The sequence below is a fragment of the Leucoraja erinacea genome, chromosome 30, assembly GCF_028641065.1.
Source record: "Leucoraja erinacea ecotype New England chromosome 30, Leri_hhj_1, whole genome shotgun sequence".
Lineage (NCBI taxonomy): Eukaryota > Metazoa > Chordata > Chondrichthyes > Rajiformes > Rajidae > Leucoraja > Leucoraja erinaceus.
In genome coordinates this window covers 24,611,935-24,673,218 of record NC_073406.1, presented here as the reverse complement: position 1 = coordinate 24,673,218, position 61,284 = coordinate 24,611,935, and the positions used below count along the sequence as shown (strand labels likewise).

General features: G+C 46.5%; 1 protein-coding gene across 1 annotated transcript; it reads left to right on the top strand.

Annotated features, from left to right (window-relative positions):
• The first annotated feature begins 6,851 nt into the window (after positions 1-6,851).
• On the top strand, positions 6,852-60,066 carry LOC129711753 (uncharacterized). The gene is made up of 2 exons (XM_055659682.1): positions 6,852-7,046; positions 58,143-60,066. The coding sequence occupies exon 2, from the start codon at positions 58,540-58,542 to the stop codon at positions 59,926-59,928; it is 1,389 nt and encodes a 462-aa protein (XP_055515657.1). The 5' UTR covers positions 6,852-7,046; positions 58,143-58,539; the 3' UTR covers positions 59,929-60,066.
• The last annotated feature ends 1,218 nt before the right edge of the window (positions 60,067-61,284 follow it).

Genomic DNA, 61,284 nt, shown 5'->3' with positions numbered 1-61,284 from the left:
AACACAATCTCTGGAACAACTCTGTCCAAATTGCCAAATTGTGGATGCAGCCCAGTCCATCACACAGACCAGACCCCCACCATTGACACCATTGACTCCATCTACACTTCACAGTGCCACGGAAAAGCAGCAAATATAATAGTAAGATTAAACGAGAACTTACCAGTTTGAAGTTTGATCTGTATTTTATGAGGCGTTATGAGGGATTACGTGAAGAACACATTCAGCACGCATGCGCGGCATGCTTCAAAGTGGAATCACAGATAGACACAGTTATTGAAGTAAACATAGTAAAGACAAGGAGATATCAGTTTATGAATTTGACCCATATTATTGAGGGTGGGAGCGGAGGGCACGTAATCCCTCATCGTAACTCCTCATAAAATACAGATCAAACTTCAAACTGGTAAGTTCTCGTTTAGTCTTACTATTTTACTTAGCAGTCACGTGAGTGATTCCGTGAAGATTTCAAAGCTCTGTGATTTCAAACCGTGTAACAGTTATTACTACATCACTGCCGAAGTCTTTGAGGGAGGAAGTGTGTTATCGTAATCAACCAATGAATCTGTTTGTAGAAAAACACAATGGTATTTTTTTTTTTAACAATAACAACAAAGAAATTAAATTGCTCCCCTGGGCTTAAATTAAATATTTGCAGTCTGTAAAATCTTTCCTGCAAATAAAACAGGTTTTGCCAACGGCTTATTATAAAATTTCTGAACGGTCTTACCCCCCACCATCCTGCTGTAGCCAGGATGTGGTTTATAGGCACGTCCGTTCTTTTAGCCGTCAACGTGGATGCTGCCCTGGTGGAATGAACTTTGTACATGTTAGTTTTTATCCCAGCAGCTTTTAGCACCTGCTTGAGCCATCTCGAAATGGCTTGTCACCCGACCATAAGGTTTTTTATGACTGACCCACAAGGCTTTTCATCTCCCTTGAATATTTTGGTTGTGTCTATGTGGGATAATAGGGTCATGGCACAGAACCGTGTTGCTGGCAGGTAAGCCCGGAATTCCACGACTGAATTAGGTGTTCCTGGTCTTCTCTGTTTGATCATTCCCTGGACAACGACAGAGATCTGGTCTGGAGCTGTGAGCATGGTGTCCAGTCGCAATAGGTGTAGTGACTGGACCCTCTGTGCAGCTACAAGTGCCATCAACATGAGTGTTTTGAGCATAGATGGTTTCAGGTTGAGCGAGCTGGCTGGTGGGCATCCCCTGAGGTATGTCAGGACCACACTGACATCTCATATATGGGTGTACCTTGGTCTAGGGGTTAGAGTTGTAAATACCCTTCATTAGTTTGACCACCAGCTGGTGGGACCCCATGGCCTGTTGTCCTGGAGCTGGTTTTAAATAGACAGGCAGGGCAATTCTAGCTGTGATGATGGCTCTGTAGCTGAAGTATTTCATCATGGTGAAGGTTCGCCAAGAATTCCAGTACGTTGGTCACTATAGCAGTTGAGTAGTTGGTCCCTGTATCCAAGCAGTACTTCTCCCATTTTTTGATGCTGGACAAGTGCTGTTTTTTAGTGTTCAGAGGGATGCTGACATGGTGTCGACGGTTAGTTATGATAATCCCAGTCCCAGAAGTGGTTTGTGCAGAATCTACAACCCGGGAGTGATTTTCTCATGGCACGGGTGGCTTGTGCCCAACACTGGGTGTTAATAACTCTGGGTCACTGGGGAATACCATCGGAGTTCCAACAACCATGTCATGGAGTATTGGGAACCATGGCTGTGTAGGCCAGTCGGGTACTAGCAAAATACCTGAAGCAGAGTCCATTTGTACTGTGCGTAGTCCCCGACTGATGAGGCAGAAGGGAGGAAATGAATAGAAGAAAAATTTCCCCAATCCAGCACGAACGCATCTACCGCTGCTGCCTCAGGGTCTGGTTCCCAAGCGACATACATAGGTACCTGGTGATTTAGTCTAGATGCAAATAAATCGATATCTAGCGTGCCATATTGCTTGATAACTTTTGTGAAAAATATATATTTTTGGGGGTTTTAACATCCATTCGATGTTGTCATTAAATTTACGTGATCTGGTGTCTGTCACCATATTTAGCTTACCTGGTAGGTAAGTTACTGGTAGCCATATATGTCTGTGGACACACCATTGCCAAATTGTATTGACCAACTTGTCGCATGATACCGATTTTGTAGGCCACCACCGTAGTATTATCTATTTATAACCGTACATGCAAGTGATGCATATTTATGCATATGCTTTTAAACCATAAAAAGTCACCCAAACATCTCTAGATAATTAATGCCCAGTGTAAGCGGTAACGATGATTCTGGGTTAGTTCATCTACTACTTGTGCTGGATATCGAGTCAGTTGCTCCCCAGTCTTGAGCACTGGCATCTGTTTGGATAACTGACGTAGGGCTAGTGATGATAATAGGCTGAACCCATGTCAAACGTTTTTTGCCCACCACTGTAGTTCTGATATTACTTCAGTGGGTAACTTCATGAAACGACCATAATGACCTGTATGTCGTTTTTGGTACAAAGGTCCGAATTATGTAGCTGGAAATGCTGCCACCATTATCCCAATTACTCTGTTACTTGTCGAGTAGTTGGTAGTTTGTTGACGATTGTGCCAATTCAACTATGTTGTCTCTTGGCAATGTTACAGTCACGTAGACTGAATTAATTGTGAAGCCCAAGTAGTCCATGATAGAGGATGGCTTCAACTTTGATTTATCTGGATGTGAGACAACCCCAGGGTTTCGAATAACTGTTTGATAGCTGAACAGCTAACATAGTCAAATTCATGGTCTTGCCTACCATTTAGGATATCATCAAGATATGCCATGACAATATGTTTTTGTCTTCTGAATATTGCCAGAGCTGGTTTTAGTGTCTGGGTGACACCCTTGGGCTGATGTGAGCCCATTAGGTAACGCTTTAAACTGCTATAGCTGCCCCATCCAGTTAAATTTCAGGTATTTGCGATGATCCTTGTTAATGGTACTAAATAGTAAACATCTTTAAGATGAATGCTTGCCATGAAATATCCTTTGGAATTTAGTTGTTTGGCAGTAACAACCGGTTCCATTTTGAAATGTATATACTTAACAAACATATTTAGTGAAGTTAAGCCAATGGTATGATGGGACATCCGCCATCTTTTTAGGGTTTAGTGGATATATTTGATATGAATTGCAAGGGTTCAGGTTTCTCCATGACACCCTTTGTAATTAATCTCACCAGTTCAGCTTGTCCCTCTTGTTTCTTTAACGGAGAGAGGAAAAATACCCTCTGGGGTGAATGTTGACCTGGTGGCAATTTTTCTAGTATGAATTGTATTCACTAATGCCATTGAGTATATACTGATCACTCATGATAGACTCCCATGTGTTGGTATGCTCTATATACTGGTAGGAACCAGACCCACCTACCTCCATGGTTATGGGTATTCTTCAGTTTCCTGCCGGTCCAACGAGTGTTGCACGTTGTCTGACGTGGCGGTGACGTTGGGGGGTGGCACATTTTCCATGGGGTCCACTCTGGGCCCTGGTCTAAATAAGACTTTCGGTGATAGATGCGGACCCCGAGCTTTCATCAGTCCGATATGATAGACGTTGACTGATGGATGCGATGGGGTGCTGCTGCGTAGGAATTACTGTTTTCGGTTACTCGTCCCGGCCCTGCCCTCATGAGCCGAAAGTTTTGTAAAACCTCTTGCATGTCCTTCATATGCTTTGTGAGGATTTTGCCACAGAGCAGTGGGTCTGGCTCAGTGGCTGGGGTCTTATGACTTGTTTACGAAGGTTGTGGTCATCTCCGTATTTGTCCATGGAACGAGGAAAAAACGATGTGATGGCTGTCGTCAGGCTTTTAACGCCTCCTGCACATGGGGTTTCCACGTAGCTGTCCACCACACACCACACCTAGCAGCTCTTCCTGTTCCTGCACCCCTTGCATACTCCCGAGATCATCAGCCATTGCCCCTGTTCTTGACCAGCCCAGTCCTGGTCACCAAAGCTATCCTCTGGAAAGGAGGAAGCAATGGACAGTGCACAAGGCACTGTGGAGGGAGAGCCTGACCCCCTCTGCGAGAGCGCCCCTCCTGGGGTGCACCTCGCTGGAACTCCTGCTCCAAGAGCCGCTCCATGAGGCTCAGGCGGCTGTCTCTACCCCGCCAGATGGACGCTCCTCCGTGCAGTCGAGCGGGGACAGGTCTGTTCTGTTGCTGCCCCCCCTGAAGGAAGGCTCCTTCCTGGAGTCAAGCGGGGACAGGTCTGTTCTGTTGCTGCCCCCGCGATGGAAACGCTCCTCCATGGAGTCGAGCGGGGGACAGGTTTGTTGCAGAGCCTTTCTTCTCTGCCAGACAGCAGAAGGCTCCCTGTGAAGGAAACCGACGTCAGCTTACCTGACAGTCCGTTCTTTCACCTCCATAGCGGGAGAGCCCGACTCCCGCCTGCCGCTGTTGCTCTGCTGGACGTAATGCCGCGCATGCGTGCTGAACGGGTTCTTCACAGAATCACTTACGTGACTCCGAAGTAAAATCAAACACATGTTCCTGCTCCAGTTTAGTTTAGTTTAGAAATACAGCATGGATCCAGGCCCTTTGGCCCACACTGACCAACTATCCCCTCACATTAACACTACCACTACACACACTAGCAAAAATTTTTCACATTTATACCAAGCTAATTAACCTACAAACCTGTTTATGAAGGAACTGCTGACGCTGGAAAATCGAAAATCGAAGGCATCACCGGAAATTGGAGGAGCAGCACCTCATATTCCGCTTGGGCAGTCTGCACCCTAGCAGCATAAACATTGAATTCTCCAATTTCCGGTAGCCCTTGCTGTCTCCTCACCTTCTCAGCCCTCGGGCTCCTCCTCTTCCTTTTTCCTTTCTTCTCCCCCGCCTCCCCCCCACCCTCCATCAGTCTGAAGAAGGGTTTTGGCCCGAAACATTGCCTATTTCCTTCGCTCCATAGATGCTGCTGCACCCGCTGAGTTTCTCCAGCACTTTTGTCTAACCTACAAACCTGTAGTGTGTGGGAGGAAACTGAAGATCTTAGAGAAAACCCACGCGGTCACGGGTAGAACGTATATACTCCATACAGACGGCACCTGTAGTTGGGATCGAACCCAGGTCTCTGGCACTGTGGGGCAGGGGCTCTACCAGCTGCATCCAAGATCACAGCTCTTTGTGTGGTGATTAGTTGTCGGAGGTAGCTCGGAGATGGGGTGGGTTGGTATTCCTGCCTCTGATCAACAAACTCGTGGATCCAACTCTCATTCAATCTAGAGACTCGAACAAACACTGGAGGAGTTCCGCAGTGCCGGGAGAGCAGCAACTCAGCTCAGACACTGGACCAGGTCATGACTGAACAACCTCTGGCATGAAAGGTTTGGAGCAAAGCCATTCCCTACAGTATTCAGCCAATACTTACTTCTGTCATTGCTGCAAAAGCAGATTATTTGGCCATCGTTACCATGGCGCTGTGGGGAATTTTATGTGCTAATTGCAACTCATGTTTCCGAAATTACTATTAAAACACTAAGTACACCAAGATAAGTGCTCAACCAAGAAAACCAAGCGCAAAGCCAACGCAGTATCTAAACTGCTTATACACACTAATGCTAAGGACAATAATAAGCTATCTACATGCAATAATTTGCAATAATAAGCTATCTACATGTTAACAAGGTCATAAAAACAGATCAGGTAGATGCTGGTATACTGGGTTATCAAGTGGGGATTGATAATTAGGTATTCCAATTCTTAAATGGCTGAAAAATACAAAATGAGATTCAAAATGTTGTCTTTTATCAAATGGAAAATTAACACAACACCAAAAGATACACTGTTCAATGCTGCTCGCATTCCTCCTTAAACAGGCATTGCTCTTTTATAAAAGTGTAGCTCGACAAACTATATTTCAGCTTGCGGTTCTGGTCTGATTCTGATGCTGACTCATTTCAGCTGAGAGGTATTTGCTAAATGGCCCATATATCATATGATAGTCCGTAATTGACTCTGGTCGTTCAAAGACACTAAGTGATCACTCAGCAGCAAGTGACAAGGGGTGGATTATCTGCAATTTACATCCTTGAGAATGTATTCTTTACAACTATAATACAAGGGCCACTCAAAGAGAAAATAAAATTGCCCTTGGCCCTGATAACCTCAACAGCAGACATCAATAACAATAAAAATCATCTCAGATCACCAGGTATTAATTATTTTACACACACATACACAATGGAGGTATACAGACTTTAGACTTTAGGCTTTAGAGATACAGCATGGAAACAGGCCCACCGGCCCACCAAGTTCACACTGACTATTGATCACCCGCACACTAGCACATTCTCCCACACGTTAGAGACGATTTACAATTTGTTTACAGATGCTACTTATTTAACCTACAAAGCTGTACGTCTTTGGAGTGTGGGAGGAAACCAACATACCTGGAGACTGCCCACGGGGTCTAAGAGAAAATGTACAAACTCCATACAGACAGCACCCACAATTAGGATCAAACCCGGGTCTTTGGCAGCGTAAGGCATTCCCCTTTCTCAGATCTACAGGATCTCCCGGTTGTTAACTCCTCTTCCCATTCCCATACTGCCCTTGCTCCATTGTCAGAGTGAGGCCACATGCAAACTGGAGGAACAGCACCTCATATTTCGCTTTAGACAAAAATGCTGGAGAAACTCAGTGGCTGAGGCAGCATCTATGGAGCGAAGGAATAGGTGACGTTTCGGGTCGAGACCCTTCTTCAGACTGATGTGGAGGCGGGAAGAAGAAAGGAAGAGGCGGAGACAGTAGGCTGTGGGAGAGCTGGGAAGGGTAGGAGAAGGCGGGAGAAAGCAAGGTAGGGAAAAAAAGAAGAGGGCAATATTAATTGGGGACTCTATTGTTAGGGGGTCGGATAGGCGTTTCTGTGGACGTAGTCGGGAGACCAGGATGGTGGTCTGCCTCCCTGGTGCCAAGGTCTCGGACGTGTCTCAACGCATCCAAGATATCCTGAAATCAGAGGGAGAGGAGCCTGAGGTCGTGGTACATATAGGTACAAATGACACTTATAGGGGTGTATTATAGACTGCCAAATGGGGAACGAGAATTGGATGAGCAAATATGTAAGGAGATAGCAGATATTAGTAGTAAGCACAAGGTAGTGATTGTGGGAGATTTCAACTTTCCACACATAGACTGGGAAACACATTCTGTAAATGGGCTGATGAGATGCGAGATGATTTAAAAGGAGTGAACTGGGACATTTTGTTTTATGGGAAGGATGTAGAAGAGAAATGGAGGACATTTAAAGGGGAAATTTTAAGAGTACAGAATCTTTATGTTCCTGTTCGGTTGAAAGGAAACAGTAAAAATTGGAAAGAGCCATGGTTTTCGAGGGAAATTGGACATCTTGTTCGGAAAAAGAGGGAGATTTACAATAATTATAGGCAGCATGAAGTAAAGGAGGTGCTTGTGGAGTATAAGGAATGTAAAAAGAATCTTAAGAAAGAAATTAGAAAAGCTAAAAGAAGATATGAGGTTGTTTTGGCAAGTAAGGTGAAAGTAAATCCAAAGGGTTTCTACAGCTATATTAATAGCAAAAGGATAACGAGGGATAAAATTGGTCCATTGGAGAGACAGAGTGGACCGCTATCTGCAGAGCCAAAACAGATGGGGAGATATTGAACAATTTATTTTCTTCGGTATTCACCAAGGAGAAGGATATTGAATTATGTGAGGTAAGGGAAACTAGTAGAGTAGCTATGGATACTATGAGTTTCAAAGTAAAAGAAGTAATGACAGTTTTGAAAAATATAAAAGTGGATAAGTCTCCATGTCCTGACAGGATATTCCCTAGGACATTGAGGGAAGTTAGTGTAGAAACAGCCGGGGCTATGACAGAAATATTTCAAATGTCATTAGAAACGGGAATAGTCCCCGAGGATTGGCGTACTGCGGATGTTGTTCCATTCTTTAAAAAGGGTTCTAAGAGTAAACCTAGCAATTATAGACCTGTTAGTTTGACTTCAGTGGTGGGCAAATTAATGGAAAAGATACTTAGAGATAATATACATAAGCATCTGGATAAACAGGGTCTGATTAGGAACAGTCAACATAGATTTATGCCTGGAAGGTCATGTTTGACTAATCTTCTTGAATTTTTTGAAGAGGTTACTAGGGAAATTGACGAGGGTAAAGCAGTGGTTGTCTATATGGACTTTAGTAAGGCCTTTGACAAGGTTCCTCATGGAAGGTTGGTTAAGAAGGTTAAACTGATGGGTATAAATGCAGGAATAGCAAGATGGATTCAACAGTGGCTGAATGGGAGAAGCCAGAGGGTAATGGTGGATGGCTGTTTGTCGGGTTGGAGGCAGGTGATTAGTGGGGTGCCTCAGGGATCTGTGTTGGGTCCTTTGTTGTTTGTCATGTACATCAATGATCTGGATGAAGGTGTGGTAAATTGGATTAGTAAGTATGCAGATGATAACAAGATAGGGGGTGTTGTGGATAATGAAGAGGATTTCCAAAGTCTACAGAGTGATTTAGGCCATTTAGAAAAATGGGCTGAAAGATGGCAGATGGAGTTTAATGCTGATAAATGTGAGGTGCTACACCTTGGCAGGACAAATCAAAATAGGACGTACATGGTAAATGGTAGGGAATTGAAGAATACAGTTGAACAGAGGGACCTGGGAATAACCGTGCATGGTTCCTTCAAGGTGGAATCTCATATAGATAGGGTGGTAAAGAAAGCTTTTGGTATGCTAGCCTTTATACATCAGAGCATTGAGTATAGAAGCTGGGACGTAATGTTAAAATTGTACAAGGCATTGGTGAGACCAAATCTGGAGTATGGTGTACAATTTTGGTCGCCCAATTATAGGAAGGATGTCAACAAAATAGAGAGAGTACAGAGGAGATTTACTAGAATGTTGCCTGGGTTTCAACAGCTAAGTTACAGAGATAGGTTGAATAAGTTAGGTCTTTATTCTCTGGAGCGCAGAAGGTTAAGGGGGGACTTGATAGAGGTCTTTAAAATGATGAGAGGGATAGAGTTGATGTGGACAAGCTTTTCCCTTTGAGAATAGGGAAGATTCAAACAAGAGGACATGACTTCAGAATTAAGGGACAGAAGTTTAGGGGTAACATGAGGGGGAACTTCTTTACTCAGAGAGTGGTAGCAGTGTGGAATGAGCTTCCAGTGGAAGTGGTGGAGGTAGGTTCGTTGGTATCATTTAAAAATAAATTGGATAGGCATATGGATGAGAAGGGAATGGAGGGTTATGGTATGAGTGCAGGCAGGTGGGACTAAGGGAAAAAAGTTGTTTGGCACGGACTTGTAGGGCCGAGATGGCCTGTTTCCGTGCTGTAATTGTTATATGGTTATATGGTTATAAAGCAAGGACTACCTGAAATTGGAGAAGTCAATGTTCATGTCTTTGGAGAGAGGAGGAGAACGTCTTCAAGGTAGGTCTTCGGAGCGAGGTTCTCCAGCATTTGGTCTACCTTCGATTTTTCCAGCATCTGCAGTCCTTTCTTAATCATATTTTGCTTTGGTAATTTAATATGATTATATATATGATTAATATGAATAATATAATATAATAAGCATTATGAACATTGAATTCTCCAATTTTAGGTAACATACAAACTATTCCCTCCCTCTTCCCTCCCTCTCCCCCTCGCCCTGTCCCTCCCACCCCCTCCACCCTCAACTAAAAGCCCCTCAACCAGCCCCACAGTTTGTAACAATGTATCCCTCTTGGGCTTATACTGTCTCTTGCCAACAATTGGACTATCAGAGAACCTCCTTGCTTGAGGTCATCTGTTGCCGACCCCGAATTGTTCCCTCGCTTCCTGAACTTCTACCCCCCCGCCCGCTCCTGCCCCCATTGCAATCAGTCTGAAGAAGGATCCAGACCTGAAACAACACCTATCCACTTTCCCCAGAGATGCTGCCTGACCCGCTAAGTTACTCCAGCATTTTGTGTCTATACTCTTTCTCGGATGTTGTGAACCTTCTGAACCTTCTGAATTTTGTAGTTGGCAGGATATCGCCAACTTGGACAATTTTACATTTTTATCAAGCCAATTAACCTACAAACCTGTACGTCTTTGGAGTGTGGGAGGAAACCAAAGATCTCAGTGAAAACCCACACAGATCACGGGGAGAACGTACAAACTCCATACAGACAGCACCCGTAGTCGGGATCGAACCCTGGTCTCTTGAGCTGCATTTTGTTGTAAGGTAGCAACTCTACCGCTGTGCCACCATGACTGCCCCATTAGTAACATCACTAAGATTGCGTAACATCCCTTAGAGGATATTCAGCACAATTACCCCAAATATTATGGATACGATACATTGTCACATTTGGACAGACTTTCTATTCTGGCATCTCACTTCTGACACCTTTGAATAAGATTATTACTGTTTAAGAAGCTGAGATGAAAATATCCAAACACATATCACATACATGCCTCAGGAGGCATTTGTATTATTGATTGCCATTGGTGAAGTGCCAGAAGATTGGAGGTTGGCTAATAGAAACATAGAAACATAGAAATTAGGTGCAGGAGTAGGCCATTCGGCCCTTCGAGCCTGCACCGACATTCAATATGATCATGGCTGATCATCCAACTCAGTATCCTGTACCTGCCTTCTCTCCATACCCCCTGATCCCTTCAGCCACAAGGGCCACATCTAACTCCTCTTAAATATAGCCAATGAACTGGCCTCAACTACCTTCTGTGGCTGAGAATTCCAGAGATTCATCACTCTCTGTGTGAAAAATGTTTTTCTCATCTCGGTCCTAAAAGATTTCCCCCTTATCCTTAAACTGTGATCCCTTGTTCTGGACTTCCCCAACATCGGGAACAATCTTCCTGCATCTAGCCTGTCCAACCCCTTAAGAATCTTATAAGTTTCTATAAAATCCCCCCTCAATCTTCTAAATTCTAGCGAGTACAAGCCGAGTCTATCCAGTCTTTCTTCATATGAAAGTCCTGACATCCCAGGAATCAGTCTGGTGAACCTTCTCTGTACTCCCTCTATGGCAAGAATGTATTTTCTCAGATTAGGGATCTCCTGCGCACATCAACACATTCTTAAGAAGCCCTTACAAACTAATGCGTTCCCTGGGACAGATATCTATTTTCACAGTCCTGAAGGTATAATGTATTTACTAATGTACACTGACCAATATTAATGCACTTCTGGGGAACAATTCCCTTCAAGAAGCACATGGAGGAATATATGGCGTTATGATAAAGTATGACATAAACACGCCTTTGGTTTCTTGCAATGCAGCTACGATTAAGCTGAAATAAACTTTACCAAATTAAAAACAGAAATGGTGAACTGTGGAATGTTAAAATGCCTTCCCTGTTTAGATCTTGGCTCATCTGGGTTAATTGCCAACATCTTTAGATCTATTCAGATATGCAGGATACATTTTTTGTTTAATCTCAAAATCTATTATTACTGATAAGTTACTCTTCTGTTCTTTGAGTTCTGGGAATCTTTGATCAAATGGTAAATTACAGCTCTGGAGTATGTGAGACAAAAATGTGTAGGTTTGTAGCTTGGCGAAAAAAAAAGGCAAATTGTTCCTAGTGTGTAGGATAGTGCTAAGTGTGTGTGGGGATCGCTGGTTGGCGGGTCTTGATGGGCCGAAGAGCCTGTTTCTGCACTGTATCCTTAAACTAAACTAAATGGGACCACTCCATGTGAGGAAGAGTTCCATTCTCCCCAAGTAACAATGTTTCTCCCAAATTCGCCGTTTTTTAATCAGCAAATTTTACTTTAATAGCCCCTAAAGTTGGTCTCTCTCACTCCTTAGAACATATCGAACATGAACCAGTTCAGCAGTGGAACAGGCACTTTGGTCCACAATATCTGTGCCCAACATGATGCCAAGACCAAGTCTTATTTGCATGCACATAATCCACACCCCTTCCTGTATATCCATGTGCCCTATCCAATATGTCTCCATCACCACACCCAAAAGTGTGTCTCAGGCACCTGTCAACCTTCTGAGTTAAAACCCTGCCACGCAATATCCCTTTAACTCTGCTCCTCTCTCCATAAACTATTTGATATTTCCATTCACTCTAATAGGACCATGCTGGCCCTGAACTCTCTATATCTCACTTTTAAAAGCCTCCCATTTAGTTTTAGAGTTTTATTTTTCAAGATTCAGCGTGTAGGCAAGCCCTTTGACCAGCGAGCCCGCATACACTTGGTCTATCCTATAGGTTGCAGATAAGTTACAGAAGCCAATTCATCTACAAACCTACACAGTGTGGGTGGAGTGTGGGTGGAAACCAGAGCACCTGGAGAAAACCCACACAGTCACAGGGAGAACGTACAAACTCCGTACAGATAAGCACCTACAGTCAGGATCAAACCCGGGTCTCTTTGCCAGATGCCTCTTTATATGGAAACACACTCCTCCAGTCAACTCTTGGAAGTTCCTATCTCATAACGTCAAAATTGTCCAGGGTCATATTCAGGAGTTTAACTTTGGACCAGTCCTATGCTTTCCCAGCAGTTTTAAAGCTAATAGCAAGATGGTCGTAGTTAGCAAAGTGCTCCCCCACTAACAGTGCAATCAGCGCGCTGTCCACGGGCTCCATGGGGGATTTCCAGGACCACTGGGCATCGCGGGGGGTGAAATGCATCTTCAATAAGGATGGGGAAATAGTGATTTAATATTTAAGAATATTTACTTTATTTTGTTTTACGTTGGTGGATTTGTTAGTATTGTTTTGTATTGTAATTAATATGTGTAAATAATTGATTCAAATTATTTTTGGTTAAAAAAAACAATGCAGTCAGATGCCCATACCCTGTGCGATTTCCTGAGTGGGTGTTGATTTGTCCCTTCTGCAGTAGGCCCCTCTACATATTGATTGAGAAAATTTCAGACAATAACCTGCCGAGTAAAAATATTCTTCAGATTGACTGCTCGCATTTTCTTTTGCTGTTATCTGAAACCAATGTCCTCTGGCATAGACAAAGGATATTTTATAACTTACACTTGAAATAAATTCCCTTTCCGGAAAGGCAGAACAAATGTCAAGCCCTCACTGAGTTTAGTCAATCAGACAGCTAAATTCCATTGAAGATAGACACAAAATGCTGGAGTAACTCAGCGGGCCAGGTAGCATCTCTGGAGAGAAGGAATATGTGACGTTTCGAGTCAGAATCTCTCTTCAAACCCAAAACCTGAAACATCGCTTATTCCTTTTCTCCAGAGATGCTGCTTGACCTGCTGTTCCAGAGGTTTCCGTTCAGGTTTCCTAAGTGGGACAGGGGCATTACTCCATTTAGCTTACACTATGAGAATTTTCACAACTCAATTCTAAGCACTCATTTCCAGCCCTTATGATTTTACATCAAATATATGCAGTAGTTCTTTGCCTGAATTTAGTTTAGTTTTGTTTAAAGATACAGCATGGATACAGGTCCTTCGGCCCACCGAGTCCACGCAGACTAAACATTATATTTTATCCTGTATCTGTACATTGTGGACGGCTCAATTGTAATTGTATAAAGTCTTTCCATTGACTGGTTAACATGCAGCAGAAAACCTTTCACTGAACCTCAGTATACGTGAATAAACTAAACTAAAACTAAACTAAACTAAATAATCGATCAGTTGTTCACACTAGTTTTATGTTATCCCACTTTCCCATTCATTCCCCATGCACTATGGGCAATTTACTGAGGCCAGGTGGGACCCGCTAGGTCCCTATCACATGGGAGGCCTGGTCCCCAAATGCAATATTCCACCACTCACCAATAGCCCCCGACTGCGCTGACATGGTAATAACTTGTAAAAAATAAGATCAATGTGAACGTTTCACTCTCCCTCTTCAGTCCACTATTCACCTCCTCTATTATCCTCCCTCTCCCCATCCTCCACCAACTCTCCTCTGCTGCCTCCTCTCAGCCCCTACCTCCCCTCCATTACCTCGCCATCGCTCTTCCTACCCCTATCCTACTCCATTCCCCCTCATCCCCAGCATTCCCTCCTCTTCAACCTTTCTCATCTTTCCCTTCTCCTCTCCCACTCCCTCCCTCACCTCTCCCTCCCACTACTTTCCCCTACTCTCAGTCACTCCCTCCCTCCATAACACCTCTCCCTCCCTGCTACCCCATTCCTCACCTTCCCCCTATCCCTCTCCCCACCCTCCACACAATGAAAATCGCAATGTTTTTTTTTAAAAAAGCAATTTTTTATGCAAATGAGATACGGGATCCCATTGTGATGTCAAACGCTGCTGTGCAGATGGAATTGAATTTTATTAAAGTGGTTCTTGTAAAGTTTAAAATGTGAATAACTTGTAAAATATACCATCAATCTGAATGAAACTTGATATAACACATCACAGGACAATGGTGAGTAAGGTGGGCCAAAAATAGTAGTGCTATCGTGTACCGGATTCAGGATCACCTCACAGACAACTCACAGACAGACAATTCACGGACATACTAACAAACAAGATGAGAGATTTAGTAATATACTAGACCAAGTGGGATCAAAACATTGCGATTTTCATTGTAATATACTAGACCAAGTGGGATCCGTTGGGTCCCGTTCCCCCAACACAATATTCCACCATTCACCACTTCCCACAACACAACCCGTTTCACCAATGCAATATTCCACCACTTACCCATAGCCCCCAACTGCACAGGCACAGCTCATTTCCCCTCATTCCCCTAGCACTCCTGCCCCTCCTCTTCTCCCTCCCTCCCTCCCTCTTTATAAATTAAAAAAAATTGACTTTTCACTTTAAAAAATCCAATTCCACCTGCCCTGCCCCTGCCCGTTTCAATGTTACAAATGACAGGACTCCCAGTGTCCCGTCATTTGTAACATTGTAATGGGTAGGGGCAGGACAAATGGAATTGGATTTTTTACAATGAAAGGTTAAATTTTTTAAGTTTAAAATGTGAATAACTTGTGAATAACATCAATCTGAACAAAACTTTATACACCATACACCAGGACAATGGTAAGGTTGTCCAAAAATTGTAGCGCTATCATGTACCGATTTGGCGTAATTCAGGATCACACTCTGCACAGACAGACAGACATAGAAACAGACAAGATGAGAGTTTTAGTAATACACTAGACCAAGTGGGACCAGTTGGGTCCCGTTCCCCAAACGCAATATTCCACCACTCACCCATAGCCCCCAACTGTGCAGGCGTGGCTCATTTCCCCTCATCCCTCAGCACTCCCTCCCCCTCCTTTTCACCCTCCCTCTTTTTAAACTTTAAAAAATTGATGTTTCACTTTAAAAAACCTTATTCCACAAACCCCGCCCCTGCCCATTACAATGTTACAAATGACAGGACTCCCAACTGTGTTAAAGTGAAAAAATAATTTTTTATGTTTTAAAATGTGAATAACTTGTAAAATATAACATCAATTTGGCTAATGCACATCACAGGACAATGGTGAGTAAGGTGGACCAAAAATTGGAGCGCTATCGTGTACCATTTTGGCGTATTCAGGATCACATCACAGACAGAGAGATAGAATCACAGACATAATAACAAACAAGATGAGAGTTTTAAAGATAGATAGATAGATAGATAGATAGATAGATAGATAGATAGATAGATAGATAGATAGATAGATAGATAGATAGATAGATAGATAGATAGATAGATAGATAGATAGATAGATAGATAGATCAATGTTACATAAATAAGTTGGTGCTCTATTGATCTTCACAGCAGAGCTGGCATCCTGGTGCCATCGCAACAACCTGGAGATCAATGCTCTTAAGATGATGGAATTGATTATAGACTTTAGGAGAGCTCCCCCTCCCCTCCCCACACTCACCATCAACAACACCACAGTCACATCTGTGGAGTAATTTAAATTCCTTGGAATTATCGTCTCCAGGGACCTTAAATGGGAGGCCACCATCGACCACAGTCAAAAAGGCCCAACAGAGGATGTACTTCCTGCTGCAGCTGAAAAAACACAATCTGCTACAGGCAATGCTGATCCTGTTTTATATTGCTATCATAGAGTCTGTCCTCACCTTCTCCAACATGATCTGGTTTGGCTCAATCACCAAGCACGACATACGGATCGTTCGATCAGCCGAGAACGTTGTTGGCTTCAACCATCCCCCCCATCGACGAACTGTACACTGCAAGGGCCAGGAAGCGAGCGGGTAAGATCATCACTGACCCCTCTCACCCTGGCCACAAACCCTTTGAAGCACTTCCCTCTGGAAGGCGACTCCGGACTGTCAAAGCTGCCACAGCCAGACATGAAATCAGCTTTTTTTTTTCCCCAAGCAGTAGCTCTACTAAATAACCAAAAGTCTGTAGCCTCCTTTTGTTCTGGTAATTTTATTTAATTCTTCACATGTTTAAATTATAATGTTTTATTTTTAATTGTCTACTGTATATTGTGTTGTTACTTGTGAGCAAAGCACTAAGGCAAATTCTTGTGTATTTACATATTTGGCGAATAAAATGTATTCAATTCAATTCAATTCAATTGAAGCGTTTAATGTAGGCCCCTCCAGAGGCCCACAAGTCTGCACGTCTTTGAGAAGTGGGAGGAAACCGGAGCACTCGTAGGATACCAATGTAGTCACAGGGAGAACTCCACACAGACAGCATCCAAGGTCAGGATCCAACGCTGTGAGACAGCAGTTCTACATTTTTCATTTCCTCCACACAAAACTATGCCCCCCTGGTGCCAAAACATACGTGTCAACCCTTACTCTTCTTATCCCTGATGCTGGCCTGTATCTTCAGACTTTTGGCCAGCCCCACGTTTTCTGTTCTCATCACCCTCAGTCCCCACCTCACCACAGATTTCCTTCTTAATTGCTGATAATCACTATAATTATAATGATTAGATTTCATTTTATTTCCAATCCACGACTGAAGTAATAAATCTTGGAAATCACTGATTAAAAAAAAATAATTAAATGGTCTTTGTGCACTGTTATTGATTGGATATTTAGTTTAATTGTAGTGTAGTGATTAGCTCAGCTTCATCATAAAAGGAGCAGGCCGTTACGAAATGTATTCACACTGAAATACATTTGCAACATATTTAGCTGCACTGAAGCACTTTCCTGCAGCAGTTTTGTGCAGTTGATTTTTAAACAGGGCAGAGAAAATCTGCCAATGCTCAGAACTAGTCAACCTGTTAGAAAAGATCAAGGCTTTTGAGGAAAGAACAGCTAGCAGCTGACTGTGGATTCAATTACGTGATCCTGAGTAATGGCCTGATAGCTAACCCATGCCTGACCAGTAAACACAAGGACTGCAGACGCTGGTTTGCCAAATAAGACACAAAGTGCTGGAATATCTCAGCGGGTCAGGCAGCACCTCTTGAGAACATGGATAGGCAACGTTTCGGGTTGGGACCCTTCTTCAGACTAAAGGGCCTGTCCCATTTAAGCGACTTTTTAGGCGAGTGCAAGAGACTCTGCGCTCGCCACATGGTCGCCACATGGTCACCACATATTTGATGGTGGTCTCCGGTGAGTGTCCTTCATGGTCGCGAGGACTTCCCGCATTCTGGGAACTAGTCGCGGCCTCAGTATGGTCGCCGCAAATTTCAACATGTTTTTCAACCAAACATTGGTCGCTATGGAGAAAATCGATAAACCTGCAGTCGTAGGTGCCGTTTATAGCGGGGTCGCCATGTAGTTATGGGTAGTCGAGATAGTCGTAGTTAGTTTTAGTTAATTGCCTTTGCTGACTGTTCATTTTCATTGGCTCATTGGGGGAAAAAAAACGTAAGCACGAGTTTTCAGAACCAAGGATAACCGACCGGTAATGTTAAATGCCTGCCGAACTTCACAGCTGTGTATCTCTGGCTTACTAAAAGTTGTCTGGCTTCTTAAAAGTGTCTCCACTCCTTCCCCCCCACTTCTCCCCCTTTCTCACCCCTTCTCCCCTCTTCTCCCCTCCCCCCCTCTTTTAAAGGACTTACCGTACACTGTCTTAACCTTCCTGTCTGTATCACCTTGGCTTTGCACCGTGTGAATTTCAGACCCCGCTTTCCCTGGCCTCCGCCTTTGCGATGTGTGTGTGTGTGTGTGTGTGTGTGTGTGTGTGTGTGTGTGTGTGTGTGTGTGTGTGTGTGTGTGTGTGTGTGTGTGTGTGTGTGTGTGTGTGTGTGTGTGCGTGCGTGCGTGCGTGTGTGTGTGTGCGTGCGTGCGTGCGTGCTTGTGTGTGTGTGTGTGTGTGTGTGTGTATGTGTGTGTGTGTGTGTGTGTGTGTGCGTGTGTGTGTGCGTGTGTGTGTGCGTGTGTGTGTGTGTGTGTGTGTGTGTGTGTGCGTGCGTGCGTGCGTGCGTGCTGTGTGTGTGTGTGTGTGTGTGTGTGTGTGTGTGTGTGTGTGTGTGTGTGTGTGTGTGTGCGTGCGTGCGTGCGTGTGTTCCACTCTGACAGTCGCCGTTCCAGTTCCCGGTTTATCAGGCGACTGCCGCAAACTTGACAGTCGGCGGCAGTCCGCTGAAAAATCGCCCAAGTGGGACAGGCCCTTAAGTGGGGAGAATGTGTGGAAAGAGGTGGGGGCATGACAAAGCCTGGCAAGTGAGAGGGGGAGGGGGGGGGGGGGGGGGGGGGGGGGGGGTTTGATTGTCAGATGGTTGGACAAAGGCCAGGGATGAAAAGACCACAATTATGAGATTAGGAGAAAAAGGATAGAAGAGGAGTAAAATGTAAAGGAATGTAGATGAAAGGGGACAAGGGCAAGGGGAAAAGGAGAAATGGTATGCAGATGGGGTATATGGAAGGAAGGGGGAAAGGGGGGGGGGGGGGGAGTGGGGGGGGGGGGGGAAGAATTGTCTACTTGAATTTGGAGAATTCAATGTTCATACTGTTGGGTTGAGGAGGATCCTGAAGACTAGCTACAGAGACCACATCACAAACGAGGAGAACTGCTGTGAGACTGCAACAAAGCCTCTCAGCCAGGACATAGAGGGACGCAGGATGAAATCTGCAGGATACGTACTCAGAATGTCACCAGAACGTGCACCTAAGATAGCAATGACATGGCAACCTGACGGAAGAAGGAAAAGAGGCCGACCAAAACTCACATGGAGGCAAACATTCCTGAAGGATTTGGAAGCCCGGGACACAAGCCTATCGAGGGTGGAACACGTCGCACATAACCAAACCGAATGGCGAAAGCTTGCTGCCCAATGCACTCAACAGTGTGGGAGGAACTAAGTCTAGGTAAGACTGTTGGGTTATAAGCCACCTAAGCAGAATATGAGGTGCAGTTTACGTCTGACCTCACTCTGGTAATGAAGGAGGCCCAGGACCGAAAGGTCAGTGTGCGGATCGGAAGGGGAGTTAAAATGGTTAGCAAGTGGGAGAACCAGCAGGCCTTGGTGGACAGAGTGCAAGTGCCTGGGTCATCTCTGCTCAAAGTGACCAGAGGATAACACAAGACCCCTAGATCTTTTCCACTAAACCTTAAAATACAGGCATGAGTCAGAGCTATGAATGACTATTTCCATACTCATAGCGAGAAGTAGGAATGCAGAGTTTTGGAAATCATCTGTCTTTCGAGCGTGGTTTGGAGGCGACCTACACTGAATGCTTCAATGAAGATCAATAGAGCACCAACTTATTTATGTAACATTATAAATAAATTTAGCGAATGATCGTTAGTGGTATTGTTCATATCATTTTTGTAAGGAAGTCCAATTGGGATTACATTAACTTCCTCTGTTAAAGCTGTCTAGTCTGGCCAGAGTTGGAACCTGGTATGTTCTATTTATAAGCCTCATGTCACAAGGATTTTATTCCAAACCCTGGAATTTTAGCGTAGGAAAGAACTGCAGACACCGAAGATAAACACAAAATGCTGGAGTAACTCAGCGGGACAAGGCAGCATCTCTGGGGAGAAGTAAAAGGTGACGTTTCAGGTCGAGACCCTTCTTCAGACTGAAAGTCATGGGAAAAGGAAACAAAAGATATAGCTGATGATGTAGAGAGGTATAGAACAATGAATGATAGATATTCAAAAAAGTAACAATGATCAGGGAAATAGGCCGTTGTTAGCTGTTTCCTGGGTGAGAACGAGAAGCTGGTGTGACTTGGGTGGGGGAGGGATGGAGAGAGACGGAATGCATTCCCTCTCTCTCCATCCCTCCCCTACCCAAGTAGCACCAGCTTCTGGAATCTTAGTAGCGGTTAGTGTCTGGTTATCTTAAAAGATTAAAAAATAGACAAAAAACAAACAGCTGGAGGAATTGGACAGGGTAGATGCAGGAAAAATGTTCCCGATGTTGGGGGAGTCCAGAACCAGGGGTCACAGTTTAAGAATAAGGGGAAAGCCATTTAGGACTGAGATGAGGAAAACGTTTTTCACCCAGAGAATTGTGAATCTGTGGAATTCTCTGCCACAGAAGGCAGTGGAGGCCAATTCACTGGATGTTTTCAAGAGAAAGTTATATTTAGCTCTTAGGGCTAAAGGAATCAAGGGATATGGGGGAAAAGCAGGAACGGGGTACTGATTTTAGATGATCAGCCCAAAGGGCCAAAGGGCCAAATGGCCTACTCCTGCACCTATTTTCTATGTTTCTATCTTTCTAACTCAGCGGGTTAGGCAGCAAATGTGCAGGCAAAGGGATAGACCCTGCTCCAGGACATGTTGACTATCACTCCGACTCCACAGATGCTGCCTGACCCGCTGTGTTCTCCAGCAGTTTGCGATGGCTCAGGCCTCAGCATCCATGCTCTTCTAGGTCACTACAAATTGGTCACCAGTCAAGAGTGTTTTAAAGTCATATGTCCCAGACAGAACAATAAAATTCCTACTTGCAGCAACACAACATAATATGTAAACATAATAGTCTGTAAACCATATAATAAACAAAAATATATTATGTATACATCACACACACACATAGAGATAAGCAGACAGACAGACAGACAGACAGACAGACAGACAGACAGACAGATAGATAGATAGATAGATAGATAGATAGATAGATAGATAGATAGATAGATAGATAGATAGATAGATAGATAGATAGATAGATAGATAGATAGATAGATAGATAGATAGATAGATAGATCCATATATACATACACACGTAAACCAAACAAACAATAATAGTGCAACAATTAGTGAATTAGTGCAATGGAACTATTTAGTCACTTTTACCTCCAACAACACTTCCAAACGCGTAGCCTCTGCAATCTGGCTGGTTACCGACCAAAGTTCCTTCTCTCCAAAGTCACATATTATCCTAATTTGGAAATATATCAACATTCCTTTCTCATTGGGACTGTAACCAGGAACTCCATGCCAGTCAGTATTTGGGAGTACCATCATCAAGCCTCTAGCAGTATTTCAAGAAGCCACCATGGACACCAGGGTGAATAAATAACCTTCCTAACATGGCCACATTCCAACCATAAAGTACTGAGATAGAGAACTTTACACAGACACAGGCACAGTGGCGCAGCGGTAGAGATGCTACCTTACACCGCCAGAGGCCCTGGCTCGATTCTGACTATGGGTGCTGTCTTTACGGAGTTTGCACATTCTCCCTTGACCTTGTGGGCTTTCTCCAGGTGCTCTGGCTTCCTCCCACACTATAAAGATAAGTTGGTTTGTGGGTAAATTGGCCTGTAAATTGCCCCTTGTGTGTAGGATACAAAAGTGTGATAATGGGTTATTGTTGACTGTTGTGGACTCGATGAGATGAAGGACCTATTATCACGCTGTATCACTAAACTAAGCTAAATTAAAAAGACTCAACAATGAATGTACATCATCAGTAATTCCTGAACAAATGATTCCATGTTATTTACTTCCAATAACCTACCCAACCAATAATTCCAAGCCATAGTCATGTTCTGCACTATTTTAGCACCTACCCTGTCTGTGATGTTGTTCATGTACAACGTCATCAGTTAAGGCTGGCTCTGAACTCTCCCAACATTGTTCAGGTTTAGGTTTAGATATACAACCTGGAAACAGGCCCGTGTGTAGGAAGGAACTGCAGATGCTGGTTTAAACCGGATAGACACAAGAAGCTGGAGTAATTCAGCGGGGCAGACAGCATCTCTGGAGAGAAGGAATTGGTGACACTTCTGGTCGAGACCCTTCTTCAGGCCGTTTGGCCCATCGAGTCCGTGCCAACCAGCAATCACCTGTGCACTAGTTCTACCCTGCACACTGGACACAATGTATAGATACAAATTAACCTACAAACCCGCAAGTCTTTGGGATGTGGGAGGCAAGCAGAACACCCAGAGAAACCCACACGGTCACGGGGAGAACATGCAAACTCCTTACAGACAGCACCCATAGCTGAGATTGAAGCCGGGTCTCTGGTGCTGTAAGGCAGCAACTCTACCGCTGCGCCTCTGTGTTGTCCACTTTTTTCACTTTTTACATTGCTTTCCTGTCTGTGCCCTGAAGGCACTAATCTGCAACTTGTACTGTCCCCACAGATGATGTTACTAAAGCATAGTTTGATGGTGAGCTATTTGATAGTGAAATGCACCTCAACTATCACATGTGTGCACCCTCGAACAGGCAAAACACCCAACCGTGAAGAGAAATACTGCAGAATCTGTAATTAAAATAAAAACAGGAACTGCTGGAAATATTCAACAGCGCAGGCAGCATCTGTGGAGAGCGAAAGCGAGAGAATAGATGACAGCTTGTCGGGAGCAAGAACGCATTCTGTCCTTAACCAGAAGCATCAAAAACATAAAACTATTCCTGGATCGACCTCGGAAATTTGCTGGCTCCGTGAATAGTGAGCCGAGCAAAGTCATTCGGATGCGTTGTGGTGACACCGACTTCTCCGCTCAATTCTTCCTGCACTCTACACTTGGGAATAACAGGAGGCGGTGATTTTTGGTTCTAAATATATTTTGCAGTTGCACTGTTGAATAGATAGTAATGAGGTCGGAGAGTGGCTACGTAAAAACCCTTCAATAAACTTCAATCACAAACTCCCACAAATGCAACCTAAATTCTGCCAGAGAAGGAAGCACGATTTTTACGAGAACCATCTTGTGAGTGTGTAAAACAAGTCAAATGTACAATATCGTCATTCTCTCCTTGCCTTTAATTCTGCTCCAGAGACCTGGAGGACAGGTGGATAAAGAAATTATCACACAGCGAGAGAATTATCACACTGCGAGAGGGATCTGGGAATAACTGTGCACAGTTCCCTGAAAGTGGAATCTCATGTAGATAGGGTGGTAAAGAAAGCTTTTGGTGTGCTGGCCATTATAAATCAGAGCATTGAGTATAGAAGTTGGGATGTAATGTTAAAATTGTACAAGGCATTGGTGAGGCCAATTCTGGAGTATGGTGTACAATTTTGGTCGCCTAATTATAGGAAGGATGTCAACAAAATAGAGAGAGTACAGAGGAGATTTACTAGAATGTTGCCTGGGTTTCAGCAACTAAGTTACAGAGAAAGGTTGAACAAGTTAGGGCTTTATTCTTTGGAGCGCAGAAGGTTAAGGGGGGATAGACTTGACATGAGAATTAAGGGACTGAAGTTTAGGGATAACATGAGGGGGAACTTCTTTACTCAGAGAGTGGTAGCTGTGTGGAATGAGCTTCCAGTGAAGGTGGTGGAGGCAGGTTCGTTTTTATCATTTAAAAATAAATTGGATAGTTATATGGATGGGAAGGGAATGGAGGGTTATGGGCTGAGCGCAGGTACATGGGACTAGGGGAGATTATGTGTTCGGCACGGACTAGAAGGGTCGAGATGGCCTGTTTCCGTGCTGTAATTGTTATATGGTTATATGGTTATATGGAGAAGGAGAGAACTAGAGAAAAGAGGAAAGGAACAAAACGTTGCAGTAACTCAGTGGGACAGGCAGCCTCTCTGGATGGAAGGAATGGGTGACGTTTCTGGTTTAGACCCTTCTTTAGACTGGGCGTCAGGGGAGAGACTCCCCTGATAAAATTTAATCAGAAGGACAGCCTTGGGAGAACTGGGAAGGTGGATGTAAATCCAAAGAGCAATTGGCAAATACATTTCAGACATAAATGGATACATAGATCATACTTCAATTGATCAATATTTAAACATATAAATAGACAATTTAAAGGCAGACAGACAGACAGACAGACAGACAGACAGACAGACAGACAGACAGACAGACAGACAGACAGACAGACAGACAGACTGCAGGATCCATGGCATACATGGCATACAGATAAATTAGTAGATAAATAATCAGATGAATAGACGTGTGAAAAGAAGACATTACTTGTAACTGTATTAATCTAAATACTTTTCTTCTTCTTGCAAGAATCGTGATCAAAGGAGACAATAATTGCCACTAATTGCAGCATTTAAGTGTTTCTCGGGAAATCTTTTCAGGTGTGTGACGTCACTCCACCCACCAGCCAGGCATATTTATGTGGGCATGGGGACGTTCTGTGATCAGGCGGATCCCCGCGGGCACGCTGCACAAACCACTCTGTGCAAAACCAACAGCAGTCATTTACGTGAGAGATTTCCTGAACAACTCTGACCTAGCGCTGTCCTGTGCACAAGGAAGGCATCAGCATCGTTTAGTTTGCACTGAATTACTGCGGGCAATGATCGGACCTAACAGAAATATTTGTCCACCCATGACTTGCATGTTTATATCCTACACCATAACTAATATAAGGAAAGAATGCACTAGGAACTGTAGATAATTCTGCACAGTGGAGGCTAATTCACTGGATGTTTTCAAGAGTCAGTTAGATATAGCTCTTAGGGCTAAAGGAATCAAGGGATATGGGGAAAAAGCAGAAACGGGATACTGATTTTGGATGATTAGCCATGATCTAATTGAATGGCGGCACTGGCTCGAAGGGCCAAATGGTCTAATCGTGCATTAATTTTCTATGTTTCTATCTGGGCCACTGGGATTTCTGAATGTGAATGTGTAAAACCTACAAGCCAATATTTGTTGCTGTTTGCTGACTGGTTACATAGAACATAGAGCAGTACATATCTCTGTAAACCTTTCCTATCCATGAAAACTTCTCTCCACATTCCCATCAATTCTGCCTTCAACTCAAACTAAGGGCAATTGCCAATTCACCCACTTGACGGTGGGATGAAGGAAGAAAGTGGAACATGCTGAAAAAACAACATGGTCACACGGAGAGTGTGCAAACTCCACAGGATAGAATTAGCAGCAGGAGGAGGCCATTCCGCCCCTCGAGCATTGTCTGTGGTTGATGTTACTGTAACCACATTTCCCATGTAACCTTTCACTCCTCCGCTGATCAAATATCTACATCTGCCTTAAAATTGTCACGCTTTAATAAAGGTGTTTTATTGTCAGATGTCCCAAAACGGAATGCTGAAATTCCTACCTGTAGCAGCACAGCAGACATGTAAACATGCTACTCTGTAAACACCATAATAAACAGCAAAGTAGTTTAGTATGTTAATTTAAAGAAAAGCAGACAAACACAAAGACAAAAACATTGCCCCCAAATCTCAATTTCAGTTTAGGTTCTTGTCACATGTACTATAAAGCCTTTGTAGTGTGCTAACCAGCCAGCGGAATAGTACATGATTACAATCGAGCCATTCACAGTGTATAGATACATGATAAGGGAATAACGTTTAGTGCAAAGTAAAGCTCGTAAAGTCCGATCAAAGATAATCCGATTGTAGTTCAGGGCTGCTCTCTTGTTGTGGTAAGATTGTTCAGTTGCCTGATAACAGCTTGAAAGAACCTGTCCCTAAATCTGGAGGTGTGCATTTTCACACTTGTGTACCTTTTGCCCGATGGGAGAGGGGAGTAGAGGGAGTGGCCAGAGTACGACTCGTTCTTGATTATGCTGCTGGCCTTGCCGAGGCAGCGTGATGTGTAAATGGAGTTAATGGAAGGGAGGTTAGTTTGCGCGATGGTCTGGGCTGCATCCACAACTCATTGCAATTTCACGCGGTCTTGGATGGTTGTTCCCAAACCAAGCTGTGATACATCCCGATTACATGCTTTTGTGGCGCATCTGTAGAAGTTGGTGAGAGTTGTTGGGGACATGCCGAACTGTCTAAGCCTCCTTCGGAAGTAAAGGCATTGGTGTGCTTTCCTGATTGTTGCTTCAATATGGGTGGTCCACGAGAATTGGCGGTGATATTTACTCCTAGTTTTCTACCATCTCTACGTCGGCACCGTCAATGTAAACTGGGGTATGAAATTAATCACTCTCTCCTTTATCTTATTGACATTTAATGAAAGGTCGTTGTCTATGTAGTTTGAAGCTTACTTGGAGGTTTATAATGTTTAATAGTCTGATGGTTACCGTTCCTGCTCCAGGGCCTGCTTCTATGCTGTATGACTCGATGATTCCAATGAATTGATGGTTGGTCAAATATATCATTGCAACAGTGAGCGCCCTGGAGCTAAGTACATTCTTCTCACTAGGGGCAGCAGTGAGCAAGGCCAGCTTGCTCATGACAGCCACAAACTGCTGGAGTAACTCAGCGGGACAGGCAGCATCTCTGAAGAGAAGGAATGGGTGACGTTTCGGGTCGAGGCCCTTCTTCAGGCTAATGTCAGGTGAGTGGGAGATAAGGAAGTGTAAGGTGTGAAAACAGGACAAATGGATTGGAGATCAAAGAAAATGTAGAATAGATCATTGTTAGCTGGGAGAAGGTAACAACAAAGCAAACAGATAAAATGTATTTGGAGACAGTAAGACTGGTCGGAGAACTGGGAAGGCGGAGAGGATGGAGGGAGAGGGAAAACAAGGATTACTTGAAGTTAGAGAAGATAATGTTCATACTGCTGGGGTGTAAGCTACCCAAGCAAAATTTGAGGTGCTGTTCCTCCAATTTGCACTGGGCCTCACTCTGACAATGGAGGAAGCCCAGGACAGAAAGGTTTGTGTGGGAATGGGAGGGGGATTGAAAGTGTTTAGCAACCGGGAGATCAGGTAGGTTTAGGCGGACTGAGCGGAGGTGTGCAGCGAAATTATTTCCGAGGTCTCACTGATATCCAGGAGCCCACACCTGGAACAGCAGATACAGTAGATGAGGTGCAAGTGAACCTCTGCCTCACCTGAAGAGACTGACGGAGTTGAGGGGGAAGGTATTGGCCAAGGTGTTGCATCTCCTGCGGTTGCAAGGGAAAGAAAGAGGAGGCTGTTTTGGGCTGTAGTGAGGGAAATAGTCTTCATTCAGACTGTGATGCACATTTGGAATTCTCTGCCTGGAGAGATGTGGTCATTGTCAGCTCCATTGGTCAAGAGCGCTCTTTGGACATCAAGAGAATCAGTGTATATGGGAGTGCGCTGGGAAATGGTGCTGAACCTGATCCTAAAGAATGGACAGGTACATGGATAGAGGGATATGGGCCAAACACGAGCAAATGTGACTCGCTCAGATGCAGCATCTTAATCAACATGGATGAGTTAGTCTGAAGGACCTGTTTCTGTACTGTGTGACTATGAATGGCAGAGTTGGCTCGAAGGGCCTGATGGCCTCTGAAGGCTCCTGTAAGTTATGTTCCTTTATTAATTCTTATTTCAACAAGACTGAAAGCCTTGAAAGGTTTGCGCCCAATGGAAACTGCCTGGATTACCATTTCTTTCCATTTTTCCTCAATAAGAACACGACATTTATTAAAATTGAGTGATTTTTCATCGTCGAGTGAAGAAGATGTAATCATCAGATCCTCGTGTAGATAGAAAACAGGACCTGTCACTTTAGGCATACAACTTTGCACAGATTTCTTCTATTAAATTCGTGCCAACTTTAAACAGCCCAACATTGCTCCATATTAATAATGTGAAACATGGCACATTGTTGCAGACTGTCGGGTGAATTTCATTTATTTAGGTAATATTTAAGATTGTTTTGATCTGATTGATGCTGAGGGAATGGTTCCCTAGGTAACAGCTGCTTCATAAGAGCATGAGAACAGGCACATTCAGACTCTCTCACTGCTCCATAGTTCAATAAGATCACAATGCATCTCTCACTCTCACCTTGAACCTTGTTTCCCTTGATTCCCAGAATAGCTAATCTTGAGGAACGGCTGCTAGCCAGCAGCCGTCCGTTTTAATTCGCTATTTCTTATAGTTTTTAGTGAGTCCTGTTTTTCGTTCGTAGGGGATATGGACTTTTTAATGTTGGGGGTAGGTGTCAACTCTACTTCTAGGTCCCTACCTGGTCGGTGAGCCAGCTTTTTCTCTGGGCTGCCCTTCGACCGGTCCTCGTGGCCTACCAGCGGGCTTGGAGCGCCGTTTCCTGGCGGGGACCGCCCAGCACCTCGGCCTCGGTGGTGGCACAGTGCTGGAGCGTTATCGTGGAACGGAGCGGGCAATGCCTTGCCTGGGTCGCCGCACTGGATCGACGCGCTGGAACTCCGGTGAGCTGAGACCGCCGTGTCAACACCTCCGGGCTGCGGGTCTGCGGAGCGGAGCGGGCGGCGCCGACTTCATCATCGGGAGCCTGGGGAGCTCCAGGCCGGCGCGGCCTTGTCGGCGTCAGAAGCCGCAGTCTCCAACTAGAAAGCGGCCGTTCCAGGTGGCCCAGCCGCTGAGAGGACTCTCCCGACGCCGGGTCAACTCCACCCGGTGAGAATGGCCAGGAACATCGGGCCTCCGTAGAGGCAATTGCGGTGGCCTCAATAGGCCTGACTTTGGGGTGAACTTGGGGTGGGGACTGGACATTGTGCCTTCCCCCACAGTAGTATCCACTGTGGGGGGATGATTCTTTTGTCTGTACTGTAATCCTGTTAGTCTGTGTCCAAGATGGCTGACCATGAAGGGAGAGTGGACGCTGGCGCGCTTTGGCTGCCGCTGCTCTCTCTTCACATTGTGTTTTTGATTTTCTGTTTTTGGACTGAATTCTGTTTTTAGTTTGTGTCTCTGTGATGTCTTTATTATTTATTTTACTCTGATTATATGTTTATATTCCTGTTAATCTATGTAAGGTGTCCTTGAGATGTCTGAAAGGCGCCCAATAAATAACATTTATTATTATTATTATTATCTTTCGATCTCTATATATCCTCAATGAAGGTACAGAGGCACAGCGGTAGAGTTGCTGCCTTGCAGCGCCAGAGACCCGGGTTCAATCCTGACTATGTGTGCTATCTGATCAGAGTTTGTACGTTCTCCCTGTGACCATGAGGGTTTCCTCCGGGTGCTCCAGTTTCCTCCCACATTCTAAAGACGTGCTGCTTTGTTGGTTAGTTGACTTCAGTAAAATTGTAAATTGTCCATAGTGTTTAGCACAGTGCTAGTGCAGTGCGATAGTGAGCGCTGGTTGGCACGGACTCGGTGGGCCAAAGGGCCTGTTTGCACAGCTGCATCTCTAAAGTCTACAAGACCGAACACTACAGCCTTTTTGGATTGGTAATCAGTAAACACTTTCTTTTAATCTCTGTCCTAAAAGGTTGAACCCTACTATTGAGGTTGATGTCTAATTCTTGATATCCCAGCTAAGGAAAAAATGATCCCTGACATGGCCTGCACATGTTGTTTGTGCTTCAATAACGTCACACCTGAAACACCAAAACTCCAAGTTTAGGTCCAGTATACTCAATCTCTTCCCAGATGACTAATCCATCATCCCACTAATCTAGACAACATTTGCTACTCTTCCTCTATCATAAGTTTTTTGCCCCTTGGGTAGGGAGACCAGACAAAAATACAATATAAGGAAATGTACATACAAGGAACTGCAGGATATGGTTTATACCAAAGATAGACACAAAGTGCTAGAGTAACTCAGCGGGTCAGGCAGCACCTTTGAAGAACATGGATGGATGACATTTCGGGTCGGGACTCTTCTTCACATTCGTTGCAGAAGGGAGAGTGGGGGAAAGCAGGACACTCAGAGCCAGCAACAGATGACCCCAGGTAAGGATTTTCTTTGATAGGCTGACTTTTTGCTGGAGATAGGGATGCATATAGCAGTTGGAAGCTGAAGAACTTGTTAACTGACTTTTTGTTGAGGAAGAGGAGGGGGAGAGGGGAGGGGGAAGAGGGGCGAGGGGGGAAGGGAGGTGTTCGTAGAAATCACCTAAAATAGTAAGATTAAACAAGAACTTACCAGTTTAAAGTTTGATCTGTATTTTATGAGGAGTTACGATGAGGGATTACGTGAAGAACCCGCTCAGCACGCATGCGCGGCATACTTCAAAGCAGCGGTGTGGAATCACAGATAGACACAGTTATTGAAGTAAACATAGTAAAGATAAGGAGATATCAGTTGATGAATTTGACCCATATTATTGAGGGTGGGAGCGGAGGGCACGTAATCCCTCATCGTAACTCCTCATGAAATACAGATCAAACTTCAAACTGGTAAGTTCTCGTTTAGTCTTACTATTTTACTTCGGAGTCACGTGAGTGATTCCGTGAAGATTTCAAAGCTCTGTGATTTCAAACCTTGTAACAGTTATTACTACATCACTGCCGAAGTCTTTGAGGGAGGAAGTGTGTTATCGTAATCAACCAATGAATCTGTTCGTAGAAAAACACAATGGTATTTTTTAACAATAACAACAAATAAATTAAAATTGCTCCCCTGGGCTTAAATTAAATATTTGCAGTCTGGAAATCTTTCCTGCAAATAAAACAGGTTTTGCCAACGGCTTATTATAAAATTTCTGAACGGTCTTTCTCCCCACCATCCTGCTGTAGCCAGGATGTGGTTTATAGGCACGTCCATTCTTTTAGCCATCGACGTGGATGCTGCCCTGGTGGAATGAACTTTGTACATGTTAGTTTTTATCCCAGCAGCTTTTAGCACCTGCTTGAGCCATCCCGAAATGGCTCGTCACCCGACCATAAGGTTTTTTATGACTGACCCACAAGGCTTTTCATCTCCCTTGAATATTTTGGTTGTGTCTATGTAGGATAATAGGGTCATGGCACAGAACCGTGTTGCTGGCAGGTAAGCCCAGAATTCCACGACTGGATTAGGTGTTCCTGGTCTGCTCTGTTTGATCATTCCCTGGACAACGACAGAGATCTGGTCTGGAGCTGTGAGCATGGTGTCCAGTCGCAATAGGTGTAGTGACTGGACCCTCTGTGCAGCTACAAGTGCCATCAACATGAGTGTTTTGAGCATAGATGGTTCCAGGTTGAGGGATCTGGCTGGTGGCCATCCCCTGAGGTATGTCAGGACCACACTGACATCCCATATATGGGTGTACCTTGGTCTAGGGGATTAGAGTTGTAAATACCCTTCATTGGTTTGACCATCAGCTGGTGGGACCCCATGGCCTGTTGTCCTGGAGCTGGTTTTGAAATAGAGAGGCAGGGCAATTCTAGCTGTGTTGATGGCTCTGTAGCTGAAGTCCTTCATCATGGTGAAGGTTCACCAGGAATTCTAGTACATTGGTAACTGTAGCGGTTGAATAGGTGGTCCCTGTATCCAAGCCGTACTTCTCCCATTTTTTGATGCTGGACAAGTGCTGTTTTTCAGTGGATGTTCGGAGGGATGCTGACATGGTGTCGACGGTTTGTTATTATAATCCCAGTCCCAGAAGTGGTTTGTGTAGAATCTGCAACCCAGGAGTTTGATTTTTTCATGACACGGGTGGCTTGTGCCCAACACTGGATGTTAACAACTCTGGGTCACTGAGGAATACCATCGGAGTTTCAACAACCATGTCATGGAGTATTGGGAACCATGGCTGTGTAGGCCAGTCGGGTACTATCAAAATACCTGAAGCAGAGTCCATTTGTACTGTGCGTAGTCCCCGACTGATGAGGCAGAAGGGAGGAAATGCATAGAAGAAGAATTTCCCCAATCCAGCGCAAACGTATCTACCGCTGCTGCCTCAGGGTCTGGTTCCCAAGCAACTTACATAGGTACCTGGTGATTTAGCCTCGATGCAAATAAATCGATATCTGGCATGCCATATTGCTTGATAACTTTTGTGAAATTTTTTTGGGGGGTTTTAACATCCATTCGATGTTGTCATTAAATTTACGTGACCTGGTGTCTGCCACTGTATTTAGCTTACCTGGCTGGTAAGTGACTGATAGCCAAATATGTCTTTGGACACACCATTGCCAAATTGTGTTGACCAACTTGTCGCATGATACCGATTTTATGCCGCCCATATGGTTAATGTAGGCCACCACCGTAGTATTATCTATTTATAACCATACATGCAAGTGATGCATATTTATGCATATGCTTTTAAACCATAAAAGCCACCCAACATCTCTAGATAATTAATGCCCAGTGTAAGTGGTAACGATGATTCTGGGTTCGTCCATCTACTACTTGTGCTGGATATAGAGTCAGTTGCTCCCCAGTCTTGAGCACTGGCATCTGTTTGGATAACTGACGTAGGGTTAGTGATGATAATAGGCTGAACCCATGTCAAACGTTTTTTGCCCACCACTGTAGTTCTGATATTACTTCAGTGGGTAACTTCATGAAACGATCACAATGACCTGTATATCGTTTTTGGTACAAAGGTCCGAATTATGTAGCCGGAAATGCTGCTACCATTTTCCCAATTACTCTGTTACTTGTCGAGTAGTTGGTAGTTTGTTGACCATTAAATTGTTGCATGATTGTGCCAATTCAACTATGTTGTCTCTTCGCAATGTTACAGTCACGTAGACTGATTTAATTATGAAGCCCAAGAAGTCCATGATAGAGGATGGCTTCAACTTAGATTTATCTGGATGTAAGACAACCCCAGGGTTTCGAATAACTGTTTGGTAGCTAAACAGCTAACATAGTCAAATTCATGGTCTTGCCTACCATTTAGGATATCATCAATATATGCCATGACAATATGTTTTTGTCTTCTGAATATTGCCAGAGCTGGTTTTCATGTCTGGGTGACACTCTTGGGCTGATGTGAGCCCATTGGGTGATGCTTTAAACTGCTATAGCTGCCCCATCCAGGTAAATTTCAGGTATCTGCGATGATCCTAGTGAATGGTACTAAATAGTAAACATCTTTAAGATGAATGCTTGCCATGAAGTATCCTTTGGAATTTAGTTGTTTGGCAGTAACAACCGGTTCCGTTTTGAAATGTATATACTTAACAAACATATTTAGTGAAGTTAAGCCAATGGTATGATGGGACATCCGCCATCTTTTTAGGGTTTAGTGAATATATTTGATACGAATTGCAAGGGTTCAGGTTTCCCCATGATACCCTTTGTAATTATTCTCACCAGTTCAGCTTGTCCCTCCTGTTTCTTTAACGGAGAGGGGAAAAATACTCTCTGGGGTGAACGTTGACCTGGTGGCAATTTTTCTAGTATGAATTGTATTCACTAATGCCATTGAGTATATACTGATCACTCGTGATAGACTCGATATACTGGTAGGAACCAGACCCACCTACCTCCATGGTTATGGGTATTCTTCTGTTTCCTGCCGGTCCAACGAGTGTTGCACGTCATCTGACGTGGCGGTGACGTTGGGGGGTGGCACATTTTCCATGCGGTCCGCTCTGGGCCCTGGTCTAAAGAAGACTTTCGGTGATAGATGCGGACCCCGAGCTTTCATCAGTCCGATATGATTGACGTTGACTGATGGATGCGATAGGGTGCTGCTGCGTAGGAATTACTATTTTTCGTTACTCGTCCCGGCCCTGCCCTCATGAGCCGAAAGTTTTGTAAAACCTCTTGCATGTCCTTCATATGCTTTGTGAGGTTTTTTCCCCAAAGAGCAGTGGGTCTGGCTCAGTGGCTGGGGTATGCACAACCCCGCAATGGAGGATTTTATGGCAGGTCTTATGACTTGTTTACGAAGGTTGTGGTCTCTCCGTATTTGTCCATGGAATGAGGAGAAAAAACGATGTGATGGCTGTCGTCAGGCTTTTAACGGCCTCCTGCAAGTGGGGTTTCCACGTAGCTGTCCACCACACCTAGCAGCTCTTCCTGTTCCTGCACCCCTTGCATACTCCCGAGATCTTCAGCCTTTGCCCCTGTTCTTGACCAGCCCAGTCCTGGTCACCAAAGCTATCCTCTGGAAAGGAAGAAGCAATGGACAGTGCGCAAGGCACTGTGGAGGGAGAGCCTGACCCCCCTCTGCGAGAGCGCCCCTCCTGGGGTGCACCTCGCTGGAGCTCCTGCTCCAAGAGCCGCTCCATGCGGCTCAGGCGGTTGTCTCTCCCCCGCCTGGGTGGATAAGTCGGAGCCACTGGCCGGAAAGCCTCCTCCTTGGCTTTTACATCCAGCCCGCTGCTCAGGCGCTAGCAGGGCTGGGCTCGGTCACGGGGCTGGGCTCGGTCACGGTGTCGGGGTAGCGGGCCGCCCGTTAAGCGGTCCTACCGCCTTGTTGCTGCCCCCGCGAGATGAAACGCTCCTCCGTGAAGTCGAGCGGGGGCAGGTCTGTGCAGGCGGCTGTCTTTCCTCCCAGGCAGGTGGAAAGACGCCCCGTCCGATAAGTCGGAGCCACCGGCCGGACGCCTCCGTGGCGTTACTTCCAGCCCGCTGCTGAGGTGCTAGCGGGGCTGGGCTCGGCGCGTTGTCGGAATAGCGGAGCGCTGGGTTAGCGGTCCTACCGCCTTGTTGCTGCCCCCGCGATGGGGCCGTTGCTGTCCTCCCCCCCCCCCCCGAAGAAAGTCCTTGCGCGGGGACAGGTCTGTTCCGTTGCTGCGCCCCCCCCCCCCCCCCCCCAGATGGACGCTCCTCCGTGGAGTCGAGCGGGGGACAGGTTTGTTGCAGAGCCTTTCTTCTCTGCCGGACAGCAGAAGGCTCCCTGTGAAAGAAAACTGACGTCAGCTTACCTGACGGTCCGTTCTTTCACCTCCATAGCGGGAGAGCCCGACTCCCGCTGTGCCGCTGTTGCTCTGCTGGACGTAATGTCGCGCATGCATGTTGAACGGGTTCTTCACGGAATCACTCACGTGACTCCGAAGTAAAATTGGAGAATTTGGGTTGTAAGCTACCCAAGATAAATAGTCTCGAGAGAATAGGTTCCCTGAGGTTTTTGTCAGTCTTCCTACCTGCTTCCACTACCTGCAACCTCCGGCAACCACCTGCGACCTCCAGAAACCGCACGGAAACCTTGGGCGGGGTGCAAAGTCTCCAGAGGTTTCCGTTCATGTTTCCTAAGTGGGACAGGGGCATTAGACTTTACTTTAAACTTTAGAGACAAAGCATGGAAACAGGATCTTTGGCTCACCGAGTCCGCACCGACCAGCGATCACCCCGCACACTAGCACTATCCTACACACTGGTGACATTTTTTTAACAATTTACAGACATTTTTTAACAATTTACAACCTGTACGTCTTTGAAGTGTGGGAGTAGACTCACACCTATGAGAGAGAAGCGAGCGTCATCAAACTTCTGAATTCTCTGGGGTGGAACCCTCTCCAAGACAGACCTGAAGCTCACCGTTTGACCTGTTTTTACAAAATGTTAAATGGTCAGCTTGACATAGACTACAAGACCTACACCAAACCCAAACCAATTAGGAGCAGATGAGGGCATTCGATCCAATTTGTGATCCCAGCTACAAAGACAGATGTGTACAGCAATCCGTTCTTCCCACGCACAATTAAAGCATGGAATAATCTCCACCCAACTATAATTACAAGGTCGGTGGGGGCGCTGCACTGGCAGCAGCCCTGTCAGCAGCGTGTTAGTCTTTTCAACTTTTTTTATTTTTTTAGTATGTCTTAAAGTCTGTTTTTAGTGTTTCTTAGTGTGTTTTGTGTGGGGGGTGGTGTGGGGGGGTGAGGGGGAAACCGTTTCGGCCGCCTCCTCCATGGAGAGGCGACTTTTTCCAGGTCACCTCCTCCGTGGCCTAACAATCAGGATCGGCGCGCCCTTTCCACGGAGACCGGGACTTCAGCGGCGGGCGCAGCGTGGGCTCTCGCCGTGGAGCGGGTGGGCCCTCGCTGGGGCTCGCCGGAGTGGAGCGTTCCGCTTTGCTGGCCCGGAGCAGCCGGCAGCCTGAAGCCGCGGTCTGCACAGCTCCAGCTGGCGCGGCATCTACAGCCCGGGATCTCACGTTGGGGACCCGGGGGTAAGAAGAAGCTTCCACCGCCGGCCCGCGAACAATTTTTACCGTGGGCGCGGCATGGACTCACCATCACCCCTGGAGGGGAGCTTCGACCGCCGGCCCTGCGGTCTGTGGTGCTTCTGGCTGCGGCGCGGCGGGAACTTTAAATCTTTGACCGCCGGCCTGCGGCCTACACCATTCTGAAGCCGCGGTCTCCGGTGGGGAAGAGCCGATCCTGGACTTACCTTGACTTTACTTTGTTCCTTACCACCTGGACGCCCGCAGCAGCGGCTGCGGAGGGTTGAGGTCCCGACCACGGGGGAAAATGGAGGAGGACTGGCCAATTTCTGTGCCTTCCACCACAGTGATGAATGCTGTGGTGGATGTTTGTGTAAAATTTTTATTGTGGTTGTGTGTTCTTTATTATTGTACCGCTGCTGACAAATTCATTTCACTTGCACTTTATGTGCAATGTGACGAATAAAAAAACTGATTGATTGATTGATTGATTACCCAACCTGATGCAACTAAATTTAAAGTACCTCTTTCTTCCCAATAATCCTTTCTGGCTTAAGCTCTCCCTTCACCACCTCCAGTTTAAATTTCATTTGGAATATTTTGGAGGATCAAGAAACCAAGAACCAAGAAACCGGAGCATCCGGATAAAACCCACGCAGTCACAGGGAGAGCGTGCAAACTCAATACAGACAGCACCGTACAAACAGGTGAGTATTGAATCAGGGTCTCTGGCACTGCAAGGCCACTGCAATTCTCCCCCCACGCCACTGTGCCGCCATCTATCAATCTATGGCCCTAATGAACCAAGTGATCCTTGAATGTCTCCCTTGTGCAGTTACATACCTTCTCTCTCACCTCTGAGTCAGATCATTGTGGGCTACATTCAACACTGGCACTCCCATGCATCACCATGGGACCGCTGCAACATTAGAGATGTCTTTCTTTCAAAACTTCAAACCCATCGCCCTTTTAAGTAGACATAAAACATCTTGCCTTGGGGCAGAAGATGTCTCCTGGAATCCTGACCATTATTCCTCAGTCAGCATTATAGAAAGCAAATTATCGGGTTAATATTCCATGGCTTTCTCTGGAGGCTTGTGGTGTGTGATGTTACATTGCAACACTTGTGATGTACTTTATTGATCTGTTAAGTATTTTGGGTTGGCTTGAGCTTGTGAAAACTCTTGTGAAGCTTGTGCTTCAGAAAAGCAAGTCTTTCTTTTTTGATAGACACAAATTGCTGGAGTAATTCAGCGAGTCAGGCAGCATCACTGGAGAAAATCGATGGGTGATGTTTCTGATCAGGACCTGTTCTTTTACACCTGAAATGTCACCCATCTTTCTCTGCAGAGATGCTGCCTGACCGGCTGAGTTACTCCAGCACTTTGTGTTGATCTTTGGTACAAACCAGCATCTGCAGTTCTTTGTTTCTACGTCTGTATTTCCTTTTAATCACTGTGACGATATTGTTTCAGGGAGTCGTGGAGTCATAGAGTGATATTGTGTGGAAACAGGCCCTTCAGCCCAACTTGCCCACACTGGCCAACATGTCCATGTCCATGTTTCATGGAGTAAATATCCAAGGGAGCAGAGAGGAAGATCAAGAGCCACGAAGGAGGAGATATTTGGCCAGGTACATTAACTGGAAAGGTTTAGAGGGATATGGGGCAAATGCGGGCAAATGTTTAAATGGGTCATCTAGGCGGGCATGGATGTTGGGCCAAAGGACCTGCTTTCAAGCTGAATGACTGTGAGAATACATATGAATGAATGAGGTGTGGTGAAAGGGACGCTTCTAGAAGAATTTAAAAAGGGTTGAGAAATATCTAATCAAACGTACTTATGCCGCTGTCCCACTTAGGAAACCTGAACGGAAACCTCTGGAGACTTTGTGCCCCACCCAAGGTTTCCGTGCGGTACCCAAAGGTTGCAGGTGGTTGCCGGAGGTTGCAGGTAGTGGAAGCAGGTAGAGAGACTGACAAAATCCTCCGGGAACCTCCGGGAACCGCACGGAAACCTTGGGTGGGGCGCAAAGTCTCCAGAGTTTTCCGTTCAGGTTTCCTAAGTGGGACAGGGGCATAAGAAAGAAAGTACTGCTTGGAAGCCTCAGAGTACTTGTATGGGAGTCATCCCTGACATAAAGGTTCTGAGTGTTTACCCTATCTATGCCCCTCATCATCCCCAAGGGTCTCGACCCGGAATGTCACCTATTCCTTCGCTCCACAGATGCTGCCTCACCCGCTGAGTTTCTCCAGCATTTTTGTCTACCTTTGATTTTTCCAGCGTCTGCAGTTCTTTCTTAAAATTTAGTCCCCTGGATTTACATTGCTTCCCTTCTTAAACAAAGGAGCAACATTGGCCACTCTCTAGTCCTCCAGGACGTCTCCTGTAGCTCGAGAAGAAACAAAGATCCTCGTCAAGGCCCCTTCATTCTCCTCCCTTGCCTCCCTCAAGAACCTACGAGAGATCCATCAGAGCCCTCGGGCCGTATCCACCTCAATACTCTTCAAGAGTCTCAGCACCACCTCCTTCTCAGTCTCAAACTGCCCGAGCATATTTGTATTCTCCACACTGATCTCACTCTCCTCCAGTCTGAAGAAGGGTCTCGACCCGAAACTTCACCTTTTCCTTTGCTCCATAGATGCTGCCTCACCCACTGAGTTTCTCCAGCATTCTCATCTACCCTCACTCTCCTCCAAGTCCTTCTCGGTGAATACAGATACAAGGTACGTGTTTAGAACCTCACCTCCATTCTCTGACTCCAAGTATAGACACCCGCCTTTATCAGACTGAGGGTCAGGGGAGAGGGGAACTAGTGGTTTGAAAGGGTACAGAACAAATCAGAGACGACACCGATGACTCAGGAGAGGTGGAGCCCACAATGGTCCATTGTTGGGTGGTGAAGAGGTGATAATAAAGGGATACGAGCAGTAAAACTATTAAGATGACGGGTGAGGGAGGGACACAGAGAGAGGGATGCAAGGGTCACTTGAAATTAGAGAAATTAATGTTCACACCGCCATTGAATTTCAAATAACCCTTGCATTCTCTCTCTCTCCGTCAGCCAATCAATAAAAATGTTGCGAGAAATGTCCATTGACTATGAACAAATAAATCAAAAGCAAAAGAACGTGTAACAATGAAAATTGGAGTAGATTGCAGAAGCTTCATTGAAGGAGTTTGGAAATAAGAAGAATGTTCATCAGCGTGATGGACTGATGTGTCATGGAGGTTGGGTTAGAGGTCAGAGGAGATCAGGATCCATGTGGGATGTTTAGTTTGGTTTAGAGATACAGCATGAAATCTGTATCCATCGGGCCACCGAGTCCACACTGACCAGCAATCACCCGTATAACCATATAACCATATAACCATATAACAATTACAGCACGGAAACAGGCCATCTCGACCCTTCTAGTTCGTGCCGAACACATAATCTCCCCTAGTCCCATATACCTGCGCTCAGACCATAACCCTCCATTCCCTTCCCATCCATATAACTATCCAATTTATTTTTTTAATGATAAAAACGAACCTGCCTCCACCACCTTCACTGGAAGCTCATTCCACACAGCTACCACTCTCTGAGTAAAGAAGTTCCCCCTCATGTTACCCCTAAACTTCAGTCCCTTAATTCTCATGTCATGTCCCCTTGTTTGAATCTTCCCTACTCTCAGTGGGAAAAGCTTTTCCACGTCAACTCTGTCTATCCCTCTCATCATTTTAAAAACCTCTATCAAGTCCCCCCTTAACCTTCTGCGCTCCAAAGAATAAAGCCCTAACTTGTTCAACCTTTCTCTGTAACTTAGTTGCTGAAACCCAGGCAACATTCTAGTAAATCTTCTAGTATGCTGGTTCTAAGTTATCCCACTTCACATCCTACACACTAGGGGCAATTCATCTACAAACCTGCACGTCTTTAGAGTGTAGAAGGAGCACCCAGATGAAAACCCGCCATCAAGACAACGTGCAAACTCCAGACAGAAAGTTTCGTTTAGTTTTGAGATGGTGCGTGGAAACAAGCCCTTTGGCCGTACGAGTCCGCGCCAACCAGCAATCCATATCCCACACACTAGGGACTATTTTTTTTACTGAAGCCAATTAAACTACAAACCTGCACGTCTTTGAATTGTGGGAGGAAACCGGAGCACACGGGTTTACCCACATGGTCACGAGGAGAACGTAAAACTCAGTACATACAGCACCCATAGTCACTAGCACTGTAAGGCAGCAACTCTACCGCTGCACCACGATGTCACCCCTCGTTATTTGTAGTCCATTTCTGGGCAGGCTAGTTTCCTGACATAGTGCATAAACTTTGTAAAATCCTAAAGGGCCTGTCCCACGAGCATGCGACTGCATGCGGCAAGCGCGACCAAACCGGAAGCGGGGGCCGCGCGGAGGTCGAGTGAGTGACGTGAAGTTCGAGCGAAGTCCGCGGAAAGTTTGCATGTGATGTACGGCGTCGAGATGCTGCGCACGGCCGTCGAGGCGGCTGCGGGTCGGCAGGCCGTTGCCGCGCGGAATTTTTGAACACGGTCAGTTTTTCAGAGCCCCACGCGATGTCGGGACCAGCTCCGCACAACTCCATATGGCTCCGGCGATCAAAGTGGGACCGGCCCCGCGAGGCCGTACGGCTCAAGCGACCACGTTAGGCCGCGCTTGCCGCATGGAGTCGCATGCTCGTGGGACAGGCCCTTAAGGTGGTGATGATGACAGACGAGAGAGTAAGCAAAGATGAAAGGATCTCCATGTCAGGTACACTCACTTTATCAGGGTGGACAGAATGGTCACAAGTTGGAGGAGTGATGCACTCGTCAAGTCTGGGACAAAGAGGGTTCGCAGCTCAAGAGAGACAGTGGAGGTCAAAGCAGTTTTCATCAGAATAAGAATGCAGCAGAAAGCAATCCCTCATTTATTGCTTTGCTTTGCTCTCAGTTGGACAGACCTGAACATGTTTTAGTGGTTGTGACATCTGTGCCACTGAAACAGGAGTAAGTACTCACAGTGGATAAAGGAGGAGGCAATGGAAACCTTCCCCAGACACTTCACCACAGCTGCAGTTCATTCCGAACTTCACGAGTTGCATCATTAGGAGGATGCTCTGAATATAAACTGTAAATTATAGGTTTACAAATAGCATGAACCCACTGCAGCATTCACACAGTTGCCCGGGGATCAATTAGATTAAAAAACAAGATGCTGGGATCAGTCCAAGATTATTGCTCAACACAGATTATCTCCCCTTTCATGGGGCGCTTTCCCAATAGGCTTTGTCCTGCCATTACATTAATTTTCCCAAGTTAGTCCGCCATTTAGATTGAGGCCAGATGGATACCATCACTATGGGAACAGAAGCAGAATCTAAACTGGAGGAATTCTGTAAACTAAAGGGTTTGTCCCAATTGCCGATTTGTTTCTGCACGTCTTTGGATTGTAGGAGGAGCAACTGGAGCACCCGGACTAAACCCACACATTCACAGGGAGAATGTCCAAACTCTACACAGGCAGCACCCGTGGTCAGAAAACAGCTGAAAGAACAATAAAATGCAGAATATTCCCATGCTGCAATTTTCTGGTCATACCTTCCATTGCATCATCACTTCCTTTTGTTCTCATAAGCAGTTCTAGTTTTCCCAGACTCTCTCATGAGATCATACATCATGGAAACAGGCCCTTTGGCCCGACTTGTATATGCTGATCAAGATGCCTCATCTACGCTTGTCCCATTTGCCCGTATCTGTCCAATATCCCTCTAAACCTTTCCTATCCAAGGCAAAATCCCGTGCTACTTGCTCCATGGTCTGATAGTCAGCGACTAAACCGTCTCCCCCACCTGGTTTGCCAGGTGTGGATGGGGCTGTGGACCCCCAGCAGGACCAAACATAAGACCTGTCCGAGGGCAGATGAGCTTCTAGCGAGCCGATGGCCATCCACACTTCAGTAGAAGTTGCGATCACTGTTGTACATGGCATTGTAAGGAGTGAAGAAAAACATGGAATGTAATTCTTCCCTCTCCTTGCTTCTCAGAAGAGAAGTTGTTAATTAATGACACCAGATCCATGGAGGATATGATCTCATTGGCTCTCCACTCTTGCACTGGATCACTTGGACAATAAACATACTTTGAAGAAGCAGAACAGACAAAGAAGTGTCAGTAGATGTTGTTTACTTAGATTTTCAGAAAGCCGTTAATAAGGTGCCACACGTGAGGCTGCTTAGGAAGATGAGAGCCCATGGTATCAAAGGGCAGATACTCGCATAGAAAGCAGATTGGCTGGATGGCAGAAGACAAGAGTGGCAATGAAGGAGGCTTTTTCTGGTTGGCTGCCAGTAACTAGCGGAGTTCCGCAGGGGTCGGTGCTGAGGCTGCTACTCTTCACGTTGTATATTAATGATTTTTCACTAGAGGATTGATTTGTGGCAGAGTTTGTGGATGATACGAAAAGAGGTGGCGGGGCAGGTAGTGTAGAGAAAGCAAGGATTTTACAGAAGGACTTGGACAGGTTGGGAGAGTGGGCAGAGAAGTGGCAGATGGAATATAGTGTAGCAAAATGTGGAGTCATGCATTTTGGTAGTAGGAATAAAGGCATAGACTATTTTCTAAATGGGCAGAGAATCCAGAAATCGGAGGTGCACCGGGACTTGGGAATGCTGGTGCAGGATTCCCAAAAGTTTAATCTGCAAGTCGAATTGTTAGTAAAGAAAGCAAGAGGGCTAGTATCCAAAAACAGGGATGTAATGTTGAAACTGCGTAGTTTCAGTTGCTCAGTGCTCATTCAGTAATCTCCCAGTTTTGTAACATTTCACTGTAGGTGGTCCATTCATTGGCTGTGAAGCTCTTTGGGAAGACTGCGACGTGAGGGAAGCGTCATAAATCTGGCAAAAAGGTTCTCCATTCTTCAGCCCGATTCCTGGACGACAGAAGATTAATAGAGTGGAACCTATTAGAGTGGTAACTATCTCAACGCATCGCACCTGATTCAGTACAAATTAAGCTCAAAGGTTGGCTGGAACAGGCAGTTCTGTTCTACGCTGTTTATCAAATGAACTTCTGATGGACTCTTAACGGTAAAGTCTACTGAGTATGGAGCACTTCCAAGCCCTTCCAAGGATGTCATTGTGTATTGTGTAGTGTGTATTATTGTGTGAACTGGTTGAATCATGACCCTGAGTTAGAGGTATTGATCAGGGGCGCACAGTGGTGTAGCAGTAGAGTTGCTGCCTTACAGTGCCAGACACCCAGGTTGATTCAATCCTGACTACAGCTGCTGTCTGTACAGAGTTTGTACGTTCTACCTGGGACCACGTGGGTTTTCTCCAGGAGCTCTGGTTTCTTCCCACGCTCTAAAGATGTACAGGTTTGTAATTTAATTGGCTGTAAAATAAGTTGTAAAATTCTCCCTAGTGTGTAAGACAGTGTTAGTGTTGGGGTGATTTTACTTCGGAGTCACGTGAGTGACTACGAGAAGAACCCACCTCAGGACGCACGTGCGGCATTACGTTTCAGCAGGCAACAGCGGCAGGCGGGAGACAGGGCTCCCGCTACAATTTGAAAAACTAAGCTTTAGGTAAGTACTTACCTTTAATTTAACAGCCCCTCGCGTCTGCTTGTTCCCCGTAGGGCATGCAAGCGGCCCCCTTGGACTCCGGGGAAGGAGTATTCCGTTCGCGGAAGGGGGGGGGGAGAAAGACGCCGCCAGGACTGCACACACGGCGGACCACGGACTGGGAGCTGTGCCGGTGCCGGTACCACTCCACACAGGGGTGACAACGGAGAAGACGGCGCTTGCACTCGTTGGAGGTTCCCCTCAGTCCTCGCTCGCCCCTCGAGTAGCTGGCCAGGTGAAGGCAGGCAGACGGGCGGGCGGAGGCTTCCGACCATCGGAGCTGATGAAGGGGCGGACCCACTACCACAGTGTTGGCGTGGAGTGCGCTGCACTCTAACAGCAGCCCGAGTGCAAGAGAGAGAGAGCGCACCGCGGCAGGACCGCTAACCAGCGCCCCGCTTCCGACACTGTACCAAACCCGTCAGCACTTCAGCAGCGGGCTGGGAAGAACGCTGCACCTGCCCGCTCGACGGAGGAGCGTCTCATTGCGGGGACAGCAACAGGCGGTAGGACCGCTTAGCGGGCGGTCGCTACCCCGACACCGCGACCGAGCCCAGCCCCGCTAGCGCCTGAGCAGTGGGCTGGATGTATCAAGAACCAGCCGGTGGTTCCGACATCGGACGGGGACGTCTCTCCACCCAGGAGGGGGAGAGACAGCCGCCTGAGCTGCAGGAGCAGCTCTTGGGCATTGGAGAGGTGAGTTGCAGTTGTGTTTTGCAGGCTTTCAGGAACACAACGCAGAAAACACGCAAAGAGAAACTGCCCCGCTCCAACTCTACCAGCGGGGCAGCAACCGGCGGCAGCGTCGCTCTCAGAGCGGTTTCGCTATCCCTGAGACCGAGCCAAGCCCAGTCTCACCAGAGCCTGCACGGCGGACTGGGAAAGCGGCCAGGAAGCCAAACGGCCGGTCGTCTCCGATTCGTCGGAGGGGGACATGTCTCCACCAAAGCAGAAGAGAGACAGCCGCCTGAGCTGCATTTAGCAGCTCCTGGAGGAGATGGTCCACCGGAAACAGCAGCGCTCCCGGGGAGACAGGACAGGTACCTCCTCCATAGTGTCGTGTCAGGCACTGCCCTTTGCTACCCTCATACTACGGGCTGGAGCAGGAGGCTAGCATTGGTGACCAGGGCAGGGCTGGTCGGGAAATGGGGCAGGCGGACGAAATCGGGAGTATGCATGGGGTGCAGGAACAGGAACAGCTGTTGGGTGTGGTGGACCGCTTCGTAGCAACCCCACGGGCTGGAGCACCGCTGGAGCCAAAAAATGGCAGCCAGTATTAATCACCTATCCAATAAACCTCTACTGGAGAAGGTGCTCGCCGAGGTGCTGCAAGAACATACAGCACCAGAGAACTGTGAGGCCCTTAAGGGAAAAAGCCTCAACAGCCAAATCTGGGAAAATGTGGGGGCCCTTATGCGGGCAGAAAAACTCAAGCTACAGCGGTTCCTAAGGCTCCTGATGTCTGCTATCACAGCCTATGCTCGTTCTCTGGAGACAACGGAGATGAATACATACCAGCAGGATGTGCTGGCATTAAGGTGTATAATTCGAACTAAACAATCTCCGGAGGGAGAATATAAGACCTGCCCTCAATGCCAAATTTGCAGGCTTGTGTAAAGCCCCAGCTGCGGAGGGAGACTCACTGCTATTTGGGAGAGATCTGAACAAAAAGCTGAAGGAGATGGAAGAGGCATCAAAAACTTTCGGCATCATGAGGGCAGGCCCCGGGACGAGCAAACCACGACCTCCGATACCCAAGCGGCAGCACCCCACGGCATCCACCAGTCGACGTCTAGAATATGGGACTGGTGAACGCTTGGGGCCGCATTATCCCCAAAGATCTTTTAGATCAGGGCCCGCCGCGGACCCCCTGGAAAATGTGCCTCCCCCCAACATCGCCAGCACGTCTTCAGAACAAAGCACTCAGAAAACAGAAAAGACAAAACCGCCAATAACCATGGAGGTAGGTGGGTCTGGTTCCTACCAGCATATAGAGCTCTTTCCTGGACTATCTTGGGTTTCATATTAATTCAGTCTACGTGACTATAATGTTGCCAAGAGACAACATAGTTGAATTGGCACAAACAAGCAACAAATTAATGGTCAACAAACTACGAACTACTCGACAAGTAACAGAGTAATTGGAAAAATGGTAGCATTTCTGTCTACATAATTCGGACCTTAGTATCAAAAACGACATATAGGTTGTCATTGAGCGTCTCATGAAGTTACCCACTGAAGTAATATCAGAAAGACAGTGGTGGGGTTACCACTTATACTGGGCATTAATTATCTAAAAATGTTTGGGTGAATTTTATGGATTTAAAGCACTTGCATGTACGGTTATAAATAGACTATACTACGGTGGTGGCCTACATTAACCATATGGGCGGCATAAAGTCAGTATCATGCGACAAGTTGGTCAAAACAATTTGGCAATGGTGTGTCCAAAGATGTATTTGACTATCAGCAACTTACCTGCCAGGTAAGCTAAATACAGTGACAGACACCAGGTCACATAAATTTAATGACAACATCGATTAGATGTTTTATAAAAAAGTTTAATAAAACTATCAAGCTATATGACACGCCAGATATCGATTATCTGCATCAACGCTAAATCACCAGGTGTTTGGGGATGTCCTATGTATGTCGCGTGGGAACCAGACCCTGGGGCAGCAAATGCGTTCGCGCTGGATTGGTGAAATTATTTCTATGTATTTCTTCCCTTCTGCCTCATCAGTCGGGGACTACGCACAGTACAAAAGGATTCTGCTTCAGGTATTTTGATAGTACCTGACGGACTTACGCAGCCATGGTTCCCAATACTCCATGACATGGTTGTTGAAACTTCGATGGTATTCCCCAGTGACCCAGAATTATTAACACTCGGAGCCGGGCACAAGTCATCTGTGCCATGGGAAATTCAAGCTCCTGGGTTGCAGATTCTGCACAAGCCACATCTGGGACTAGGATTGTTATACCGAACCGTCGACACCATGTCAGCATCCCTCTGAACATCCACTGGACTACAGCACTTGTCCAGCGTCAAGAGAAGTACTGCATGGATACAGGGATAACCTACTCAACCGCTACAGTTACTACGTACTGGAATTCCTGGTGAACCTTCACCATGATGAAGGATTCGGCTACAGTACCATCAACACAGCTAGAATTGCCCTGCCTGTTTTTTCAAAACAGCTACAGGACAACAGGCCATGGGGTCACACTGGCTGGTGGTAAATCTATGAAGGGTATTACAACTCTAAACCCCTAGACCAGGTACACCCATATATGGGATGTCACAGTGGTACTGCCATACCTCAGGGGATGCCCACCAGCCAGATCCCTCAACCTGAACCATCTATGCTCTAAACACATATGTTGAGGGCACTCGGAGCAGCACAGAGGGTCCAGTCACTACTCCTATTGCAACTGGACACCATGCTCATAGCTTCAGACCAGATCTCTATCATTGTCCAGGGAATGGTCAAACCAGACCAGGAACACCTTATCCAGTCATAAAATCCGGGCTTACCCGCCAGAAAACACGGTAATGTGCCATGACCCTATTACCCTACATAGACACAACCTAAATATTCGAGGGAGATGAAAAGCCTTGTGGGTTGGTCACAAAAAACCTTGTGGTCGGGTAACGAGCCATTTTGGGATGGCTCAAGCAGGTACTAAAGCTCCTGGGATAAAACTAACATGTACAAAGTTTTCATTCCACAGGACAAGCTTCCACGTCAACGGCAAAAGAATGGACGTGCCTATAAACCACATCCTGGCTACAGCAGAATGGTGGGGGTAAAACGTTCAGAGAAAAAAATTATTATAAACTGTTGACAAAACCTGTTTTTATTTGCAGGAAAGATTCCAGTCTGCAAATATTTAAATTAGCCCAGGGGAGCATTTAAATTTCTTCATTGTTATTGTAAAAATACCATTGTGTTTTTCTATAAACAGATTCATTGGTTGATTACGATAACACACTTCCTCCCTCAAAGACTTCGGCAGTGGTGTAGTAATAGCTGTTACACGGTTTGAAATCACAGAGCTTTGAAATCTTCACGTAGTCACTCACGTGACTCCGAAGTAAAATAGTAAGATTAAACGAGAACTTACCAGTTTGAAGTTTGATCTGTATTTTATGAGGAGTTACGATGAGGGATTACGTGCCCTCCGCTCCCACCCTCATTATATGGATCAAACTGATAAATTGATGTCTCTATTTCTTTACTATGTTACTTCAAATACTTGTGTCTATCTGTGATTCCACACCGCTGCTTTGAAGTATGCCGCACGTGCGTCCTGAGGCGGGTTCTTCACGTAATCCCTCATCGTAACGCCTCATAAAATACAGATCAAACTTCAAACTGGTAAGTTCTTGTTTAATCTTACTATTACTGGTTGGTGCATATTCGGTGGGACGAAGGGCCTGTTTTCGCGCTGTATTTCTGAAGTCTGAAGTCTACACCTCCGGACCATTTCAGTAGGTTAGTACTGGCTCTTTCAACTCCCCCAGTTGTAAACCTTATGAAATACAGTGTTCATGCAAGCAAAAGCTGTCCTTTTAACCTCCACCTAGTCCAGTAGATGACTTTTGCAAGTTTGTACTCATTCTGTATCCCCTTCTTTTCCAAGGAGAGCACCATGGAAATACAGCCCGTCGCTCGGTTACAGACGCCCAACTTGTGGACACCCTTACATAGAACAAGCTCCCATAATATTATTATTATTATTCAAAACTCTTGACAAGAACGGGTGTCAGGGGTTATGGGGCGAAGGCAGGAGGGTTGAGAGGAAAAGATTGATCAGCCATGATTGAATGGCGGAGTAGACTTGATGGGCTGAATGGGCTCATTCTTCCCCAAGAATTTATGAACTGAATATATGTACTGATTGTTCATTCCAGCGAATGGCATAACTAGTTTGCGTAGAAAGGAACTGTAGATGCTGGTTATGCCGAAGATAGTCACAAAGTACTGGAGTAACTTAGAAGGGCAGGCAGCATAACTATTTTCCTCCCTCACTCCCTCTCTTTCTCTCTCTCTCCCCTTTCCCTCCCTCTCCCTCCCTCTCCTCCTCTCCCCTATCCCATTCTCCCTCTCTCCCTCTCTCCCTCTCTCTCGCTCTCTCTCTCGCTCTCTCTCTCTCTCTCTCTCCCTCTCTCTCTCTCTCTCTCTCTCTCTCCTTCTCTCTCTCCCTCCCTCTCTCTCTCTCTCTCTCTCTCTCCCTCTCCTCTCTCTCTCCCTCTCTCTCTCTCTCTCTCTCTCTCTCCCCCTCCCTCTCTCTCTCTCTCTCTCTCTCCCTCCCTCCCCCCCCCTCTCTCCCTCCCTCCCCTCTCTCTCTCTCTCTCTCTCTCTCTCTCTCTCTTTTTTTTTTTTTTTTTTTTTTTTTTAAAGACTTTATTACAACAGATCAAATCATACACAAAACAAGATTTACACTTATATCGTGTCAATATAGTACAACATTAAAATAAATATTCACAAAATTCTCAACCCCACGCGGTGACCAGCGCCCACGGAATACCTCCAAATTCCCCGTGAGCACCGCATGTTCCCTCTCCAGGGACACACGTGCACGGACATAGGCCCGAAAGAGGGGCAAGCAGCCGACTCTTGCCTGACCATCCATCGCCTGCTGCCTGGATCCGCGTATGGCCATCTTGGCCAGGCCCAGGAGTAGACCGACAGGTAGGTCCCACCCTCCCACTTGGCTCTCCCCACACCCTGCCTTGTGTCCAAACACAAGAATCGTAGGACTAAAATGTAACCAGAACTTTAGGAACAACCCCTTCAGATATTGATACAGGGGCAGTAGCCTCTCACACTCCATATAAATGTGGAACACGGTCTCTTCCTCGCCACAAAAAATACAGGCAGCGGACGAGTCCGTGAACCGACTCAAAAGTTTGTTACACGCCACCGCTCTGTGCAGCACTCTCCACCCCAGGTCCCCCACGTATAGGGGGACAACTCCCTTGTAGAGGGACCCCCACTGGGGACCTTCCCCTCCTTCAGGTGGTAACACCGTCCGCCATGGTGTGTCGGGACGGGAGACGAAGGCAAGGAGGTGCAGAATGTGCAGGAACATTCTATACAGTGAGTGTCTCTTCGCGTCACGAAACGGCACGCTGGTCATCTCCGAAAGGCGGCTCAGGTTGTGTGGAACCGGTGCCCGAGATATATCCCGGAACCGAGGCCCAAAGAGCAGATCTGACGGAGCGGGTAAGGGCTCATTTAAAACCACTCTGGGCGCACGCCTCTCCTCGACACCCGCCATGATTTGTTGAGGACCGGCCACTCCCGCAGCCGCAACATCCCCCTCCCCTCGTGGAGCAACACGCTGGCTGAAAACAACCAGATTCCTCACTCTTAACACATCCCGGTAGAAAACAGGCAAGCCCCTTAGGGCAGGTCGACTGATGCCCGCCACCGGGAGCCGCGAGACCCCCCTTAGACAACGACCCTGTCGCAAAAAATACGTGGCCAAAACGTGCCATCTGGGGGGGTTCTCTATATACATATACCTCCTCAGAGTCCTGAGGCGGAGAGCCGCCACCTGGGTACGCACGCATACCAAGGACTGGCCGCCCTCCTCTAACGGGAGGCTCAGGACAGCTGCGGAAACCCAGTGCTTCCTATTTCCCCAAAAGAAGTCCACCAGCTTCATCTGTAAAGCATTTACAAAAGTGGGAGGCGGGACAAGAGTAGCCAGCCGGTACCATAACATGGAGGCCACCAGCTGGTTTATGACCAACACCCTCCCCTGAAAAGAAAGAACTCCAAGCAGGCCTGACCAGCGCCCCAGCCTGGCAACCACTTTCGTCTCCAACTCCTGCCAATTTGCCGGCCAAGCATCCTCAGTGGGACTCAGGTACACCCCCAGATAGAGGAGGTGCGTGGTGCTCCACGCAAACATTGCCATCTCCTCTGGCAGGGAGTCCACCTGCCACTGACCCACTAAAAGTCCAGAGCACTTGCTCCAATTAATCCTGGCAGAAGATGCATCCGAGAAAATCTTCTGGCAATCACGCATCCTCCGCAGGTCACCAGGATCGGTGAACATAAGTAGTACATCATCGGCATAGGCCGAAAGAACCAACTCCACCCCTGGGCCCGGTAGGGCCAGGCCTGTCAACCTCCTCCGAAGAAGACACAGGAATGGCTCCACACAGACCGAGTACAACTGACCTGACATGGGGCACCCCTGACGGACCCCCCTCCCAAAATGAAAGGGAACCAACAACGCACCATTAACCTTCACAAGGCACTCCGCTGCAGCATACAAGAGGCGGACCCGGGCCACAAAATGCGGTCCAAATCCAAACGCTTGCAACGTTCCGAACAGGTATTCATGCTCTACCCTATCAAAAGCCTTCTCCTGATCAAGAGACAGAAACGCAGCTGACTGACCAGTTCCCTGTGCTAGATGAATCAGGTCCCTAACCAGGTGGATGTTATCCTGAATGGACCGACCAGGGACTGTGTAAGACTGGTCATGGTGAATCAGCTGAGACAGCACAGAGCCCAGGCGATTTGCCATCGCCCGTGCAAATACTTTATACTCTGTGCATAGGAGAGAGACCGGGCGCCAGTTTTTCAGCAGGCGGAGTTCCCCCTTCTTGGGCAGCAGGACAACCACTGCTCGACGCCACGAAAGGGGCATCTCCCCTGTCGCCAGGCTCTCCCCCAGAACCAACATGTAATCACCCCCCAGGATACCCCAGAAGGCTCTTACAAACTCTACCGTCAGCCCATCCAGCCCGGGGGACTTACCCCTCCTGAGCTGATGCAGTGCACAAGTCAACTCCTCCAAAGATAAAGGGCCATCAAGAAGATCGGCCACCTCCCTATCTATAACCGGTAGACTCTCCCACAGGTCCTGCTGAGCTTCCCCGCTGACTCCACCTGCGGAGAACAGGGAACCATAAAAGGACCTGACCAAGGCACTAATCCTCTCCGGATCTGTGACAGAGGAGCCATCATCTGCGAGCAGCTCCACGAGCTGCTTGCGGGCTCCCCGCCCTTTCTCCAGAGAGAAAAAGAAAGGCGAAGCTCGATCCAGATCGTGCAGCATCTGGACCCGCGCCCTCACGTAAGCGCCTCGGGACCGCTCAAGTTGCAGGTTCCTCAAGGCTTCCTTCTTCTCATGAAACACACCCCATTCGCAAGAGTCACCTCCAACCTGACCCAGGCGAGACTCTGCGTCCATCAGCTCCCTCTCAAGCTTCTCAACCGCTGAGTCCCGCCGCCCGGTCGACCCCCACGTGTATTCCTTACAAAAAATACGGATGTGAGCTTTCCCCACATCCCACCACTGCCTTAGGGAAGAGAAGCATCTCTGCCTCTCTCTCCACCGCACCCAAAACCGAGTGAATGACTCCCGGAAACACCGATCCTCCAGCAGCCGGTTATTAAAGTGCCAGTACGCAGACCCAGCCCGAACGCGTGCTGGATTAAAATCCACACGCACCAGACAGTGGTCCGAGCATGGCACCAGCTGCATTGAGGCCGCTGAGACACGGGAAACAAACGCTCGGGAGATATATATTCGATCAATGCGGGAACCACCGCCCTCAGACCTCCGCGAAAAAGCAGTGGAGTCTGGGTTGAGGTCCCGCCACGCATCAACCAACTCAAAAGAATCAATCAACCCTCTCAGCTTCTTTGCTACAGCAGGAGCACACTGAGTACCAGAACGATCTCGCACCTCAAGTGTGCAGTTAAAGTCCCCCCCAAGGAAGACACACTCTCCCCGATCAATAGTGCTCAACAGAGCATTCACTTCCTGAATTAGGCCGGCCTGCATCGTGCCAGAGCTGGGGGCATACACGTTAATGAAATGCAACGGCATGCCATCCAGGCTCACGGCCAGATGGAGCAAACGTCCTGGCACAACTTCTTGCACTTTTATAATATTGGGCAAGAAATTCTGAGCCAACAGAATGGCCACCCCACTCGAATTTGAGCTAAGATGACTCATATAGACCTCTCCTTCCCACTCCAACCTCCAAGTGGGTTCATCCTTGACAACAGTATGCGTCTCCTGCAGAAAACACACTGCAAATTTCCCCTCCCTAAGGACCGATAAAAGCTGGAACCTGCGAAAACTCGCTCTACTCCCGTTTAAGTTTAGGGTAGCTAACGTGAATGCACTGGTACATTAAATTGAAATCCTCATACTTCTCCTCCTGGGCTCTGTAGCCCCCTCTCTTTTTAGGAACTCCAAAAAGTCCCTAAACTGACACTGCTCAGAGCCAAGAAGATCACTATCCTTGGTCGCAAGGATAGCCTCGAGAGTTTTAACTAAGGACGACAGATCAGCCCACCGTCTCTTAGCCGCCTCTAACCTTGTTCTATTAGTGCGGCTTGTTTTTAAAAATTCCCTCACTTCACAGATAACACTTTCATGAGACTCAACCTTGGATTCCTGGGCTATCGTCCAAGTTACTCGCACCTGACACAACACGCTCAGCATCCCCAAGGTCATTTTCAGAATTCGAAAAACCAGAGCTCTCTGGAATTTCGCCAACCCCTCCACACAAATCGGCCCCACCACTCTCCCTCTCCTCCGGCATGATACCACCCCCAGGATCAATGCCGGGGAAGGGTCCCGAAGCCCCTCTCCACGTCACGCAGCCCACTGACTGGCTGGGCTCCTGCGCTCTGTCCTCACCCTCTATATCTGGGCCTGGGGAAGAGAAAATAAGAGGCACCCCCAGGGTCTGTGGTAAACTGGCACCCCCAGAATCTGAAAGAAGGTCGCTGCCTGAAGTAACTCCGACCTCCACAGCACCGAAAGCACCCCCTCCACTGGCAACACCCAGAGGCTCTCCACTAGATTTTTTCCCCTCCCCTGCTAAATCAGCCGGCAATACAATATACACCTCAGAACCACCATTGGCTCTCAAAATTGAGCACTGATTGGAACACCACCCCCCCCCCCCCCCCCCCCCCCCCCCCCCCCCCCCTGACTCTGACTCTGCTCTGCTGCCCCCCCGTCTCAGGGTCCGCACTACCAGGGGAGCTTACCCCACCCTCCTGCGTGCTAACACCCTCAGTAGGCCTCTGAAACAAGGGGACCTCCTCCGACCCAGAAGACACACCCCCAGGGGAGCCAAGATCAACACACGACGAGATCCCCCCTCGGAGGGCCCCTGAGACAAAAGAACATCCCCCCGCCCAGAGGACACAACTCCAGAGGGGTCTACCCCATCACCTGACCCTGTGGTACCCTCGAGAGATCCCTGAGGTGGATGCTCAACCTCCAACCCAGACGACGTCATTTCCTGACCTCCAACCACATCAGTGGTGGAAGATCTGGAAAAATCCACCCACCTAACTTTGGACTCACGTCCCTGCTCTTCCTCACCAGGCCCAATCCTCCTTTTTGTCCCACTAGCATGCGGCGGTGTGGTAAACCTCCATAAGGAGAGTGTCCTTCCTCCTCCACACTACCCCCCCCCCCTCCTTTACCACCCACGCGTTTTGCCTTCCCTACCCCCTTCCGAGCCCACCTCAGCTCCTTGCTTGGCCACGGCAGCTTCACTCTGGACCCCCCCGGAGCTGACAGGCGCCCCATGGGTGATCTCCGCACTCGGCAGTAACACACCCTCCTGCTTTTGACTCGCTTAGGTGGTCTTTTTCTGCTTATTCTTCTTCTTCTTCTTCTGCTGCTCCCATTTCTCTCCCCCCTCACCCTGTGTCTCACCTTCAGCCACCCCCTCAGGTTCAGGATGTGGGGGGCGGGGGCCCTTGCTGCCCTGGGTCCCCAAGGCTGAAACTGCAGACCCAGAAGGGCTATCCCCGCTGCCCCGGATCACCGAGGCAGAGCCGGCAGCCCCTGCCAGGTCAGCGATTCCACCCCGCCCCTCCGAGACATGACGAGCAACCCCTGATGGGCCAGCAGTGCATTCCTGGGCCGCTGCGCGAGAAGTTCTAGCAGCGACCCCTTGATTAGGACATTCCTTTCGGAGATGTCCATAACCACCGCACGCATGACACCGTGCCTTTCCCCAACTCCAACGCACGGTTCTGGGGAGACCCCTACACTCCACCTCGAAACTCCCCTCATCACCTTCCCCCTCCCCCACCTTCACGAACACCCTCCTTTTGAAACTATAAATCCCTTTTTCCTCCGGGTCCCCCCCAGGGTGCATGATCCTAAAGCACTTAGACCGCACCTCCCCAATCTGAGACAGGTGTGGAATGAGTGTCGCATCCGGAATACATGTGGGGCAACTCCGCAGGAGAACCGGTCTCACCCTGGACACCCATGGGTCCACCTGCATATGGACCCCCCCCCCACTGGAATCACCCTCTCCAACACTTTGACCACATCCTCCCGGGTCTTCAATATCATCTCAACCTTTCCCCTCTCGAGCTCGGAAGAGACAATAGCCCCCCTACCAAGAAGGGCATTCATAGCCTTCGTAATTGATTCCCTGGACATCTGGGGCCCAGTTTGAACCGAGATACCAAAACTGTCCCAGTCCAAGTCAACATGATGCTCATGTTCAGATGGGCTCGCTTCCGCCGCTGATGTCACTACTGCGTAGCTCTTCGCCTTCGGCCGAGCCCCCGCCATCGCCATCCGGTATAGAGGCACAAACCAGCTCCCGGCACTCCAGCAGCTCAGCAAATCAATTCCCAGGGACAGTCACAGTCCAAAGCAATCCTCAAAAAGCAAAGTCCTGCAGCTGAAAGTAGGAAAGTCTCCAAGTTCATCCACCGCCGAGAACACCTTGCCTTGTCTTGTCGAACGCAAAAGCACCTTCTTCACATTAAGCCAGGCAGCCGCACTGTGCAAAATGACTTTAGGGCAGAGAAACAGTGCCAAAAACACGACAAAGACACCAAAAACTTCATACCCTCGCTCTCCAGGCACTCTTGGCAGTCCGCCCATCTATTGTCTATTGTCTATTGATTCATAACTCGAGAAGAGGCACAAAATGCTGTAGTAACTCGGTGGGTCAGATAGCATCTCTAGAGAACATGGATAGGTGATGGTTAAGGTCGGTACCCTTCTTCAGACTGAGAGAGGAGGAGAATTTCATCAGGATAGGCATGTGTAGGAAGGAACTGCAGATGCTGGTTTACACCGAAGATAGACAGAAAATGCTGGAGTAACTCAGCGGGACAGGCAGCATCTCTGGAGAGAAGGAATGGATGATATTACGGCTCGAGACCCTTCTTCAGACATGGCCTTGAGGAGATTTTGCAGTGGAGCATTAAAATATAGAAACAAGGAACTGCAGACGAAGGGTTACCAAAAAAGGCAGAAAGTGCCGGAGTAACTCAATGGGTCAGGCAGTATCTCGGGAGAACATGGATAGGTGATGTTTTGGGTCAGGAACCTTCTTCAGACTTGCATTTCAGGCCGGGACCCTTCTTTGGACTGTATCAGGATATATATCTTTCCTAAAAGCCCTGTCCCATGGTACAAGTTCATTCCAAGAGCTCTCCCGAGTTTAAAAAAAATCAAATTCGTAGTAAGCACGGAGAATGAATGTAGCGGGTACGTCGGAGCTCGGGGACGTCTCTTAGCGGCTCGTAACGCTATCGGCAGGTACTCAGGAAGACTCGCTAACAGCAGGTAAGTACGGGAAGACTCGTGAAGATTTTTCAACATGTTGAAAAATGTCCACGAGAGCCCCGAGTACCGACGAGTGGCCATTACCATGAAGCTCTGAGTTCGAATCAGGGCAAACTCGGGAGATCTCTTGGAAAGAACTCGTACCATGGGACAGGGCTTTAAGATAGACACAAAAGACTGGAGTAACGCAGCGCGACAGGCAGCATCTCTCAACGGGTGGCATTTCGGGTCGAGACCCTTCTCCTCGACCGGAAACGTCACCCATTGTTTCTCTCCAGAGATGCTGCCTGTCCCGCTGAGTTACACCAGCTTTTTGTGTCTATCTTCGGTATAAACCAGCATCTGCAGTTTCTTATTACACATTTATATCCCTCCTGATTTTTATTCCATTGGCCACGTGTAAAATGGGCCACTGATTTGCTGTCACACAGTTTGAAAAGAATTATCTTCCCTTTCGCTATAATTGACAAGGAAAATCTGTTAAATAGGATTAAATGAAATAAATAAAAGCATTAGCACACGATGTACTTTTTCAGTCACTGTTAAGCTTAGTTAGATCTTTAAATAGTGGGGAAATAAAAATATTTTGTGACTACTGCTTTAAATCTTGATATAATTAACATTCTTATGCAGTGATTATTTCTGCCTTGCACTATCTTTGAAAGCTATTGAGTTTGACTCTACCTTCAAAGGCTTCAGACAGGCTATTTAATTTATGAAGATGCATTGATTATTATGTTCAGCAATATAATTCGGACCAACCAAATCTAAATAATGGTCAGATGCAAAAAATGTAGCTAATCAGCCACTTTAGAATAATGCACATAAGATGTTTGCATTTGTTTTGAATTCATGAAAATGAAGCAGCTAAAAACTGCAAATAAAATTTCTCAGAGAAAAACTGTTTTATTTTAACTTATTATGTGCACCCTAGCAGAATTTTAAAGAATGTATTATCATCTTAAATGTTAAGCAGATACACTATATTTCATTGTGTTTAAGAAGGAACTGCAGATGCTGGAAAATCGAAGGTACTCAAAAATGCTGGAGAAACTCAGAGGGTGCAGCAGCACCTATGGAGCGAAGGAAATAGGCAACGTTTTGGGCCGAAACGCTGCCTATTCCCTTCGCTCCATAGATGCTGCTGCACCCGCCGAGTTTCTCCAGCATTTTTGTCTGCACTATATTTCATTTTTGTGATCAAATGGAAATGGATTAAAAGGATACAATGGAGGTTCAATGTGATAAAAAAATGTTTCTAACTCCACTGATACTGCCTGTCTAGTGAATATTTTAGTCTTAATGGCTCAGAATTTACATTGAAAAGTAATCCAATGTCGGAAAACAAAGTTTAAGAAGGAACTGCAGATGCTGAAAAATCAAAGGTAGACAAAAATGCTGGAGAAACTCAGCGGGTGAGGCAGCATCTATAGAGCAAAGGAAATAGGCAACGTTTCGGGCTGAAACGTTGCCTATTTCCTTCGCTCCATAGATGCTGCCTCACCCGTTGAGTTTCTCCAGCACTTTTGTCTACCTTCGGAAAACAAAGGGTTAGTTTATCCTTCCCTCGATCAGAAACACAGAGGTCATTGGTAGACTTTGACTCAGCCAACTGAGTCCTTGCCAGCAAGTGCATTGTTGAGAACCTCCACTGAAGATCACTAGAAGCACTGTGGTTTATATAAGCGGAGCATTCTCTCAAATAACTCTAAACAAATGTGTGGGAAGGAGCTGCAGATCCTGGTTTAAACCGGTTAGACACAACATGCTGGAGACACAAAAGGCCGCTGAGTTACTTCAGCATTTTAACTACAAACAAAACCAGGAGACGCTGGGAATACACAGCGATATCCTTAAATCAGAGAATAGAATAGAATAGTTTCTTTATTGTCATTGTAACATGGGCCATGTTACAATGGAGGGGGAGGAGCCTGAGGTCGTGGTACATATAGGTACCAATGACATAGGGAAAAAAAGGGAAGAGGTCCTGAAGGGAGGATTTAGGGAGTTGGGAGGAGAGTTAAGAAAAAGGACCAAAAAGGTAACCATATCAGGATTACTGCCTGTGCCACGCGACAGTGAGAGTAGGAATGGAGCGAGGTGGAGGATAAATGCGTGGCTGAAAGACTGGTGCAGAGGGCAGGGATTCAAGTTCCTGGATCATTGGGACTTCTTTTGGCGAAGGTGGGACCTGTACAGAGAGGATGGGTTGCACTTGAACCCGAGGGGGACCAATATCCTAGCGGGGAAATTTGCAAAGGCAGCTGGGGAGACTTTAAACTAGAATGGTTGGGGCGAGGGACTCAAATAGCGAAAGATAGTAGACAGAATGGGAGGCAGGAAGCAGAAATGGGAAGCACTCGGACACAAGAGGAGAAAGAAAAAAAAGGAAATAAACAGAGAATAAGAGACGGGGGTTTTCTTAAATGTGCATATTTTAATGCTAGGAGCATTGTAAGAAAGGTTGATGAGCTTAGAGTCTGGATAGACACCTGGAAGTATGATGTTGTGGCGATCAGTGAAACGTGGTTGCAGGAGGGCTGTGATTGGAAACTAAATATTCCAGGATTTCGCTGCTTCAGGTGTGATAGAATTGGAGGGGCAAGAGGTGGAGGTGTTGCATTGCTAGTCAGGGAAGATATTACAGCAGTGCTTTGGCAGGATAGATTGGAGGGCTCATCTAGGGAGGCTATTTGGGTGGAATTGAGAAGTGGGAAAGGTGTAGCAACTCTTATAGGGGTGTATTATAGGCCGCCAAACGGGGAACGAGAATTGGAAGAGCAAATAAGTAAGGAGATAGCAGAGATTAGTAGTAAGCACAAGGTAGTGATTGTGGGAGATTTCAACTTTCCACACATAGACTGGGAAACACATTCTGTAAATGGGCTGGATGGGTTGGAGTTTGTAAAATGTGTGCAGGATAGTTTTTTGCAGCAATACATAGAGGTGCCTACTAGAGGAGGGGCAGTGCTGGACCTCCTGTTAGGAAATGAGATGGGACAGGTGGCGGAGGTATGCGTTGGGGAGCACTTCGGGTCCAGTGATCACAATACCATTAGTTTCAAGATAATTATGGAGAGGGTCAGAACTGGACCTAGGGTTGAGATTTTTGATTGGAGAAAGGCTAACTTTGATGCGATGCGAGATGATTTAAAAGGAGTGAACTGGGACATTTTGTTTTATGGGAAAGATGTAGAAGAGAAATGGAGGACATTTAAAGGGGAAATTTTAAGAGTACAGAATCTTTATGTTCCTGTTCGGTTGAAAGGAAACAGTAAAAATTGGAAAGAGCCCTGGTTTTCAAGGGAAATTGGACATCTTGTTCGGAAAAAGAGGGAGATCTACAATAATTATAGGCAGCGTGAAGTAAATGAGGTGCTTGAGGAGTATAAGGAATGTAAAAAGAATCTTAAGAAAGAAATTAGAAAAGCTAAAAGAAGATATGAGGTTGCTTTGGCAAGTAAGGTGAAAGTCAATCCAAAGGGTTTCTACAGCTATATTAATAGCAAAAGGATAACGAGGGATAAAATTGGTCCATTGGAGAGACAGAGTGGACAGCTATCTGCAGAGCCAAAAGAGATGGGGGAGATATTGAACAATTTTTTTTCTTCGGTATTCACCAAGGAGAAAGATATCGAATTATGTGAGGTAAGGGAAACTAGTAGAGTAGCTATGGATACTATGAGGTTCAAAGTAAAAGAAGTACTGACACTTTTGAAAAAATATAAAAGTGGATAAGTCTCCAGGTCCTGACAGGATATTCCCTAGGACATTGAGGGAAGTTAGTGTAGAAATAGCCGGGGCTATGACAGAAATATTTCAAATGTCATTAGAAACGGGAATAGTCCCCGAGGATTGGCGTACTGCGCATGTTGTTCCATTGTTTAAAAAGGGTTCTAAGAGTAAACCTAGCAATTATAGACCGGTTAGTTTGACTTCAGTGGTGGGCAAATTAATGGAAAAGATACTTAGAGACAATATATATAAGCATCTAGATAAACAGGGTCTGATTAGGAACAGTCAACATGGATTTGTGCCTGGAAGGTCATGTTTGACTAATCTTCTTGAATTTTTTGAAGAGGTTACTAGGGAAATTGACGAAGGTAAAGCAGTGGATGTTGTCTATATGGACTTTAGTAAGGCCTTTGACAAGGTTCCTCATGGAAGGTTGGTTAAGAAGGTTCAACTGTTGGGTATAAATGCAGGAATAGCAAGATGGATTCAACAGTGGCTGAATGGGAGAAGCCAGAGGGTAATGGTGGATGGCTGTTTATCGGGTTGGAGGCAGGTGACTAGTGGGGTGCCTCAGGGATCTGTGTTGGGTCCTTTGTTGTTTGTCATGTACATCAATGATCTGGATGAAGGTGTGGTAAATTGGATTAGTAAGTATGCAGATGATACTAAGATAGGGGGTGTTGTGGATAATGAAGAGGATTTCCAAAGTCTACAGAGTGATTTAGGCCATTTGGAAAAATGGGCTGAAAGATGGCAGATGGAGTTTAATGCTGATAAATGTGAGGTGCTACACCTTGGCAGGACAAATCAAAATAGGACGTACATGGTAAATGGTAGGGAATTGAAGAATACAGTTGAACAGAGGGATCTGGGTATAACCGTGCATAGTTCCTTGAAGGTGGAATCTCATATAGATAGGGTGGTAAAGAAAGCTTTTGGTATGCTAGCCTTTATAAATCGGAGCATTGAGTATAGAAGCTGGGATGTAATGTTAAAATTGTACAAGGCATTGGTGAGACCAAATCTGGAGTATGGGGTACAATTTTGGTCGCCAAATTATAGGAAGGATGTCAACAAAATAGAGAGAGTACAGAGGAGATTTACTAGAATGTTGCCTGGGTTTCAACAACTAAGTTACAGAGATAGGTTGAATAAGTTAGGTCTTTATTCTCTGGAGCGCAGAAGGTTAAGGGGGGACCTGATAGAGGTCTTTAAAATGATGAGAGGGATAGACAGAGTTGATGTGGACAAGCTTTTCCCTTTGAGAATAGGGAAGATTCAAACAAGGGGACATGACTTCAGAATTAAGGGACAGAAGTTTAGGGGTAATATGAGGGGGAACTTCTTTACGCAGAGAGT

Bases quoted from the DNA above. Each gene is read 5' to 3' on its own strand.
- LOC129711753 (XM_055659682.1), top strand. From the start codon at position 58,540: ATGGGAAGCACTCGGACACAAGAGGAGAAAGAAAAAAAAGGAAATAAA.